The 72,089-nt window shown below is 46.0% G+C and overlaps 1 pseudogene; it reads right to left on the reverse strand.

Annotated features, from left to right (window-relative positions):
* Positions 1–29,295: 29,295 nt before the first annotated feature.
* On the reverse strand, positions 29,296–30,044 carry LOC146860974 (centromere protein H-like; annotated as a pseudogene).
* Between the last annotated feature and the right edge of the window lie 42,045 nt (positions 30,045–72,089).

Consider the following 72,089-nt stretch of genomic DNA (forward strand, 5'->3'; position numbering starts at 1 on the left):
ACATTATTACACAGCAGTAGCAAATACTCCTAGGTCCTGATGAAAGCCGGATTTCCACATAATCCATAGGCTGAAACATGTAGACCTTCTTTCCAACTGGACGTGAGCAGCTTTTTTTTCAAAGCAGCTCTTGCACTGGTTTTATTTAATCACTTAGACAGAACCATTAAAGCTTCATATCTTTTTCAGTAGATGATTTTAATATTCACAATCTTCACTGCACTGCTTTTTCTCACCACCTCCAACGATTACACCACATCTTTGTTTAACACAGCAGATACTATATCCTAAACCGTGAGTTCGAGTCTAGTTGCCCGCTAAGCTGTTGCCTTGTTCAATCTCGATGGCACAGCTAGGGTCACTGGATCCCAGATGATGTGGGTGGCTACCCAGGTGGCTGATGGGATTCATTTCCACTAGTAGTGGTACTCACGTGCTTCTTGATTTCTCTTCTTATTTTTCTCCAATTTGTTTCCAAAGAACTTTACTCCATAAAATTGTTTGAGTAAAGTATCCGAGGAATAGTTGACTACAGATGTAGCAGCACAAAATACATACCTACCTTTGAAAAGGGAAAGAGTTCAATATGCCACAGCCACCATGCAACCATAAATCTCTTCTATTGCAAAACAATCACAAGTGCCATAACACTATCCTAAAAACCAACATCAGAAAATTATACATATGATCGATTTAAAAACCCATCAACAGGACTAAATCCATTATAACTATTAGCTGTAAACTCTTTGAATTACTCAGAAAATGCTCAATCCAAAACTGTAGGTAATTTAGGTAGATATAAAGGCTATAACTAAGACTTTGAATGGACATGTAACTTAAAAGAAATTTGGTTGAATGTAATATCTCCAAACTCCATTCTACACTGCCTTTGTGTCCTTTTACAAATTAAAAAGGATATTGAAAGAGAGGAAATTCAGAGCCTGGTATAGAGTTGGGTGGATAGGGTACTCCATTGCAAATCTTGTCCACCAAACTCTCTGTCCACCAACCTAATTTAGATAGGGGAAATCCTTAATTATTTCATCAACCAAGCCCTTATTGTCTCTGAGAACAGAATACTTCCTCTGGCGGCCCAATGAAGTTGGGCCCATTGGCTGAAGAAAATTACACTGCCCACCCTATTTAGGGTGGATGGTGTAATTTTCCTGTCTGTCACCACTAGGAGAAACATGGCAGTAAGAGACTGCAAACAAACGGGAATGACCCCCACACCCTAGGAGAAAACTCCCAAGGTTTGGAATTAGTTTTTTGTTTTTCAGAAACAATTTTTGGACATTTGTTTCTGAAACCGAAACATTCGAAGGTTTGGTGAATGGCCATCAAATCACCTTGTTTGTTCACCAAACATTTTGTACATTGAAAGTAACTGCTGTGACATTCCTTTCAATATACTGAGATGACCACTGGGCTGGCCGACTTCTCTAAATTTGACTGCAAAACAAATACATTATGCATTTCTTTCCTTTTTCAAGGTAACACACAAAGGTCACAGCAATCTGCCTTTATACATGGTCGACTCTTCCTGAGGATCCCACATCCCAATCCTGAGGATCAAAAATCCCAAGCCTTCAGTAGGAGCAGCCCACCTGTTAATGAAGAAGATATCATAACTAGCCAGGACCATTGGGTTTGGCTGGCCAGCACCATATACTTCTACCTCTCCCTTTTCTCTTTCTCTCTTTCTCCGCCTCCCTATTGTTCTCCTTCTTTCTCTCTCCCTCTCGCTGTGGCCACCAGGCCTATAACATGAAGCAGAGTTCTGTCCTCATTACCAACATCAATGCCACACAATCCGTCTGTGGCCACACCCCACCAACAGCTGTGGCCTCCCTTGTCCTGGCTCCTTAAGAACCACAGCCACAATACCACAATATCTGCTATGCAGCCAGGAAGCATTACACACATGTCCACTAACTCAAGGTCACAGGGTGGTTTGAAAAGGGCAGGAGCGGGACCTGCTGTGGGGAGAGAGGTTGTGGGTGTGGTCACCAACATCACCACCGTAAGTAGAGACCTTATTGGTGCAGCTATGCAGCAGAAGTATCAACTAGGCCAGATTATTGAACTCCTAAGGGCCCAGAACAATATCCTGTAGTTTCACCTCAGTGTAAAAACTCTACGGGCCCGATTCACAAAAGTAATCTGAGACAAAATCCTAACTTTACGACTTTCGGTATTCACAGAAGGCATTTACGAGGACTAAAGTTAGGATTTTGTCTCAATCAATCTTAAATTTTGGTCTTAAGTTAAAAACTTAAGATAAACTTAAGTTTACCTGAGACAAAATCCTAACTTTACGCCTAGGATTTTGTCTCAGTTAAACTTAAGTTTGTCTTAAGTTTAATTTAAGACCAAAACTTAAATTTAACTGAGACAAAATCCCAAATTTAATACTCCTAAATGCCTTCTGTGAATACCAAAAGTCGTAAAGTTAGAAATTTGTCTCAGATTACTTTTATGAATCAGCCCCTACATTCTGGGGTGTTCCAGAATGGCTTCAAAACAGTGTCTGATTTAACTGTCACTTTCCATGGTCAAGCACCATCTGCTGCTTGGTCTGTCCGTGAAACATCTCCAGCTATCAGCACCACAGAAAGAGGGACACTTGTGCTCATAGAGGCACACCCGCCCTCCCATGTTCTCACTCAGGTCACCTCAGGGGTCTTTAGGAGGGGTCACTCATCTAGTCCTATTATGGACAACACCAATGAATTTACCCCCAAGAGACGCAAAAAGTGATGTCCTAATGTGAGCTTACGGACAATCCTATTAATCCACCTCATGATCACACTTTTCCCATCTGCTCATGGAGTGCTGTCTGGGGAAAGAACTCTAAGCAACTGTTGCCTATTTGTAATTTTCTCATCCAGCATCAAAGTTCCCTTATGTTCTGAGAATCTCACAGAGTCTTAACTGGTGGAAAATGTATGTATTTGTTTTGAAATAAAATCATTACTAAATACAAATAATATCTGTAAATACCTCCTTTTTGGAATAACTTACAAAGAGTTGATTTTGTCACAACCCATAAATACTACACCAAAGTTAAAACCATTACCAAACATGTAGTCTAGACAGATAATACACATTTCATTACCACAAACAATAATAGTCATACTAACATATTTTTCTATTCTTCATTTTAAAAAAATTGAAAATGTGTCAGACATCTAAAACTCCAGCAAGGGAAAAGGACACATCAACAATGTGTACAGACGCTTTTCTAAATATAGACCTTACAGGGAAGACAGAACATTGGGAAGTACAGATCTGAATTGAAAAAATGTATAAGGCGTTCGGAAAATACAGTTTTGATTGTGTCAATGGAAACTGTGTGAGGAATCGAACTATTGTGAAGATCATACATTAGTGTTACATATCAGTGACAACTGACACTCTAAATACAGCAGGAGCGCAAATGGTAGTCTTCACCAAAACGTTTGGTTATCCTAATGTTCTTCTACACATTACACTCAGATACAGGCATAGGGTACACCATTGGCGTAACGAACCTTGAGGGGGCCTCCCTGCAAGGCACCTGGGGGGCCCCCTCCGGGCTCAATCAGGAGCCCTGGAGCTTGGGCCCCCCCCACACCGCAGGGGCTGCGGGGGAACTGCGTTACGCCCCTGGGGTACACCAGAATTCCAGGGGGTAGGGTAAAGCTGATAACATCAACTTTGATTTCTAGGCACACACCATGTGCCATGCCCCTTACATGAAACTCATGTACATTGGCATCACTCCATGATTGAGAGGAAGTATACAATGAACCAAATCACCACCATTCCAACAAGGGGCAGAAACCTGCCCTTTAGAACTCTCTAAAGCCAAAATCTGTGCGACAGGTGAAGGTCTTTACCAGTACCTTCCTAGTGAGCCAGCAGATGAAAGAACAACATGGAAGGATTAGGAAGATAAAATCATGAGTATTAAGCTAGGATTGTCTTCCAGTGTCATGGTTATACAAACATTTTTAGAGCTGAACTACAAAACTTGCCGTCGTGCATGGTCATGATTCTAGACTTATTTTTGTGACTAAATTCAAGCAATTTATTCATCTCAATAGTACATTTGAAAGAAACAAGAAGACAAATTCTGAGAGTCAAATAATTGGTAGTAGGCACCATTCAATATCAAGGAGGATATGTCCAAATTCCTAACCACCAAATGACACATGTATTGCAGTCACTTACCATCCGGCAAAGATGTTTTCAATGAGTTTACACCTGAGGTCAGTCCTTCATCCTCATCACTGTCATCTTGCTGATGCATGTCACCAACATGATTCCCTCGATGTCCTGAAAAACATAATCACAAAAACAAATGTTAGTAAGCTGATTTATGGCTGTCCAAATTATAACAGTTTTATAGTTCGGAACAGTTTCATAGTTCAATGACTGAGATTTACCAACAAACCAGGCGTTCCTTGGTGCAAGGCCTGACATCTGTTATAGTTTGCAGCTGTTGCATAGCACCGGCAAGTCATGGGTTGAACCTGGACATTTTGCATAGACACTGGTGATGTAGAGGTCCACAATGCAAACTACCTTCTCATTGACGAAGTGAAATGCTTCCCTTTGAAATACGCTTGCTCCCCATCATGAGATGGCACCTATACAATATAGGTTCTACCTATGGTACCTACCACATGTGGTATGCCTCCCAATCCATAGAAATCTGCCATGATATTGTTTAATGTAGCATTAGCCATAGGATGCATATGAGCATAACATGCAGGACCTGGTTGAGGATAACTGAAAACATTGGGGGAAGCATTCCATTTGAGTCAGCCGCTGTATTTTGAAAGGAACCAGTTGTACAGAAATGTAACACTACCATAATCTTCACAATAGGTGGGAAGGCAGGCTAAACTCTGATGTCCAGTAAATGGTATTATTATAATTGCTGTTCCAATGCCCATACGATGTTGTGGTTAGGCCTGCTCTTCTTAATGGTGAGTCTATCCTGCATTGTCTGTATATTTGTACATGGCCTTTACACACAATTATTACATTGATGTATCTTTCTTCATCTTGTTGGGGTGGACGATGGACATCTCTGCAAAATGTAAGTGTAATATATAAATGATATAGCTACACAAGTTAGATTGACATATTTGTTTAATCAGAAACTCAATCAAATTAATGCAGACACATTTAACTTGGCTGCAATGTAATTACTACTGGTGACATTACACACACGAAAATATATAATATGCGACAGCCACAATTGTTTTTTTATATATATCTAATAATTAGCCAATGTACATCCTCAAACACTTTTTAAATGTCATTTTAGAAGAAAAAAACTAAAGAGATGGCCTGATTTAGAGATTAGTGGATGCAGAAGATCCTCCAAAAAGTAGTGGATGTCCTGTCCACCTTATTTAGATATCTATTGATATCTATACACACTAAATAGGGGGGCCAAGACTACTTCCACTTTTTTGGCTGCTGCCCCATTACCTCCAAACTCTAAATAATCTGACGCAAAGGGTTGGATTTAGAGTTTGAGGGACGGGATATTCCACAACAAAAGGATATCTCGTCAGCTATATTACAAGTGCATTATGTCCTGTGGCAGATGTACTATGGCAGACAGAATATCTGCCAGTTTTATAATGGAGTATCACATCCCCAAAAATATAAAGAAGGACCAGAATCAAATAAGAATTCATAATGCCACAGAGAAATGTTACTGTTGTTTATATACACCAAGCGAGAGAATACGGTAGTTGATGCCATCACACAACATGGAGTGATGTCCTGAATAAAAAGTTCAAAATCATTGACCAATAAGTGGAGTGTGCCAATACATATTTGTTTCTAGCATTTTGTTTTTCTTTTTATCCTCCTCTTAGGCCTTATAACAAGAAGAACATCTTGTGGTCCATTGTGAGGAGTGTGTACCATCAGGAGGTCTACAGGTGCCAAAGCATCCACTACAGAAAATGATAGGGGGACCTTCGGCGTTGGACATGCCTGATCGCCTTAAACCAGTTGGGAAGGTCCTCCCAGCAGAAAAAGCAGGTTCAGCGGTCGCCGGCCCCTTTATAAGGCACATTCTTGCAGTGGCCAAACCTCATTTGAAAGGGGGGCTGAAGGCCATGGAGCAGAACAAGGGGGGTACGTGTTATCACCGTTAAAGACACTGATGTTTCTTATACCCCTTCTTTATAGTTTGATGGATGGAATACTGTGTCACAAATGTGACAAATATACTGTCCTTCAAATAAGAAGTGCCACAAGATATAATGTGTGTGTGTAGACAATGGTTTCTGAGTCAATACTAACACTCTAGTACTCATTTTCTGCATGTTGGTTTACATATTAACGTTTTCAAATTAATATTTGTACTCATTTATGTATGCCTAGGCTAGCTAAGAATATAAAAAGAAAGCATTGAATTTATATTTTTGTAGAAGGGGTACTCCATCGCAACATGATGAATATCCCATCTGCTGTATCAAATTTGCCATTAGAAATAATGCACTTGTAATATTGAGGATTGGCTATCTGCCATGTTAGTGACAGAGTATGCTCTCTAACAAACATGAAACCAGCTCCTTCATCAAGTTGGTCAGTATATTTACACTCCTGTGGTGCAGTAAAAAGTGTTAAGCAGGATCACATACCTACAGACCATGATGCGTTGGTTTTACCTCGCAAAAGACCCAACTATATTGCATGGACAAGTATCCCTTGGCCGCTATTTGGAGGAATGCTAGTTGTGGACATGCATGTTGTGGGCAAGTGCATGACCAGACTATTTTCACTAAGAAGGCTTAAGTCTTCATACACACATGGGTATTGTGTGATGATAAGTCCATATGGTCCATAAAATGTGATAGCAGATACTTACAATTATGAACACAGGTTACGGGCTAGGACTGTACACCACGCAGAGGACATTCCTGTTACAAACCTAAAAATTATTAATGTAGCATAATGTATAATGGGCTAAAATTTGAGTTTGACGGATAGGATACTCCTTCACTAACGTGTCAGATTTCCTGTACACAGTATTATAAGTTCATTATAGTCTCTGGTACTTGTGATGTGGCAGGCAGGATTTATACCACATTTGTGACTGAGTATACGTTCCATAAAACTCTAAAGATAGGCCACCCTATTTTTGTGTCCTAAAAGAATCTGCTTAAATTGTGATTGATAGCTTGACCATAAATCTGTGATTTAACATATTTTGTGTTGTTACTTTACGTGACTTTTCTTCAAAATGTTTACATTGACTGAAAGGAATCAGGCCATCTTTGCTGTAAGTATATTTTGATGTACTGTATAACTGACATGGCCCTATGTCTCCATTCAGCTTCATCCAGTGCAAGTAAGGGAGACACTGGCCATACTCAGGGAGAACAGCAGGAGGGCCACTGCAAATCAGAAGGAGGTGCTACCAACTCTGAAGGGCCCAACAGCACTGAGGGTGAGGGATCTGGCCAAGATACCACTTCTCCATCATAATCTGAGGCCTACAACCATGGCCAGCCCATTGTGGTGGCAGCAGAAACATCATAGGATACATCTGCTCCTATGGCCACCACCACAACTAGCACTGATGTCAGAGGAGGCACTGGAGGTTCTTAAGAACATCTCTGTAGGGCGGGGGCATTGTTGGATGCCATCCAGGGTGTCAGTCAGTAACTAATGAAAGTAATTGGTATCTTGGATGATGTCTGTATGCCCAACAGAAAGGTCCTGTCTGTGGTAGTGGTTCCTCAGGCACCGGTGCTTGTGGGACACCTACCCCTGTTTCTCAACCTGCCCAATTCCTCCTCCTGCCCCAATTGCCCCATCTGCTCCAATTTCACCAGCAGGTTCTGTTTCTCCACCCCCCACCCCACCTCCCAATATTCCACCAGCCTCAACATTGCATCATGCCCCAAGACCTCACTTTGCCCCAAAACCTCACAATACCCCAAGAGGTCACCATACCCCGATACCTTCTTCCCCACAACACCCAGACTCTGGCCCTTCAACTAAACCCCTAAAACCCAATCCCAGGTTTAAAGAAAGTAGGAGCCCAGATTACCACTGAGGGCAAGCACAAAAGATGAAGCCTAGAAAAAGAAAATAACCTGTGATAGGACACTATTCCTGCAACCCCACTTTCATGGTTTCTTTTTTGAACATTTGAATGTATTGTTACACAGAGGATTAATATTTTGGTTGCCATTTATTTGTTATTTATGTAAAAAAATAAATGACAACCTTTTATGTCTTTGATTTATTGTTTTTTGATTAAAATATTTAAATGTTACATAATTTTGCCTTTTGTAGATGTGCTGAGAGCCTGTCACTGATCATCTTGTCTGGAGCTATGTTGGTCACCTATGGTCTAGCAGCGTTCTCAAGAATGATTTTGAAGAATCTACCCCATCCAGCAGCATTGAAACACAAATAATTGACCTTGTTTGTGCTAAATTAAAAGATCCAGGTTTGCGTCTGGTCTCAGCTTATAGTGCCTGATGTTGGTTTGTATAACTTAATTTGTTCCTACGTGGTTGTCTGTTGCATAATGTCTAAACTGGTATAATTTCTCTGGCACCAAGACCTCCTTCAAGTTTATCGCAGATCTGCCCATGGTAAAGGCCCTACCCTTCACCTCAGTGTTGTCAAACAAGACCGGATCCAAACCTTGGACCAGGTTAAATTCTCAGATACTTTCCTGATCCAATTCTTAATACCCACCCACACTGCTGTTACACTGGCTCAAGCCAAGGAACATTCTATGTGGGGTCATGTCAATTGGCTCCTCAACTGTGATTCATCCTGATGCAATGAATATGCATCATTCTTCTCTGACAAAACTAACAAACAGACAAGACTTAATATTTCTAATATTGTATCCTCAATCAGTTCAGAACTGTTCCATATCCCTTTGGCAGTTTCCACATCCCACTCTCACATAAAGCAAGTGCCTCTTAGATGTCTTAATTTGAAGAAACCCTTATCTCCACTGTCTCAAATAAGAAACGAGCAGCATACTACGATGACCCAATCCCGCCTCCTATTGCCAAAGATATTGTTTCCTCCATATTCTCTTATCTCTTATTGGCTATCAATAATTCCTCCCTTCAAAATGGTGTTGTACCAAACAACCTTAAAGCTGCACATGCTAGTCTCCGTCTCTAACAAACGAATCTTGATCCCCTGATGTTCAAACTACTATCCTATATCTGGTCTCACTTTCCTTGCAAATTTCACAAGAAATCTGGCTCCTCCAAAGTAATTATCAACTTTCAGTAGCAAAGTCCTAAGAATGTACCAGTCTGGTTTCAGGACAGGCCGCTGTACCGGTGAGCAGTCTAAATTTCGAGTTTTAAATGTCGACCTACAAGTATATCGAGTTGTAAATATCGTAGGTAAAGAATATCGAACTCAAGAATATCGATGGACAGAATATCGACCCCAAGGTAAGTATTATCGAAGTTAATAATATCGAAGTCATTAATATAGATGTAAGTAATATCGTAATCAAAAATTTCGATGTCAAGAATATCAATATTTTATTAGTGTAATGTATTTTAATATGTATTTTATTTGTATGTGAAAGATTATTGTAATGTATTTTAATACATTTAAAAATAAATGTTTAGAGATTAATAATTATTTAAAATATAATTTAGCGTTTTAGTATCAGAGCGGGTTGTGGGTTTATAGGGGAATAGGGTGGGAAGTAATTTAATTATAATTAATTAACTAATATGTATTGTTTAATTGGTATTTATGATTAATTAATTGTTAATTAATTACTAATTGTTAATTAAATATATTAATTGATTAATTAATTGTTAATTAATTATTAATTGTAAATTAATTTGTGAATAATTGTAATTTGGTAGTTAATATGTATAAATTTGTAAATAATAAGTATATTAATTATAAAGAATGTATTATTAATTGTAAATAATAGATAAACTGATATTTAAATGTATTGTGTATTTTGTATGTGTAGTGTGTTGTGTGTTAAAGGGGGAATAGTGTGGGATGTAATTTAAAGTTATTTATATAAATATTTATTTTAAATAATTGGTATTTAATAATACATATTTTGTAAATTATTATTATTATTTTTTTTTTTGTCCTCATCTGCCATACAAGTTTCAATATGCGATCTTGCTGATGTACAGACCTTGCGCTGCCTCAGTTACTAGAACTGGTTGGAGCAGTAATGGAACGTAGGGCTCACCCCTCAGCAACAATTTTTTCAACCAGCAGTGATCACTAATTTATAACCATACAGGCAATTGCCAAATTCACGTCACGGCACTAAACTTAGTACCATGAAAGAAGAAACCCCCAGAATGAGGATAATGGCATAATCATTGGACCTGGGGAAAAAAAAAAAAAACCCAGGTATTCAATGAGACCAATTCAATGAGACCAATTCAGGAGATGCCAGAAAGATCTTGTATCTGGATTACCGGATCTAGCCAAGTCCAACTGAGAAACCATCAGAGCAGAAGCATACCAGTCATTAATAGAAGGAGATGAAGAGTCTTTCCATTTCATACATATTTCCCTCCTTGCTAGCAGAATGGTATAAAAAATAAGCTTTTTTGCCAAGGAGGGAACCCCTTGGTAGCAACCAAAAATTACTGATGTTAAATCCAAGGAAATGTTGACTCCAAGAGATAGTGAAAGAGTCTTACTGACAGCTTCCCAGAATTGGGCCAAATGAGGGCACTCAAAAAACATATGAATGTCAGAAGCAGCCACCAAACCGCACTTCGCACAGGCCACACTACTCCCCTCAGCAAATTTAGATAGACGAAGGGGTGAGTAGTATGCTCGATGGATCGTGAAAAGATGATTCCTGCGCAACCATGCAGGTTTAACAATATCCCACATCATCATGCAAGATGACTTCCAAAGATGTTGCAAATCGGAATTGATGACATGTAGGGACCAAAGGTCGTCTGGGAGTGAAAACATTCCGTCCATTTCCTCTAAGATTAAATTATACAATAATGAAATTTCCTTCTTGGCAGACGGCTTATCTAGCAAAAGTGTTATAAGATAACTATATACACCCAAGGGAAATTTAGAACTATATGGTGGTTGAACGGAATATTCCCGAGCCCAGCTTGACATTTGAAAATACTTAAGCCTAGAGAAGTGTGGGCCAATCTTTGTGCAGAGATACTCCCAGGGTAACAAAACCCCGTCAACAAATAGGTTACCCCACTCCTCCAAGCCAGCCTCTCTCATAGGTATAGCTAATGCATCTCCCAACCATGATGGCCCATCAGGTAGGTCCCACAGCGGTGTCCTGCTTCCATAGTACCTCACTTTAATTACTTTAGACATCTGAGCCCATATTCTTGCCATACCCTTTAGGATTTTCAGTTTAATTTTTTTGAAGAACTTGGGGTTCCCAAACTTAAAAAGGAACCCTGACTGACTTACACCTTCTACATCCAATAACTTTGAATAAAGAGACCACACTCCCTGCCCCACTGGCCTCTTTAATAGGATCCTGGCATGTGATAGCTGGAAAGCCCAGGCATAAGCCTGAAGATCAGGTGCAGCAAGCCCTCCTTTTTCCCTCCGCCTCCTGATTTTTTTCCAGGAGATTCTTGGGAGATGTTTATTCCAAATAAAGGTACTGATATCAGACTGCAATTTCCTAATAGAGGTGGGATCAAAATATAAAGGTATCGTATTAAATAAAAAAGTAACCTTAGGCAAAATAGACATTTTAACCTGGCTAATCCTACCCAATAGAGAAAGTGGGAGATGGGCCCAGGTCTGGAACAACTTACGACACTCCTTTGCAACCCTTGCAAAGTTAATAGTAGTAGTCTGATCAAGATCAGCTACAATATCCAGACCTAAATATCTCATACGATTTGCTGGCCGGGTTTCAGAAACAAAGATGCTTTGATCAATATTCCAGGTCATCATCTCAGTTTTTAAGGTATTAATTTCGTATCCGGAGACCATTCCAAATTCTGAAGCCAACTCGAATATTACTGGGAGAGCCTCATGAGGATCAGAGGTGAATATAAGAATATCGTCGGCGTAAAGGGCCCCTTTCTCTCCCAGCCCTCGCACTCAAACGCCTTGATGTTAACACTATCCCTCAAGTTCTGAGCAATAGGTTCAGCATATAAGTCGAACAAGAGCGGGGAGAGAGGGCAGCCCTGTCTGGTACCCCTCGAGATTTCAAATGGGTCAGAGAGTATACCATTAACCAAAACTCGAGCACTCGGGTTACAATAGAGAAGACTAATCGCCCGACGAAATCTAGCCCCCACGCCAAATTTTGCCAAGGCCTCCGACAGGTACAACCAATTAACTCTGTCGAAGGCCTTGGTGGCATCCAGCGTGAGAACCGCCAAGGGTAAAGACCTCAAACATGCCATGTCAATTGACCCAAACAAGTCATACGTCAATTCAAAGAGCTGTCGTCCCTTAATAAATCTCTTCTGGTCAGTATGTAGGATGGAGGGAGCAACCAAGGACAGTCTCTTTGCAAGAATGGAGGCAAAGATCTTATAGTCTCCATTCAATACAGAAATTGGTCTATAAGAACCACAAGCAGTTGTAGACTTCCCTGGTTTCAAGATAACGGTTATGGATGCGTTATCCCATGATGTTGGTGGTCGAACTCCGTCCATCAAGATCTGATTAAACAATACAGCCAGAAAGGGAACAAGTTCCTGCTCCAATGATTTGTATATTTCAGCAGGCAGCCCATCAGGCCCAGACGCCTTGCCCTTCCTGGCATCCCGGATGGCTTCCCTTACCTCCTCTTCCGAAATTTTACTATCTAATGATCCTGACTGGTCAACAGAAAGTTTTGGTAGATCTACTTTCCCAAGCCAGTCATTGATCTTAATAATATCCACATTCTTATCTTCATAATAGACGTCTTGATAGTAATCTTTGAATGCTGCTCTAATGTCTGCATCAGAAGAGAGAGGAACGTTATTGACATGGATCTGGCTAATGTTGTTACGAACCTGATCAGTTTTTACTTTCCATGCCAATAACTTACCAGCACACTCTCCATACTGAAAGTGTGCGATTTTACTGGCCTCCCATCTTTCCTGAAGCCGCTGGTTAAGGATCGAGGTTAATTCACCCCTTAGGCTCATTAATTTAGCCCGTATAGGTGTTAAGATATCATCTGTGGAATCCGAGTTGTCATCGATTTCAGCCTGCGTTTTAATCAGATTTGCCTCAACTAAGGCAATAGCCTCTCTGTATTCCCTCCGTCTGTATGAGGTCTTAGTTGTGATGAGACCCCTCAGAAAGGCTTAAGTGGGTCCCAAACCACACCAGACTCTGCTGAACCCACATTCACCTCTAAAAAAGATCCCACTTCAGTTTTTAAAAAAGTAACATCTTCAGGGTGAGAGAGCAAAGAACGGTCAAAAGATCAAGACCTTACTACATCAGAGGTAGGAACCATAAGTTCCAAAAACACAGCAGAATGATCGGATAGATGTAGCGGGAGATAGTAAATATCCTTAACTACGTCGGATAAACTATGGCTAATTAATATAAAATCTATCCTAGATTGATGATTGTATTTATAATTTCAAAAGGACAGCCCCTGTTGCTGCCCAGCCCTTAATCTCCAGTTGTCGACATATCCATATTGTTTCATTTCATTCAACAGAAAAGATCTTGATTTAGAAGGGACACGGGATCTACTATTATTAGATTTATCCAGGACTGGATCTAGAACGATGTTAAAATCTCCAGCTAATATAACTGGTTCCGGGAAGGACAAAAGATGAGAAAAAACCACTTCCAAAGATGTAGGGTCATCCACATTAGGGCCATAGTATCCAACCACAGTGAACGAAGCACCCAAAATTATCATAGAGGCAATAACCCATCTTCCCGCAGGGTCAGCTTTAAAATCTAATACCCTGGCTCTAAGCTGCTTTTTAAAAATCAAAGACACGCCACGGGAGGTCATAGACTGAGATGTAGATAATATAAAATCAATCCATTTATTCCCTTTTACCAGGGTATCGATTTCAGACTGTATCAAATGTGTCTCCTGAAGAATGATGACCTGGGCATCGGAATCCCGGAGATATTGCATCAATGTCTTAGCCCGAGGTTTGGTTCGGAGCCCATTAATGTTCCAAGACATAATTTTTAAACTAGCCATCTCCACTAAACCAAAACACTGTCAGCCCTATCTTTATAACAGAACCAATCAAAAATTGACCCACCTCCACAAGGAAAAGAAACTCGCAGCAAAAAATAAATAAAAAAACAACAAAATCAGCAAGCAAAAAAAATACAACAGAATGACTGATGAGGAATTTTTTAAGTTTGCACGTGAACCCCACCCGCCCCCACCCTCACTCCCCCATAGAGAACCCACGATGTACCTAGTCCAGTAATGGCACCCCAACCTCAGGCTCCCGTTATTCTCCCGCCAAAAACCAACAACTAAACAGTATAGAGGTAAAAAGTAGTACCGCACTACCCAATGCTGAAAAGAGAAATTAACCCTCCCCATTATTCTCTACCCCCCTTTTTTTTTTTCCCTTCCTTCTTTTTTATAGAACACTAGAATAATAGATTTTAATGTATTACAATAGCTGTATGTGGCCATAAAACCTAAAACTCCAAACAAAAACAAAAAAAGAAAATTTAAGTGCTATTATCTGATGACTTGTTGCCTATATTCGAAAGAAATTCATCAGCAGCTTGGACTGTTCTGATGTTAACCATCTTATTATTGTACATAACCCTCAGAGAGGCTGGGAACACCAATTGAGCGGAAGCGCCCAACTTCTTGAAAGCCTCCAGCCGCCTTCCAAACTCCCATTGCCTCTCCAGTGTAACCCTAGATAGATCAGACCTGACGAGGAAGGTAAAGCCCTTACCAAGTAGGGACTTCTGTTTGAGAGCTGCATTCAAAATCTGCTCTTTGATAGTATAGGTAAGAAAATTAACAAGAATTTTGCGTGGTTTTTGCCTTTGTGGAATCAGAAAGGTGTGTAGGAGAACATGGCGGCAGACGGCTGATCTGCCGTGGCGCTCCGCAAGGCAGGCTCCCGTTTTCCCTGTCCGATTTACTGATGACAGATGCTAACTTAGTTTCCTAGGTCCTTACCTCTGTTTTCTTCCCCTGACCCCTCGATTTTCTGACGGCAGGTTGGATTTGTGTGACTTGCCTGGGTCCTCGGTCCTTGGTTCTCTCGCTGCTGGCTGCAGACCTGCGGGCTGTTTGTCGTTCGAACGGCGGGTCCTCTTTCCCTGTCTACTAGTTTGGGTCCGTTTTTTTTTTCCTCCATGTTTCACGGGCTCAGCGGTGACGGCAGCGGTGTTCTTGCTGGAGACGCTTTCGGAGTTTCTCGAGGTGTGGCTGGTGTCCCGGTTCGCCTTAATTGTTCTGCCTCCATCAGTTCACCGACTCGGTGGTTTTGGTTCTCTGCCGCCCTGGAGCTGCGGCGGGGTAGGAAGGCGCGCAGTTTGGTGCGTGCTGTCGGAGTTGGAGACGCCCTTACCCACCATCTGGGAGAACCTATTCAGGCCATAGCTATAGTCGAGAACACAGAGACTGCCACTACAAAACTAGACAGTTACAATCACAACGGAAGCGGACATAACAGCACGAAGGCACACGAGTCACTCCCGGAATTACTTCATTGCGGGGTTCTACAGGATCTAGAAGGTTTGCACCAATACCAACATTATAAAGTGCCCAAAGGTAAGGGGAGAGGTGGTAAATCCATTCGTGGACGAGGTAAGGTACAAACTAAAGTGCCTACAAGGGCTTTTGTCATTGGTCATAATCCATCTGCTGTAGATACTCCATCCCAAACAGATAAATCAGATAAAAGAACTTCCTCCTATTTATCTAAGGAAGTGAAATCTAAGGGAGCTAGAGGGAAAACACAACGTAACATCGTCGGTGCTGAGTCTGCATGTAAAATTACTCCATCTCTTCGGACATACTTTAAAGTCGTCCCCCAGGTTTTGCGCCTTGTGGATTCTAAGGCAATGGCCACATTAGAGGATTCTGTTCAACTGATTCCCCCTTCTCTAAGTTCGTCTCTTACAATCCCTCCTTCTTTGGCTGTCATACCTGTCCTTACACCCCTTGCCGATCCTGGGATGTCTGCATCAGCCGTTTCAGTTGCTTCTGTAGATTCAGTTCCATCCCCATGTTCGATTTTACCCAAGATTGGAGTTTCTTCTGGGGTTGAGGCAGGAGGGGGGTTAATACATACTAGTTCTGATGAGAGGATCGATCTAGCAGAAGCAAGCGAGGGTGGCGCTGGTTATTCTGATGCCTGTGTCCATGACTGCACCACGCAGGATGTAGGGGTGGCTAGTATTATGGATTCATCAGGCGACCAAACTATGGCAGTGCCTGTCCCTGTTCCTATACCTTCCGTTCCATCCTGCGAAGAGGTATCTTCGGGAAATATCTCGTCAGCTACCTTACTAGCGATGCTTACTTCCCTATCTCAAGACATAAAAAAAGGGTTCGAGCAATCTTCAGGTATGCAGAAGGAGATTCGTGACTACTGCCAGTTATTGGATAATAAGATCGATGGGCTGTCAACAAGGACAGAAGTCCTGGAGGGAAAATTAACTATAATGTCAGAACATCTAGATAAGGTAGAGGAGGACATTACCAAACTTAAAAGAGACGACCAGGTCCTGTTAGATAGGATGGAGGTATTGGAAAACAATGCAAGAAGATGTAATATTTGCATTCTTAATGTTCTAGAGGGATCTGAAGGTGGGGATGTTAAGCAATTTGTTGTTCGCCTGTTGAAGGAGGGATTGTGTTTGGAACATTCCTTGGACCAACTATCATCTGATATTCAGAGGGTCCATAGGGAACCCTTTAGACAGAATCCACAAAGGTAAATTAATTATTAATATGCTATTTTTTTATAACTAATTATTTAATTGGTTATTATGTTTATAGAATCCCTATGCTATCCAGTGTTTTCCCAACTGTTTTACTATCTGGAGTTGGAATAGTAATTTTTAACCCTACGCTATCCAGCGCTTTCCCTAGTGTTTCACTTACTGGAGTGGGAATAGTAATTTGTACCCCTACGCTATCCAGCGTTTTCACTACTGTTGCACTCTCTGGAGTGGGAATAGTAATTTTTACTCCTACGCTATCCAACGCTTTCCCTTGTGTTGGACTCACTGGAGTGGGAATAGTAATTTTTACCCTTACGCTATCCAACGCTTTCCCTACTATTGCACTCTCTGGAGTTGGAATAGTAATTTTTACCCCTACGCTATCCAACGCTTTCCCTACTGTTGCACTCTTTGGAGTTGGAATAGTAATTTTTACCCCTACGCTATCCAGCGCTTTCCCTACTGTTTCACTTACTGGAGTGGGAATAGTAATTTGTACCCCTATGCTATCCAATGCTTTCCCTACTGTTGCACTCTCTGGAGTTGGAATAGTAATTTTTACCCCTACGCTATCCAGCGCTTTTCCTACTGTTCCACTCTCTGGAGTTGGAATAGTAATTTTTAACCCTACACTATCCAGCGCTTTCCCTAGTGTTTCAGTTACTGGAGTGGGAATAGTAATTTGTACCCCTACGCTATCCAGCGTTTTCACTACTGTTGCACTCTCTGGAGTGGGAATAGTAATTTTTACTCCTACGCTATCCAACGCTTTCCCTTCTGTTGGACTCACTGGAGTGGGAATAGTAATTTTTACCCTTACGCTATCCAACGCTTTCCCTACTATTGCACTCTCTGGAGTTGGAATAGTAATTTTTACCCCTACGCTATCCAACGCTTTCCCTACTGTTGCACTCTTTGGAGTTGGAATAGTAATTTTTACCCCTACGCTATCCAGCGCTTTCCCTACTGTTTCACTTACTGGAGTGGGAATAGTAATTTGTACCCCTATGCTATCCAATGCTTTCCCTACTGTTGCACTCTCTGGAGTTGGAATAGTAATTTTTACCCCTACGCTATCCAGCGCTTTTCCTACTGTTCCACTCTCTGGAGTTGGAATAGTAATTTTTACCCCTACGCTATCCAGCGCTTTCCCTACTGTTTCACTTACTGGAGTGGGAATAGTAATTTTTACCCCTACGCTATCCTGCGCTTTTCCTACTGTTTCACTTACTGGAGTGGGAATGGGAATTTGTACCCCTACGCTATCCAGCGTTTTCACTACTGTTGCACTCTCTGGAGTGGGAATAGTAAATTTTACCCCTACGCTATCCAGCGCTTTCCCTACTGTTTCACTTACTGGAGTGGGAATAGTAATTTGTACCCCTACGCTATCCAACGCTTTCCCTACTGTTGCACTCTCTGGAGTTGGAATAGTAATTTTTACCCCTACGCTATCCAGCGCTTTCCCTACTGTTGCACTCTTTGGAGTTGGAATAGTAATTTTTACCCCTACGCTATCCAACGTTTTCCCTACTGTTGCACTCTCTGGAGTGGGAATAGTAATTTTTACCTTTACGCTATCCAACGCTTTCCCTACTATTGCACTCTCTGGAGTTGGAATAGTAATTTTAACCCTACGCTATCCAACGCTTTCCCTACTGTTGCACTCTTTGGAGTTGGAATAGTAATTTTTACCCCTAGGGTATCCAACATTTTCCTTATTGTTGTTTTTGTTGGAGTTGGACTAGTAGTTTTATTGTGTCTGATATTTCATATGTTTTGTATTTTTTTTGCTATTGTAATATATCATTAATAATAAAAAATTAATCACATTAAAAATATTGATTATTATTTGCTATATGTAATTATTAAATATTTATTAATGTTATTATTTTATGTGTATAGATGTATTGGTAATTTTTAAAAACATTTAATAATTTATACGTTACAGAAATTATTAGTTAAATTAATTATTCAGTAAGTATATATATTATATATTATATGTACATGTTTAATTAAATTTTTATTAAATTATATATATTAATTATACATTTTATTTATTATACAATATATTTAATTATGTTTATTTAATTTCTAAGTATAATTTGGTTTATTTTACATATATTTTTAAAGTAAAAGAAAAACGATATTTTTAATAACGATATTGTTGACATCGATATTTAATTTCCGATATTTTTGTACTTACCATGTTGTAGATAGGATGTCGATATTCTTGTCATCGATATTTTTGTTGCGATATATTTGTAGGTCGATATTCTGTCTGTCGAAATTATGTCATACAACCAATGCTGAGACCACTCCCAAAGTGACTGCCTTTGCAAAACCCCTACTTCTCCTTCTTGAGGAATATGCATACCTCACGAGGCCCATCCAAGTCTCGACTGAATCTTCCAGACTCTGTCTTCTTAAATGCAAACATTTTAAACATGTTCTCTCCTGTAAGGAACTAAAACTAGCACTTGAGGCCATAGTTATCTCCCAACTTGATTATTATTCTGTACTCCTCATAGGCCTACCAAAAAAAACAGAATCTACCTAGTTAGACCTGTTCTTAATGTCACTGTTTGGTTCTTTACCAGTATTAATACTCTCCCATAGACTTGTCTATCTCAAATAGCTCCTGTTTGGTGCATGCCTCTCAATGAGAACTGCATACCTCTAGGACAAAGCTTTTAACCTCTAAATTCAAAGCTATCTCTCTTAGAAGTTATCATATCTGGAGGCTTACAGTCCTGTGTTGCAAAGGCAAAGGATCTCACCCAAATCCCATTTTAATATGACTGCAATTCACAGATTCTTCTCTAACGTTGTTGCCAGAATCTAGAATGCCATCCTCCATGTAAACAAATTGTTATGTCACTTATAATCAGCTCACTGGGGATTGCTTGGGCGTGGATATCTAATCACACATCTGCATACATTGTTAGTGGAGATCTTTGGGCTCTGCTCCGCGGCTCCAGCCTAGGCCTAGCCTTCTGAATTTCTCCGCTTCACCCATGCCCTGAAGCTATATTACCTGTCAACCTATCTGTAAAGCTGCATTGTCTATGTCGTATAAATGGTGTCATATCATGCACTCTTCCTTTTTACTTGTACTTCCTGTTGCCAGTCATCTCTACAGTTCTCAAATATAAGGCACTATGGGGGCATATTATCAAGACAGGCGATAAAATTATCACCGCTTTAGCGGCAGAAAACTGCAGCTAAAAGGGCGATAATGGGCTTGATAATATGCTCTATGGAATTCCAATTGAAGCTCAGGTTAAATGTCCTTCACATCTAACAAGGGCTTCAATTGGAATTCCATAGAGCATATTATCAAGCCCATTATCGCCGTTTTAGCGGCAGTTTTCTGCCGCTAAAGCAGCGATAATTTTATTGCCTGTCTTGATAATATGTCCCTATTTACTCCTTATCTACTCCATTTTTAGCCTGGGCCCTTTTTAGCTCAACTGCTGAGCTTTATAATGTCAGCGACAATTTAAGCTTCTTTTATTGTTTGAGGCTTCGTTAGTGTGCCAAGTTCACTTTTTACTAACCTTTTAGGATGACAACAATTATGTTTTGTCAACTGCCTTGTCTGCACTCAGTGCCTTGTAACCTTGTCGTGTGCTTAGCTGTGGCCTAATATGATTTCTTGTTGCAGTTTTGTCAATTTATAGCATGCATTTTGTTCTAGTTTTGATTGTGCACGCTGACACCCTGTTAAGGTGTCGTAATGTGCCCACTGGTGGTTATTTTGTAAAAGAAAGGGTATTGGTGCACAACCCCCTGTTCAGACGCCTGCTTCCGGCCCAATTAAACGTCTGATCTCCGACTGCCATGACTGTTAGTCTTAAATCCACCCCATGCCTATTCAATTGCCTACTAGACACCCCCTGCCCTTTTATCTCACTTTTAATACTTCGCTTTTTCCCTTTATGATGTTTTTTCCGTCTTTCTCTTCATCCTCTTTACAATTCGTGTTTTTCTGTCTTTTGCTCTCGAGATTAGAAATGTGCGAAAAGGAAAAATAAGTGCCTGGTGGCAACAACCGGCTCAAATTAAGCACCGACTATAAGCTTTTGTTTCAGCTGTACTTTATAGGCTGTAACCGCCCTGCATATTACAGGCCTTCCAGTCCCTCATTAGCTCTGCCTGATGCCTCAAACGTGCCCTTAGCCGTTACCATTGTAAAGCGGAGGTGCCCTGTGCAGCGCTCTGGGCAGCTTTTCAGATAGTTGCTGCTTTTGAAGACAATATATAAATACGAGTATCGAAAATGGCTGGAAGCTTGTAACACTCGTTAAGAGATCCTGCCAAGAGCGGCAGGTGAATTCCGGACTGGTAATCAAAGCGTGACAGCGACTATGATCAGCGCCCCAGATTGAGTTTATAATTAAAAGCCATAGTAAAAGAGATACCATGAGGGGAAATGGACGAAATGCACGGGATGGACATAAACATGTATTTATTGTAAGTGGGCCACAGTGACTACTTTCAGACACATCGAATCCCTTCCAGACACTAGATGGGCCACGTATATAGAGCAGAGAAGTGTGCCTATATGATTTGATATTTTAATTCTAGACATTATCAGTTCTGTCCTTTGAGGCAAAACCATCAGCAACGAAATATAGAAATACCCGTACATGTAGTGAGCCTGCATAGGCGTGTACCTGCCTGTGTCCATATTTATCAAAATTAAACCAACTAACTTTAGTGGACGTGCCAGTAGCCAGTGTGGACAGAGTCAACCCTCATTTGTAGCATGCCCATGTGGTGAATTGAAACAAGAGGGACGAAACCTTTCTACCGTAAAGCGTGAGAGTGACTGTTGCCTCATAATGTCCATTTCATAAATCGCTGCTGCTAATCCTTTGAAATGTGGCCTTGTTAAAGGAAAAAAAACCTCTTACATAGACCTTTCTTTCACAAAATCCCAGGAAAAGGGATGGTCCTTTGAGGTGGTTTGTTTACAGTGATAGAACCAGAGTTTGTTGAACTTTGCACTTCTAACGACTGCATTTTGTTGGCCCTGCACAAGCCTTTCATGTGTCACAATCTATCTGTTTCCAGACTTTTTAAAGCCCAGAAAAGCAGGTTTGCTCCTGGATATTTTACCAAGACAAAGTCACTCAATTGGGGTCCAAGGTTGCTGCTTCCAAATCGCTCTCGCATTTTTAGAGTAGACCCCATCACTGCAACCTTATATTGCACCAAAACCGTGTCCGGTCATACTGCAAATACTGTTTCTGATATTGGCAAGTCTGAGGGTTTATGGCTATACTGCCATATGTTTAATATGTTCAGTGGTACTCAACTCAGAAATGCAAGATTAAATATTGTGAGTAGCTCATACAATTATTCACTTTGTTTCAATGAGTGGCACCTGCGCGTGTTTGGCTACATATGCCTATGAACCTAAACTGACCCATCTGACTCTGCAAAACGCCCAAGGACGAGGCAGAAACATTGGCCGAGAGTGGTTACCGCCCACAACTTTACAGGTTTTGAGCACTTTTTGCGCTTTATTATGAGTTTGGAATAATACATTTTCAAATTTGGACTGTTACTGTTTCTGAGTGGAGTAACTAAGAAGAGTAATGCCACCTGCCAACCATATTTTCAATCCAGCAGATAGTTTTTGAAATAACAATGCAGTTAAGAAGCAGATGAATGTTAGCTTTATTCCAGTATGCTGCGAAAGTGTGTAGATATTTATTAACAAAATGCTATAAAAGAAAATAATTTGAGGTTCAAATGTATTACAGTCAAACTGTTCCCATAAAGAACAATGAAAAAGATATTCACTGACAATCATTGGCCAATGGTAAAAATCACGAAGTCGATCCCGTGATATCAGCAAGACCTTTGAACGAAGTGAGGCCAACCAGTTTTGTCATGAGATCAGATTGAGTATGGGGTTTTGGCTGGTAAGCAATTTTACCTTTGCATTTATAATATAAAGATAAGGAGAAGTCAGTCCAATGGGGTGAAATCAGGAGGTTGAATCGGACAAAGAAGTTTTGAAGTCGGAAACATTTAGGATTCTATGTCTCTGTGAAGCTCGTATCTTGCAACCAAATGTCTGTAGCCCGTGAAAAACTGCCTTTCAGCAAGAAATGATCAGATGTCATCTGGACTAACTTTCAGTTGTTATTTCTGTTGCAAAGTTTTTAAAAGCTTTCCTGGACGCAGCAGCTTACATTTGGTGAGGGAGCAATGAGTTCGGTCTGCAGTTCTCAGAGCTCACCTTAAACAGCTTTTGTAGAGATAAAGTACTTTTGAGTGGGACACCTCTCTTCCCCAATTTCACAAAGTCACCAAAAGAAAAGGTTTTCTTAATGGCGATAAAGATGGTGCCCAGTGATAATGCATGGATATCAGCAACACTATTGTACAGTTACTTGTCAGTGTTTAAGACTTGCTCCGGCAAGCCTTCACAACCCAAGTCCACGTAAGCACAGCCCTGATCAGGTAACCACAAGTTTCTCAACTGGTTCCAAAGTCCTTGCTGTTTTCCAGTAAGGCTGGCATCAATTTTTTCCACTGAGCTACAGGATTCTCCAGGACCTTTCCGCTGCGGGGTCTTTGCAGGTGAGTAGGCAGGCTCTACGGAAGGTTGCAGACACGACAGCAAACCAAAGATACTACTTGATCTGGGAGTCAGTTAGAAGGCTATTTTAATTTGCTCTGGCAACACGTCCTTTCAGGCAAAAATTCAGGCAGAGGTCAGAACAAAGTGCCTTGTATTTCCTTTCCATTGGACTGAGGTATGATTCTCCTGCAGGCTCATGTTCAAGGGCGTGTGGGTCCATTGTAGCTTCACAAAAAACACAAGCAAGCATTTCATTAGAGGGTACCCCTTAACCAATCTGTAGCCTGCCTTTAATATGTCTGATTCCAGATTTTACCTTAGAGTGATGTAAGCAAAAGTCTTTGAAAGTTGTCTACTGGCCACAGAACTCACAAATCATATCCTATTCAAACCAAAAGGGCAAGTGGGCTTGTTGCCTAGCAAAACCACCATCTGGACAGGAAACACACCCTGGACTTAAAAATATGCTGCACTTCTTTGAAATACAGTATAATACAGCAGGTAGAAATTCGCTAGTGGATCTTAGAGCAAGAGAATATGGCAAGCCCTCCTATGGACAATAGGCGGAATGTCGGTGGCCGCTTCATGCCTTGTTGATGTTTGCCGACTGAATCCATTAATCCTTTAAATGCCTTCCTGATGATACAATTTAATTGAAGTCAGGAACATCAGAGAGTTCCCAGAGAAATCTTCTGTATCCTCTAATGAGTAAGGATTCAGTCTCGACAAAAGAATCTCCTTCAAGCTCCTGATCCACGCACACAAGGCACTCCACAAAACCGGCCCAGCCTATATGGCCAGGTACTCCCTACACCCCTTCCTCCCCACAAAAGACCCGTGACAGGGGAGAAGTGTTTGGAGGCAGGGGGCATGACACCCCCCGGCCATATTTATTATACAAAATGAATAAACATTAAAATTTCACTTTTTACAAAACACAGCAGAAAATATACTTTACACAGATGGCTAACCTTAACATAACTCTAATACAAAGGTTTCCTGTCCATATCTAAACATATCTTTAACAATCTTTACAAACTTTATTTTCTGCGTACCTAAAGGGGCCTACGGCAAGGTCACTAACTGGTGTCAGATCCTTATCAAAATCTAACCACGCCCTCCAGCCGGAGTGCGCATGCGCAGAGGGCCCGTTCACCGTGAGGGTACTTCCCCCCCCGGTTACCCCCGTACGCTCTATACCTGATCTCCATAAATGGGCCCTTGCAGCCGTTGTGCACGTGCGAGATGGCCAATCAGCCTAGAGAAAGCGTGACTCCCTCCTCCCCCGCACCCAACTGCACCTGGAGTTCTAGGAGAGACCACTTGTCCCTCCCACTTGGGCGACACCATTCGGGAATGGCGCCGCCCTCTAAGGACCTTAAATTTACTGCTCACCAATCATGACCTTACCGCCCGACCAAAATACATCATAAATACGACGATTGGTGACCTGTGGAAAAACAAATTAGCATTCGGACACCGCTTTTGACAATTATCCTCAAAATTTACATAATAACTGATAGCTTACTATTCCCTGAATCGAAACCACTACAACCTATTTGCTTCTAGGGGATGGTGGGTGGGAAAAACAAATGTTAACGCCTCCTAGCAAGGCGTGGGGGGGCAAGCTGGGGAGCCAGGAACCAAGAGGCGGCTTCCTGGGCTCCCCAGCCCTTTATAGCCCTGGACGGACGTTTGCCCATCGGTGCGACCCGGAAGTGATTTGAATCACTTCCGGGTCGCGCCCAATCCCGGGACCTATGAGGGTAGAGGGGGGAGGCCGCCGCGTCACAAGGGTGCGCGAAAGGCACGCCCCTCCCCTACTGTCACGGAGGGGGCCGGCTCGACCGCCATACCTATGGCGTGGCCGATGCCGGCCCCGCCATTCTATCTCAACAGTCGACTATCATTCTACGTACCCAACAGGAAACTCCGCTCCGCTGACCACGCCATGGCCACGGTCCCACGCATCCGGAGAACTACTTCCGGAGGCAGATCCTTCTCCCATCAAGCCGCCAGGACCTGGAACACCCTCCCCCTCTACCTGCGACAAACCGAAAACCTGCTGACCTTCAGGAGACAACTCAAGACCAGGCTCTTCGACCAATAGCAGCAGCATCCCCCCACCGGGCGCCTTGAAACCCTCACGGGTATTTAGTGCACTTTACAAATCATTGATTGATTGATTGATAGTTGTGCAATCAACAATTAATACATTTATTGGATTAGCAATAACAATATGTTTATTTCTGGTTGAGATATTCACATTCAAATTGTGGTGTTTCTGCTTTCCATAACGTCCAAAAACAAAAAAAGTGATGAATGAATGCTTAAATTAATCTCTGCAACTGGTAATTTCTCAGGACTGAGCTTCAGTCCGTAGTTTTGTTTTTTGCTCACTGCGGTACTACAGATACAGACAGGGACCAACCTTAAGAAAATAAGTTTTGCCCCTGCTCCAATAAAAACATTCTAGTCAGACCTGCAATGCCACTTCCCCTTTGCAAAAGAAGACAAGCAAAGAGAGACATGTTTTAGCCTTTTTGGACACCTCAGTGAGGCACAACTTTAGTCCCCTGGCATATCTACAATGTAAATGTAAATGTCAAGGTACTTATAGAGCGCACTGTCACCAGACGGACACCTTGCAGTGTCGCCTTTGCGGTTTCCTGGCGCTGATACTCATACCGCTGTGGAACCCCTCCTGGCTTTCCCTGTGAAGTGTCCACTCCTGGGCACCCCCAGGGTGAAGCCAGGCATCCTTAGCGCTGTTGGGGCCGGTGTGGAGGCTAAGCAAGCTATTGCCCAGAGTTGCAGCGTGGGGCCCGTGATTAGAATAGGCACCGAGGCGAGAATAGACAGGTCCGAGGAAATTGAGCCCGAGCCCCGCCGAGGCAGGAATCGAACCCTGGTCCCTGGCCAGAACTCTGCTTCAGGGTCTGCCGCTCTAACCATTGAGCCACACTCCTCCACAATGAGACACATCTGGGCATCCCTGTCACACTCGGGCCATTTCAATGAGAAGAAAAGGCACCAGAGAGTATGAATGTTAAAAAAAGGCAAATTGTAGATTTTATGAGCAACTTTGTTGAACCCACATCTGTGTGGTGGGAGCAGATATCATTGTGTGGCTAGAGATGTTCTTTCCAGACAGATATTCTGGCGTGCTGAAAAATTTGCATAGGAAGTGGACACCTGAGAGTTAACTTGGACATTCCTTCCAGGCCTCTACTGTGGCAGCTTTGAGGCTTTTGTCTCAGCCAGGTCTGGTGGCGTGGTGGACTAATGCATCCACTGTAGGGGCCTGTGTTTGACCTCATGGTCACAGGTCCAAATCCTGGTGGGTCCACTCAGCCTTTCATCCTTCCGAGGTGGATAAATTGAGTACCGTTGGGTAACATTAAATGTTTGTTATTCAGCACCAAGATGCCCTTCTGGGTGAGTGTGTGCTTTACAAATACATGTTATGTTATTGTGCAGATTTGTTGTGGATTTGTGTACGATGTTTCTCAGTGGCTTTTACCATTAGCTGTTCATAGTTCTGAAACTACTTAACAAAGGGTTTCAGCCTAAGGATCCATAAGGCTTAATATCAAGGTGCAAGGAGAAGTATCCCTGGAAGCTAAAATCGGAATTTGCCCCAATTAACACTTCTTATGAGGAAAAAGAGTCAATGGTAAGGTTTTCTGTGGTGATGGCCGAGGGACATGATTTCAAAATGAAGGAATAACAAGGGAGCTACATCATAATGGGCAAAAGAGAGAAGTGAGATTTGGTTGGTTTTCCAGGGATGTAGGAGACCTCGTTCCACTTGCATGCATCAAGGTGATAAATCTAAATCAAGAATAGGTAGTCTGTGTAAGCAACAAGAACAGCTCCCCAGCTTGAGCATAGACAGCTTTACTGAGTTAAAGTTACTTACTAAAGAATACTTGGACATTGCAATGATGCTGGAGGCAAAAAAGCACCTAGGTATTGTATAGTATAATAGCATATGTATAGCGCCAACGTGCATTTTCAGATGAGCAGCACACTACCCCTTGGGGGAGTGTGTGGTTGGCAAATCTTGGCAGTGTTGGATTTAGTGTGATCATATGTGGGAAGCATTTTGGTGTTTTGCTTGGGTGACCAGAGAGGTGCTCTTACCTTGTCTTGGAACTTGTAGTTAGGCTCCAGGTGAGAAGACTTACTTTGCTTCTAGTGTTTCAGCTAGGATGGGAGCATGAAGAGCAGTCCGCTCCCACTTTTCCAAAGTTCCACAAGGTCAGCAGAGGCAAAAGCCTCTCACTGCGTGGCCAGGAGCTAAAGAAGGCCTGCACTGAGAGCGAGAAGGGATAACAAGGACAGGGAGGAGGACATGCAACTGATTCTTGACTGGTGTTGCTTCAAAGGAGATACACATAAAACAACAGTGCATGGGATGTTCTGCAACGGTGCCCTCTAAGGGTACTCCCATACCCAAGGGAATATTGGGAAGACGTGATCCTCCAAAGCCTCTTCCTCAAGGATTCTGGCCAGCATCCTCAGGAGGAGCCCAGTACATGGTGGCACCAGTCCCAAATCTTGGCTTTCATTTGATTTAATTTAAACCCACTGCTGAATAGTCAAGTCAATCACTTATCTGCCATCAGTTTTCTTTTTCCTCTGTGCTTTTTCTATGGAAAATCCTTCCCTTACCTCCTGTACAGGATTGCACAATGGTGGTTTGCGACAATTTTGAGTTGCTTAGATTAATATAATTCACTCTTCTTAGTGTCTATGTCACTAACGCCAAGACGTCTACTTTGGTATAAGCGTGCTTTACAAAATCATTAGCATAGCATATTCCTTAGATCACATGGGGCGGCTGAAACTCCTCCAATAAATGCTAATGCCGCTGCGAGACATGCACTGCCATGGTTGCGTCTTTCATCCGCAGCATTGGCATGAAACACACTTCTATGGCTGCCTGTTTCCAAAGGAGTGATCTTTTCGTTTCTGTTTGATTCATCGTGCCCTCCATGCTCGGGACCTCTCTACCTTCAAAGGAGATTTTACCAATATCACTGGACCCTTAAGCTGAGGTCCTCCCGTGCTCTCCTTGTTGTGACTCGGTAGTCTGTTGCTAGGCTGGGTGGCTCTGCTTTTTTCGGTAAAAGCAACGGAGCAGTGGCATTGCCTGCCTTCATTGTGGATGCTTTTCATAAAGTATTGAAAACGTAAAAACACTTTTAGTGTTAAACATTAGTAGTGCATTTATTGTGCAATGTGTGTAGTGCCAAAGGAGGAGTAGACAAATCTCCAAGTTATCATCCTTTATAAAAAATAAAAGAAATCATCAATTAAGTAAACAAAAGGGGGGGAGACATTTCACATAAAAAATATACATTATAGCAGGTACTTGATAACAAGTCTGAAAACATCAACTTGGTATCAAATGTTTGCTCTCTTTGAACAAGGCAGTTTTCGTTAATTGGACACCTTAATCAAGTAATTTGCCTTACATGATCTGTATTTTCTCACCTCATTTCACCATTCAAACAATTACAATACACCATAAACAATTAGATAGGTTTTTGATATAGAGCCAGTCTGGATTTCTCCGCTAAGAAATTGTCAAGGCAGACAGTTCTGTTATCAGTGTTTTTCACAATTAAAAAAAAACAATTCACAAAAGAATGCAAACAAAACATTTTTATAATTACTCTTATGAGCTCAAGAGCTTTTCATTTCCTTTATAAGTGCAGGTTGGAGAAGAAGACGCAACAGAACAGACTCAAAAGCAGCAAAGTCGGGGTTCCCATTCCTTAAGACCAGGGAAATTCCTTCCTGTTCACTATGTAAGTTCTTAACTTTGGATCTTCTGCCCAATATACGTTTGAACTGAGGATGATGCGCTGAAATATGACAACTATCCTGTTTACATTTTCTTCAATATTTTCTTTTTCAGGACCGGAGCCTTCATTTCCACTTCACACAGTCTTTGCTTGCTCTTCTCCAGTGCCTTCACCTCTTCCAGAAGCTCTTGTTGCTTAAATTCTATGTCAGTTCTGCGTCTGCGAACGTCCAGTATCTGCTCTTCCAATAGCTGATTATTCGATTGGACAGGGTGGACCTTCTTGCACATTGGTATCGAATTTGTCACTACCTCAAGGATAGACTCACTGTCTTGAGTGTTGTTCTCAATTTCATTTTGTATTGCATCGAAAAACTGCATCCTGTAAATACTCAGTTCTCTATTTTTGACTGCCCACACTGCATTTTCGAGCTCGGTGTGCATTGAATCCAAATTTACATTCATCGACCGATCTATATTTTGCTTTACTCGGCTTCTGGTCCCATGACTCCTTGCCATGCCAATCAACTGCTGTTTCATCTGTCTCTCCAGCCCAGCATTTCTGTAACTGTTTGGGAAACACACGTTTCCTCTTTGTTAGTATGGCAAGGATGGGTAAGTGTGCTAGGCATCAATTCCAAACTTGCATGTTCCAGCTTCTGGAATGGTGCCAGACATCTGTCCCGTCTCTTTCGGCTGCTTTCCCTTTCTGGAACTCATGTTTGCAATAACCAGACTTTCTTCTCCTGTCCTGTGGGCGAAGCGCTTAAGTGAGGCAGGCCTAGGCTATCTGGCGGCAAAGCGTTGAAAACGTGTCATTATACTCAGAGACGCGTGTTTGTTTTGTGCTAGCAGTGTACGTCAGCACCAGGACACCTTTTGAGCATCAGTCACGCTCTATAAATATCATTTACGTTACATCACACGTGACGCAGGCAGCTGTAGCCCATTTAGCCTCCTGAACAGCCAAATACTTGTCCTGCGACTGGAGTCCCTGCTGACCTGATGCCCCTCCCTTACCGGCCTTCAAAGCCCCGCGGAGCAGCGGGGTGCACGGTGCGCACGAAGCATGCAACATGCACCAGAGACAATCTCATGTACCCGTTGGTCTTTGATCCAGTGTCTGCACCACCACTTTGTTGCATTTTATAGTTAAACTCTACACTTACTTGTAATACCTGCTCTCTTGCCACCTTGTTCACTTGTAACCAGTACGCGAATTGTACTAATTGTCATCCTGAAATGGTTGGGTAAACTTTGTCAAGTGAACTCTGTCCGTTGTTACCCTACAGCATCAACTGAGTGAGCATTTCTCTTGCCACCATGCATCCACTGAGTGAACTGTGACTGCTGAGAGAAATCTTCCTATTGGGACCCTACATTCAATGATTATATTTTGCTTCGTCTTCCAGCATCTATTAGCAGGAACTGATTTCATTGCAGCCCAGCATTCATTAAGTGAATTGTGTGGGTTGACACCCTCTATCTGGGAGGGAAGGGTTTTCTCAAGTTAATGTGTGCTCATTCTGGCTCTACTCACTGAAAACGTACCAACAGGTGACCTAACTAACCAAGCTTTACACTACGAGACAAATTGGTATCGACCTCCCACTACACCTGCCTTTCTTAAAATCCATCATGTGTCCCTCTCCCACATTGTTATCTTGTACATCCTTCTATGCAGTATCACCGGTCTCTAAGGCCTCTCATGATATTCCTGCTCACATTTCAGCATCTTGTGGTAAATAATTTTCCTTTACCTGGACTTAATTTGATACAGAAACATAATTAAATAGCTCAGTAAAATGAGAGGCAGAATCCGTGGTATTAGAGGTTCGGAATGGGCTTTATTCCAATGATCGATTATAATCGGTTGCTCCAAGTTCCATCACCACGGAGGTTCAGGAAGTGAAGTACATACTTTATTGACAAGAAGTAACCTTTATAGTACATACATTACAATGAAGCGAATGCAATAGGCGTAACAATTGATAAGGAAAATGACGATCTATCTGTGTAACCAAAAATGGGTGGAACAAGGATTAAAAAGGAACATAATTGGTTATGATGTCACGTATAGGTGGATCTATAAGATAATACTTGGCATAGATGCGCGCGCAGCAGTATGACGTGTGATTGACGTGCAACTAGGGGGTGAAGGGGACTTGACATTTAGCTCTACATGTGGAGACAAAAAGTCTGGGGGGTCAAGTCAACCTAATCCCAAATCATATCTAACATCCTATGTTTAAAGAACTATGTTATCCACAAAAGAAGGACTTTCGGACAGAATCTATTCTATACTGACTGTGAGTGCGTGTACAAGCGTCTAAGTGTCTACACTAAATGCGAGGGGGTAGGAATATTCCATGGTAACAGGGCTATGAATTACTTGCATGAGGACAGAGAAGTCGAGCCTTTTGCTCGGTAGCTGGAAGAATGTTTACTTAAACTACTAGACAGGAATGCATCGGCTGAGGGGGGAGCAGATAACTCGAAGGCGAAATACAGTTCTTGGCAGAGAATAGGCTGATGTCAGGCTTCGTGAGCCGCGCAGAGAATGAGACAAAGTTCATGGTCACAGATGCAGGCTCGAACTGGAGTTTTCAGAGGCAGAAAGCAAGAGGAGTTTGATGACAGAATCAGGGCCTACTTGCCTGGACTGTAAAATGGCATAAGTGAACCATATAAAGCCGGTGGCCTTTCATATTTAGGGATGGAATATCCGGCCTATTCATGGCGGATCTGGCAGAGGGCATGTTGACGGTGGACGCACATGTATTTGCGTCTTCATAACTGGAACTGGAGGGAACATACATGTACTTGTGACATGCACATAGAACCGTTGGGGTCCAAGATAGGGGACATAACTGATCGGGAAAATCCATATTTCCACATTCCCTCCTTGTCCCCTACTTGCCCGTTAAGAGATATCAATCTTCATCAATCCATTGATCTGTTAATATAACATCATTTGTTCTTCTTTCTTCTTCCGGGACGAACGAAATCTTGGTGTTGGAATACACGATGTGGTACACAGACCACAAATCGCTGGTCCACATTGCAGACATAGACAGCAACTGAATAGTATGAGAAGGCCAATACCTAGGAAGTATAAAACTCTCCATCCCCAGGCCGATATCACACTCCAAAACCAACTGGACCAAGTCCAAGTGCCTGGGTTCTGGTGTATCTGGTTTACAATCTTATGAAGGCGAGTGATGGCTTTATATACAGATGGCGAATTTTCTGGTATGAATACGCAGCAGCTTGATCCGATGACCCTACAAGCTCCGCCCCTATCAGCCAGGATGACGTCAAGAACAAGACGATTTTGAAGCACAACAATCCGCATAGCAGACTGCTCTTCCGTTAAATTGCCTAAGGCGGAAATAGTCTCATTCACTACTGCTTCAAGGGTTCTAGTTAATCTACGTATCAGTTTACTATTAGTAACAGTACCTATATAAGGAAAGATGCCTTTATTGAAATCTGTGTATTTTTCCCATGCTGTTTCAGTGTAATCGACAATTGGGAGATCTCTCCGCTCTCTGTTGTGTACTAAATGAATATTTCTGTAATAATCAGGAGGAGCTAGGAAAACAGGTGGCAAAAGGAATGCAATGTAGCAGGTACCATCCCAGTCTAGAGGTAGACGCATATATGCAGTCTGACCACATATAAAGTAGGAGTGGCGATAAGCTCTAAATGAAGATTTGCCTCGATCACTGAATTCTACTATAGTAGTGCATTTACTATGGCCCATATGTATGGAACCAACCTTTCTTACACATAATTCACCCTTCGCTGGGAATACTGACATGGTGGGCAAGACTAGTTCAACTTCGGATACGACATTTAGAATCATGAGATTAGGTGTAATATTACCTAATCCATATACTTCATTTTCTAGATCAGTTCCTGTTCTCTTGGGGCGACCCTCCTTGTCAGGGTAGCAGACCTTGAGTAAAACTAGGTTCAGATTTCCCCATACCCAATGATCTTGGTAAACTGCTGTGTCTGAGTCTATGGAATTGATTAAACTAAACCATGCTCCACAGGATCCATTATGTGTAAACGGATGTGGAAAGAAAGGCAGGACTCCTTCATAATTCTGATAGGGAGGGAGTCGGCCACACACCCAACAATTAGTGGCATTACTAGTCTGATGGGAATGATGTAACATACTAATGAAAGTGTTATTGCGCAGCGCAAGTCTATAAGACAATTCATGCGGAGGTAAGTCACTAAAAGAATGTTCAGCAGTAACATTATAAACATGTCTAGAAATAGGGTAATATATGTGCAACAATATGCTTGCAGTAATTATTAAAAGACTCAAGAAAAACAAGATTATTAATGTCACTATGCAATGGCTACGCAGTGATTTACAATACGCCTGTCGTTTCATCATTTTTCGCGACTGTCCATGATTCAGGTCTAGAGGATACATGTCAGAGACAGATTCAACCGCTTCACCTAGGAGAGGACTTAAACAATCAAATCGTCTGACGTTCTAGGCCTCAATTTAACTTTGTAGAGTTCGGTTTCAGTCTTTTCAACCAAAGGAAGTTTTGAATCAGTCTGTGAGGGAGTGCAGGGCACAATGTCTATATCCGAGGATTGTCCATGAAATTTCTTGATATGACTTGAATGAATCCAGCCCTTGCGGCCCTCGATCTTCACGGCTGTTCTTGTGGTCAGCAGAACCAACTTGGGTGTCTTCCACCTGGGTTCCAGCTGAGTCTTTCGGTCGAAATTTTTCACAAACACGAAATCACCCGGAACTACGTCATGGGGTTTCACCTCAGTGTTGTCGGGAAATGCTGCAGCAACCTGTGAACGACAAGATTGTAGTGCAGACATCAAGGAAGCCAAGTAATCTGTCAGCATATTACAGTCAATATCAGTTATTTTGCGTGGTATGGGCGTCCCCCACATATTTGGTGATCTGCCGAAGATCACCTCATACGGGGATAGCCCTGTTCGAGAGTGTGCTACCATTCTCATGTAAAAGAGTGCAACTGGTAATGCTACTATCCAGTCGACACCCTTCTCTCTGCATATTTTGGACAGTCTGATTTTCAGTATCTGATTATGTCTTTCTACGAGACCTGCTGCCTCGGGGTGTCGAACACAGTGGAATTTCCACTGATATCCTAGCAGAAGTGAAACATGTTTCATTAATTCGGATGAGAACGGCTGGCCGTTATCTGAGTAGACAACACGTGGTAAACCGTATCGTGGGAAGAATTCTCGAACCAACTGTTTGGCAGTAGTCGGGGCAGTGTAATCTGAAACCGGGTATGCCTCCGTCCAACGGGACAGAGCGCAGACAACTACGAGAACATATTTGAATCCTCGACATCGTTTCATCTGGATATAATCCATCTGGAGGACTTCAAAAGGGTGGTCAGGAGGATGAAATCCACCCTGTTCTACGGGAACGCTTTTTCCTGGGTTGAACTGGCAACAGATCATACAGGTACGGACCTTTTGTTTGGCTGCTGCTCGTAAATGTTTATTGAACCAAATGTGTTGAATGCTGTCTAGCATAGCTTTTTCTCCTAGATGCGCTGGACTATGTATAGTGTTAATTATAACTTGGACCATTGAATCAGGAAGGAACCATACAGACTTTTCCTTCATCATCCATCCTTGGTCCGTTTGGATCCCTCCTAATTCAGTCCATTTCTTTATTTCGTCTGGTGTAGCATGTGTCTGTATGTCAATTACGTCAAGGGTAGGATCTTTAACTGTCATACAATGTGTCGGTGTCGGGACTATTGTCTTTGTCATGTCGGGGGTTTGAGTTTGAGCAGTCTGTTTAGCTGTTCTGTCGGCTAGATCATTGCCTTGGGAAATGATATCAGTAACCTTCGTATGAGCCTTACATTTCATAATTGATATTGCAGTGGGTAGATGTATTGCATCTAATAAGGCATGAATGAGGGGTCCGTGCTGAATGTGGGCACCGTGGGAAGTTAAATAACCTCTCTCTCGCCACAGTACGCCGAAGTCATGTACAACTCCGAATGCATAACGTGAATCAGTGTATATGTTGACTTTTTTATTTGTGGCTTGAATACAGGCTTGTGTCAGAGCGATGAGCTCTGCGGCTTGAGCTGACAAAGTATTTATACGATTAGTTTCAATGACTTCAGTATCTGTGGTGACTGCGTAAGCAGCCACTAACTCTCCTGTACTTGTTCTCATACATGAACCATCTACATACAACGTCAGGTCTGGATCTGACAATGGGACATCTGTCAAGTCTTGTCTGGGTTTTGTCGTTATAGTAATAACTTCAATACAGTCATGAGCTAGTGGGTCTGTTCCGGTTACTGGCAAAAGTGTGGCAGGATTCAATGTGTTACAGCGTCTGATTTCTATATGTGGCTGAAACAATGTAAGTTCATACCCTGTAAGTCGCGCTATAGTCAAGTGTTGTGTTTGCGTTCTATTTACAAGGACCTCTACTGTGTGTGGTACTTGAACTGTCAATGGATGTCCTAACACTATGGCATCGCTTTGTCTGATTGCTAAAGCTGTCGCTGCTACTGATTTCAGGCATGCAGGCAAAGCCTGAGCTACTGGATCTAATGTACTAGAAAAATAAGCACATGGTTTGTGTGCTCCTGCTTGTTCCTGTGTGAGTACTGACAAGGCAGTACCTTCGCGTTCTGTAACAAAAAGTGTAAACTGTTTTCTGTAACATGGTGTTGCTAAAACAGGTGCTTGACATAAAGCTTTCTTTAGGCTTTCAAAAGCTTGTGTATGTTCTTGAGTCCAAGGGAGAACAGTCGATGTGGCTGCCTCCTGTGTTGTCAACTGAATGAGTGGTTTTGCTAGAAATGCATACTGAGGGATCCACTGCCTACAATATGAAGTGAGGCCTATGAAAGCCCGTACCTCCTTTTGTGTCTTGGGTATTGGCATGTTAGCTATTAACTGAATGCGGTCGGGTGTAAGCTGTCTTCCCTCCATGGACAGCGAGTGTCCAAGATAAACAACTCGCTGGACACAGAATTGCAGCTTAGAAGGGGACACCTTGTGCCCCTTTTCGGCTAGAAATTGTAAAACTGTCAGTGATGCTTTTTCACATTCCGGTTCGCTTCTCGCGGTGATCAGCAGATCATCGACGTATTGAAGCAGAGCAGTGTTAACTGGCATGTGGATACTATCTAGTTCTCGTTTCAGTGCTTGGCTATAGATGCTGGGGCTTTCTGTGAATCCTTGAGGTGCGCGTGAGAATTTAAAGCTACGTCCATTTAAACTAAATCCGAACAAATATTGGCTTTCCGGATCTATTGGGACGCTGAAAAAGGCATTCTTGAGATCAATTACAGTAAAGAATGTTGCTTCGGAATCAATAGCTGTCAGTAATGACGAGATATCTGGGACCACAGGAAATTGTGGCACAATGCATTTGTTTAACTCGCGCAGATCAATAACCAATCGATATACTGGCGGGGCCTTAGGATCTGTTCGTTTAAGAATCGGAATTATCGGTGAATTACATACATTGGAGTCTGTTTCTACAACTACTCCTTGGGCAATAAGCTCGTCAATGATTTGTAGTAAAGCCACTACAGCATCTGGTGGTAACTTGTATTGTCGCATTCGTGGTAGCACCACTCCTGCCTTTAATGTGACTCTATATGGTGTAATATTCATGCAACCAACATCAGTAGGGCCTTGTGCCCATAGACGTGTAGGTAAAGTCTGCAGTCGGGGATCCATGTCTCTAGACACATAGTGACCTTTAAAATCACGTAAAAACAATCTTACTCCTTCCGGAGAACAACATATTATGGCTCCTAGAGCTTTCAATGTTTTTATTCCCAGCAAGTTTTCTGGACATGATTTAGTAAGCAATAAATCTGTAGTTCGGGTCAGAGGTCCTATCGTAAGTGGCAGAGGTTGTGACACTTCATTAACAATAGGTTTTCCTGAAAAACCAAGGGAAATATTCTGTGAGCCTGAGAGGGGTGCCCCTGGAACTTCACTACGTTTTATAGTTGTTCGACTTGCCCCTGTATCGAGTAAAAATTTCCTATCTTGGCCTAACAATTCACTATGTACATAAGGTCCTTCTTGATCTACAGGAACCTCGATAAGGGGTAAATCAACTTCCCTCTCTAGGCTAGTTCATGCGTAACGCTGATACTCAGGATATTCATACTGTGCGGTCTGATACATTTGTCGTGTTGTTGTCTGTGTGGCAGCAACAGGCAACGGTGGTGCAGCTGGCACAAACTGTATTGGCTGTTGTGCGGCTGGCATGGCCTGGGCATGCTGCAGAGCTCCTTGTTCATTCTGCTCTTGTCTAAATGGCCGTGGTCTTTCTTGTGTTTTACCTATGGCGATATTATGTTTTAAAACTGGACAATCGTGTACATAATGACCTGGCTTTTTACAATAATTGCATGTCCCTTTTACAGGTCCTGCTGAATCGGAATGTGTCATACCCTTTTTATGTCCTTCAGCTGGAACTGTCTGGGAAACTAACATTTTCATTTTCGTGTCTTTCATGCGTCTGTGTTCATGTTCTTGTTCCTCTCTAATTCTATTATGATGGTACTGTAACATTTGTAACATTTGTGATGGAGTGTTACCTTGCCAGGTACTCTCGAATTTTAATACTCTATTCTTTACTGGTGGCAGGGCATTTTCTACTAATTTTGTTACAAACAGATGTGGGTATGATTCGCTACTTGCTTTTATGCCACTATTTATACCAAAACATTTTTCAAATCGGGCATAGTAATCACTAGTGTCTTCATCTTGCTTCTGTTTACAGGCTGAAATTGTACCCCAATCTTCCTTTTTCGTAGTTAATAAACGTGGCAGTACCTGTACTAATAAACCTGGCAGTGCTTTAGTTTTATCCCCAAGTCCTGCTCCTGCAGTTCGGGCCTTTTCTTCCGCTTCTAACACTGACCATTCTATCTTTTGGTCTCCTACCTCCCACTCTTTTTCCTTGAGTTTCTCATAAATACCAGCAGGCATCAATACCTTTAATATTGTCATAATGTCGGGATAGGTATACTCTCCCATGAGTAACATGTCTTTAATTTCTCGGTGAAAACCCGCTGGATCTTTGTCATGACTGGGTACCACTTTCTTCATTTGTAACAATTCTATTTTCGATATGGGCGTATATACAAATACGCGCTTGAACTCGTTGTCCTCGCCTTTTATTGGGTGCACTTCTCGTAAGGGATTCTGTCTATCCATGTGATACGTGGTTCTTTCCTTGACGGGCAATGAGACATGCTCTGCGCATACAAAAAGAATATACTGCTTTCTTGATTCTAGAATTTCTTTAATTAATTTAGTACCTGCACCTCTCCATTTATTCATAAGCAATTCAGTCAGTATGTCAGGTAAGGGACCAGGGTCCGAATGCTGACTTCGATATAGTATAATGAGTTGTTGAATCATATAAATCCCAGCTAACCTCTGTTCATCTGGGGTAAGATTCAAAAATGTGCGTACTACTGTATCATCACTATATTTTCCGGGACTGTCCACCCAATGGACAGCTGCCCTGGCTAAATCTTGTTCATCCATAGAATCGAGAAAATGATAACCCCTTCGTTCTCGGAGTAGTTTGTCGGCGGTTTGGAAAGAATGCTCGTTAGACCTTATATTAATTATAGGTATTTGGAAATTCCTGTTATTATCTGGACATATCGGACGTATTGAGTCAGTAAGATGTCTATTATTTTTACAAGATCTTCCTCTACCTACATAGGCTATGGTGTCTGACTGTCCTGTGGGCAGTCCTGACCCTTCTTCCTCGCTTTGTTCGAACTCGTCTACCTCTAATCTCTCTTCGTGTAGGCGCTCTATTTCTTTACGGATCTTTCGGCACATGGCTATTATACAATTTTGTTTATCATGTCTCCCTTCTGATATATTCTGGCTCCATCTTGTAAGAATTTGCATTGCTTCCGGGTCTACCCCCGGTCGGTCTTGATTTCTGATCACACAGTTTATGAGGAAACGTAACAGTTCCCCCTGTATCTCTACTTTCTGGTATTCCATAGCTCTGTTAATACATTCTGGATCTCGCCCTGTTTGGACAAAATGATATATTTTATCTAGATGCGCAGTCATTCCTGGTAACTTTCCTAAATACACTGCGGCTCGTCTGATACGCAATGATGCCAGGGTCATTTCGTCCTCTTTACCGGGCACAGGGTCATATCTGCAATCTATAAGAATTTCCTTCAGCGTACGGGCACTTATGAGTTTGGGTGTACGTGAATGTGCTGACTCTTGAAAAGTAAGTTTATTTATTCTGGGTGGCGTAGAAAAGATATTGGTAGCACCTCCCGTGGCCCCATCTGGGGTGTCGGGTGTGAAAGGATTCGTCGAACGTGACACAGCAACTACAGGTGTGGACACAGCTATAGAAGTAGCTGTAGGAGCGGATGCAGAAACAGATGTGCTTGCCAGAACTTGTGACTCGATTTGTTGCTGTAGGGATACGGGTGCTGGCTCTTGGCGTTGGACCTCCCTGGTATGCGGTCTATGCGGGGCGGAATTAGCATATTCGGGAGCTGCGTCATCTAAATATGAGGAAAGAAAAACATCTTCTGCGGTTCTAGGATGCCCCTTAGGATGTACCTTTATTGGGAACAATGGGGGTGGCAAGTCTTTCGGTATTTCTGGAGTGGCCTTAGGTAATCCTTCGGCCAGAAGGGGATACATACCATTCATAAGGGCGTTTCTTTGTCTGTCTACTTGTTCTGATTTCACTCGGATACCTTCCTCAATTAATAGATTTTCTCGAACTTTATTTGAACTTTCTTTATTCTTTTCTTCCTGTCTACGTGCTTTTTCTGTGCGTCTATGAGATTCTTTACGCCATAACTCAACGGCGTCTTTCTGTGACTGTCTGACTTTCCTTTTCCATAACTCTTCCTCGACTTTCATGATGCACTCTGCATCCCAGGTTCCCGCTGCGGGCCACCTCTGACTTTCTGGTAATCCCTTGGTGTAGTCTACCCATAAATCAAGAAATAATATAGCGTCTAAGCCATGTTTGTGATACATGAAGTGCCCTGGAGTGTCCCTAGGAGGAATAGGGACGGCTTCTTCGAGAACCCCTTTTCTAGTAGTGATCTGTCTTAATTTCGAAAAGAGCGGCATATTGACAACTGATCCGATACTTAATCTTGAACACACTTAATACAAAAGCACAGTAATGAACAACCATTCATACCACAATATGCAGGACGTTTAACACATTAAACATTAAACATTAAAACATTTTTAACCTTTAAAATAACCAACAATGATGATCGTCTGCATAACTAATCACCAAGCTTAATTCTTGACAATAACTAGATACTTCGGAATACTTGATATACTGCTAAACAGTACAGATACACTGCTAAAACAGTGCAGACCGGATTTGTGTACCCAAACCCGTCTTGACCGGCACAACCTATGTGCACGTCAGAAAATGCCTCCCCAGCAATGGTACTCACCGGGTAGCTTCGGAAACGGAAGGCCTCGGTAACTTGAACTTGAACCGGACTGGACTCGACTCGACTCGTCGGACACTGGGCTTGACTTCGAACTGGTGGGTCTCTGTATACCTCGGATCTTGCTCTCTCAGTTAGGCTCTGGTCGGGATACTTCGCACTTCTCACCGCCTCGTCTGGGTGTTGATCGCAGTCTCAGTCGCCCCCGCTTGACCGGAGGGAGATACAGGAAATCCTGCTGGTACGCGTTATTGTCCGTCCAGCTGTGGCAGGAGACCGGGCCTGCAACGCACCGCCGGCGCGTGAGATGAGAAAGTGTCCCTATTCGGGCGCCATTCATGTGGTAAATAATTTTCCTTTACCTGGACTTAATTTGATACAGAAACATAATTAAATAGCTCAGTAAAATGAGAGGCAGAATCCGTGGTATTAGAGGTTCGGAATGGGCTTTATTCCAATGATCGATTATAATCGGTTGCTCCAAGTTCCATCACCACGGAGGTTCAGGAAGTGAAGTACATACTTTATTGACAAGAAGTAACCTTTATAGTACATACATTACAATGAAGCGAATGCAATAGGCGTAACAATTGATAAGGAAAATGACGATCTATCTGTGTAACCAAAAATGGGTGGAACAAGGATTAAAAAGGAACATAATTGGTTATGATGTCACGTATAGGTGGATCTATAAGATAATACTTGGCATAGATGCGCGCGCAGCAGTATGACGTGTGATTGACGTGCAACTAGGGGGTGAAGGGGACTTGACATTTAGCTCTACATGTGGAGACAAAAAGTCTGGGGGGTCAAGTCAACCTAATCCCAAATCATATCTAACATCCTATGTTTAAAGAACTATGTTATCCACAAAAGAAGGACTTTCGGACAGAATCTATTCTATACTGACTGTGAGTGCGTGTACAAGCGTCTAAGTGTCTACACTAAATGCGAGGGGGTAGGAATATTCCATGGTAACAGGGCTATGAATTACTTGCATGAGGACAGAGAAGTCGAGCCTTTTGCTCGGTAGCTGGAAGAATGTTTACTTAAACTACTAGACAGGAATGCATCGGCTGAGGGGGGAGCAGATAACTCGAAGGCGAAATACAGTTCTTGGCAGAGAATAGGCTGATGTCAGGCTTCGTGAGCCGCGCAGAGAATGAGACAAAGTTCATGGTCACAGATGCAGGCTCGAACTGGAGTTTTCAGAGGCAGAAAGCAAGAGGAGTTTGATGACAGAATCAGGGCCTACTTGCCTGGACTGTAAAATGGCATAAGTGAACCATATAAAGCCGGTGGCCTTTCATATTTAGGGATGGAATATCCGGCCTATTCATGGCGGATCTGGCAGAGGGCATGTTGACAGTGGACGCACATGTATTTGCGTCTTCATAACTGGAACTGGAGGGAACATACATGTACTTGTGACATGCACATAGAACCGTTGGGGTCCAAGATAGGGGACATAACTGATCGGGAAAATCCATATTTCCACAATCTCACAAACTCACATCACATGCCTCCCCTCCACACTGCATTACTGCCCTTACCAGTGGTACAGCAAATAACTCCCATACATATCCACTACTCCCAACCACGGAACATTCAACAGACAATAGTTCACAAAAACATCCAACCTTTCCCCTTCTCTATTTATGGAAGGCATTGGTGAGGAAGGTCTTTAAGAAAACCGTATTTATTACTGACAACTTCACCTAACATGCCCCACCCCCACTTTGCAACCATTGCTGAAACCTGTCAACATGCCAAAGGTGGTATACACCAACCTTTCACTCCAAAGCATGCCACTGTTATCTGCAATCCTACCCTAAGCGGCAAGAGAGTCACCATCCTAACAAATTATTCACAACACCATCTCTGTTAACAGGAACTCTCTCAGTCCCTGCACAGCAGACTGTTATTATTAAGTAGCGTAAATGTAATATTAGCACTTCTATTGTACACTGTTGCGATTTGTATGGCATTACAATACCTTTCACTAATCCTACGTATTCTGTTGTGTAGTAGCATTTATAAAACGCTTCCTCTCCCAGTGTGAGCATGAATTTCCAAACGTTCCCATCACTGGCTGGGGTCTGATTCAGTTTTATGGATGTGGGTGGCCAATGGGGTGAGTATGTTAATTTTAATAGGTTGTGAATTTTGGGTGGGTGAGAGAGGGTTAGTACTAAATTGCTTATATATTTCCAAGGTTGGCCTGGCTGCCTATTGCCTTGTAATTGTGCATGTATGGTAAGACGGTAGCAAGTTCTGCTTGATGTCTTACTAGACTGCTACTTATACATTGGGTATGTCTTAGCTGTATAGCCAGAGTTCAACTTAATGTGTGTTTTTGTAAAGTGGTGTGGGTATGTTACAGCGATTATTGCTGTTGCGAACAGTGTGTTGCATGTGTTTGTGAGGTTCTGTCTGATGTGTCCTCTTGTGCATATGTTATTTATTAATATACTGGAGCACTTTTGGCAGTTGAGAGTGTAGACCACCCCACCCTTTTTACTATATTTGATATATTTCAATCAATCAGGGGTTTGTAAAGCGTGGCTACTTACCCGTGAGGGTCTGAAGGCGCTGGTAGGGTGTGGGGGGCTGCTGTTCCCTCTGGGTGTAGGATCATTTGAAGAGCCAGGTCTTGAGGTCCTTCTTGAATTGGGTCAGCAAAGCGGTTTGCCTGAGTTGGAGGGGCAGGGTGTTTCAGGTCTTGTCGGTGATGTAGGGTAATAAACTTCCACCACTTCTGGTCTTGTGGATCTGGGGACGGAGGCTAGGGGGAGTTGGGCGGAAAGGAGTTGTCTGGCGGGTATGTGGAATGAGAGACTGGTTCAGGTATGCTCGTAGATTATCATGGAGAGCTTTATAGGCATGTGTGAGGAGCTTGAAGGTGATTCTCTTGTTGACTGGGAGCCAGAGGAGTTGTCGGAGGTGTTGCATGATGTGGCTGCAGCTGGGGATGTTGCAGACCACTCTGGCTGTGATGTTTTGGATGTTCTGTAGTTTCTTGAGCTGTTTCTGGGTAACACCAGCGTAGAGTGGCTTGCCGTAGTCGAGTCTGCTGGTGATGAGTGAGTGGGTAACTGTATTTCTGGATTCTGTGGGGAGCCATCTGAATCTCTTTCGAAGCAGGCAGAATGCGTGGAAGCAAGTTGGGGAAATCACATTGATTTGACTGTTCATTGTGAGCGATGAGTCAAGTATAATGTGGAGGTTGCGGGTGAGGTCTGTCGGTGAGGGAGGGGGTCTCAGAGTGGCTGGTCACCAAGAGTCATCCCAGGCTGAAGGGGAGGGTCCCAGGATGAGTACTTCGGTCTTGTCCTAGTTGAGCTTGAGGCAGCTGTCTTTCATCCAAGTGGCATCGGCCTTCATTCTGCTGTGGAAGTTGGTTCTGGTGGTTTTGGGTTCACTGGTGAGGGAGAGGATCAGTTGGATGTCATCGGCATAGTAGACGATGTTGAGTCCATGGCTTCTGACGATGGCTGCGAGGGGGGCCATATAGACGTTGAAGAGGATGGGGCTCAGGGACAAACCCTGGGGCACCCTGCAACTGTTCTCTGTGTGTTCTGAGAGGAACGGGGGTAGTGGGACTCACTGACTCTGGCCGGTTAGGAAGGAGAGGATCCAGTCCAGTGCCTTGTTGCGGTTTCCGGTGTCGTGGAGTCTTGTGATTAGGTTGCGGTGGGAGACGGTGTCGCAGGCGGCTAATAGGTTGAATAGGATGAGGGCTGCGGTCTCACCCCGGTCTAGGAGGGAGCAGATGTCGTCGGTGGCAGCGATGAGTGCGGTCTCCATGCTGTGGTTGCTTCAGAAGCCAGATTGGGAGGTGTCCAGGACGTGGTTACCTTCTATGAGCGCAGATATTTGGGCGTTGATGGCCTTCTCAATGACGTTGGCTGGGAAGGGGAGGAGGGAGATGGGTTTGAAGTTCATGAGGTTGGTCGGGTCTGAGGAAGGCTTCTTCAGTACGGGGTTGATCTTGGCGTGATACCAGTCATCGGGGAAGGTGGCGGTTTCGATGGAGCAGTTGATGTTGCGGCAAAGCTGGGGGGCGATGATGGCAGCTGCTCTGTGGAAGATGTGGTGCGGGCAAGGATCCAATGTGGCTCCTTAGTGGATGCTCTTCATGGTCTTGAGTGTATCCTCTGTTGTGTGCGGGGTCCAGCAGACCATGGTCTGTTGGGGTGCGGCGGTATTGTGTACAGTGGTGGCAGGCATAGTTGCAGGGTCTAGGGTGTTGGAGCTGTCGTAGATCTGTCTGATCTTGTGGTGGAAGAAGGTTCAGAGTTGGGTGCATAGGTCTTGGGAGGGAGGGGCGTCTGTGGTCTTGTGGTTGGTCCTGGTGAACTCCTTGACGATGACGAAGAGTTCTTTGCTGTTGTGTGCGTTGACGCTGATTCTATCTTGGAGGGACGTTTTCTTTGTGTTTTGAGGAGAAGGCGGTGTGCGTTGAGGGTCGCGTGGGTTTCCGCGGTTTTGTTGTTCCTCCATCTCTTCTCGAGTACTCTGCAGGTGTGTCTGGACTTGTGGAGGATTGAAGTGAACCATCTGGCTTTCTGGGAGTGTTGCTTGCCTCATCTTTCCTTTAGGTGGGCCAGAGTGTCGGTGCAGTTGGAGATCCATCGGAGGTTGCATACTTAGGTGTCAGTGTCCGTTGGTGTTGGCAGAGTGGTTATGCTGAGGGAGTTGAGCAGAAGTTCTTCAGTGGCGTTGATCCAGCTGCAACGGGAGACGGTGAGGGTGGTGGTGTATGGTGGGTATAAATGGCTCAACACTGATTTGGCTCTAGGCAATCGTGTTAGAAATCTTCTTTTCACCAACTGCAAATTACTTAATATCCCTAAAATCCCCAGTGCTGCAATGAGTTTCTTTCCTTTTCTGGTGCTTGCCCGTATGCAAAAACTCACTAGCTGAAGAACTACAAACGATACAAAGCTGCTGTTGAAGGCCTTACACCCTTCATTCATCGTTTCAAAGCAGCTCATCTGCAGAACACCCTACTTATTATTCCCCACCTCTTAAACTTTCTCCAACCTGCTCCCACGTAACATAGCTTGATGTCAACATGAATATGTTTGTTAGTCACTGGTTTATTTCCACTTACCTCTTACTTACAACTATATCAAATTCCACGAATAGTCTCCATCCTTTCAGATGTTATCCTTCTGAACTACTTGTTACAAAATAGAGTGTTTCTAGGAGAAATGTTTGTTCACAATGTATAGAAATACATATAAATGATGGAGGAAAAAATAAGGGGAGAGTGAGGAATGGGGCAGTAAAAGAGAAGAGTGTGTGCCTCCTGCAAGTTCTCATACACTCTCCCAGACCCTACACCTACCACTCCTGCACCGTCAGCACCACACCCGCTCACACAAACTAGCTACCCGCTTATGCTCACACAGACCAAACACCACCCACAGAACATGCCACACTCGCATGCATGCTCCCCAAAACCCACTCACTGACTCACCAAGCACACCACATAGATGTAGGACTTACTGCATGCCTTCGCTCCGGACCTGCTGTTCCTCACAGAAACATGGCTAAACCCAACCTCTACGACAGACATCGCTACAGCAATCCCCTCTGACTACAAGATCACCAGGCAGGACCGTCAGCACAAGCCTGGAAATGGAGTCGACATCATATTAAAAGATTCCATCTATTGCACCACCTACATGGACACTCCCACCAACTGCATGGAACACCTCATGTTCAAGATATGCATTACAGGCAACTTCTCTCTGGACCGAATCCTTGTATTCAGACCACCAGGACCATGCACCAATTTTGCCAGTGACATCACAGACTTCATTGCAACTCTCATCATTAATGCCAGCACCTTCATCCTCCTTGGAGACCACAGCTTTAACCTAGTAGACCACACCGACCCAAACTCTATGGCCCTTCTAGTAAACCTCGGAAACCTTGGCCTCACCCAGCACTTTACCGAAGCCATTCACACTTCCGGACACCTATTGGACCTCATTTACTCCTCAATCAGCAACATCACAGTCGACAAGCCAGCAACTATGGCCTGGACAGACCACACCTTCCTTAAGTTAAGCATACCCAACCCTCATCACCACAGACCTACCACCATCGGAACCATTCACTGCATCTGGAAATCATCACAAAAGAGGAGTGAGCTTCCGTCCTCTCCTCACACCGGCCAGAGCATACCAGGCACTTGCCAGTAGTCATCAAGAAACAACACTTGGATCACCTAATGCGCCGACACTCAGGCTCTCCTCAAGCATAATTCAATAGCAAGAGCCTGACCACAGCCCAGTTGGTACACAGAGGAACTCATGCTGACAAAATGCCACTGCAGTCAACTGTAGCGCTACTGGAGAACAAATCACCACAGATAAAAACATCTTTATATTAGCCCTAAGACGCTACCCCAAATAGATATGGAATGCCAAGTTCACAGCTCTTGCAGAGCGCATCAATGCCAACATTAACAGCAGCAAGAAATCTTTGCCATCCTCAAACATTTCACCATGACTCCTGCCACCTCCAGCAAGATCACACCCTCACAAAACCTTTGCAACAAGCTTTGGGAGTGCTCTTGTAAAAAAATTAAATCCATATTTAGCAACCTCAACACTTAGCCAGACCCTGTCACCGTTGCATGTCATTCTCCTATCATGAACTGAAGACCGAACCCTAACCTCATAGTCAGCTGTCAACGCCATCAAGAATGTTGCTACATTGAGGACCATCACCTCAGGGGCCCTATCTGACCCTTGCCCCAGCACTCCTTCACAAAATGACTCTTACCAATCAGTGAAGCATTAACACACATCCTCAATGCTGCCATTAACACAGCACCATTCCTGACACCTGGAAACTGCCATGCTCCTGCTCCAGAAATCAATTTAGAAGTATGAAGCACACGCTATTTAAATCAATAACAGTATGGTATAAGTTCAGTCAGAGGATACAAAACACAAAAGGTAAATGTGTTGTCTTCAGGTGTAGTATTTGATTTGATTTGATCCTCTTCTTTTAGCCTCAGCCAATACGTGTTTTGTCGTTTGGGGGAAATACCCCTAGGACTTCCTCAGGACTAAAAGTAATACAAATACCAGCTTTGTAATTGGGTATTATAAAACATGTTTCAGCTTGGAGTTACAATGTATGCTTTTACTACAATTAGAGTGCTCGAAGTAATCTCCTACTTCAGGGGGGATATTCTCAAGAACGTGTGATAACCATCGCAAATTTAGCATAACGCAATGCAAAAATGTGAAATACCAACGTGAAAAATGTTGCGGTGCCAAAATCACCTAAAATAAGCCACAGGCCTGCAATTCCCACGAGTCATGCGTGAAAATGCACTATAAAAGCAACAAAAAAAACCACACCAAAACCAAATCAAACCGCGTAGCACCATGGATGCACCCGGATCGAGTGCAGAGGACATCCTGAACATCACAAGCCCCATGGAGGACCAGCCTGGGACCCCGGGGTCGGGGAAAGGCAAGGAGAAGATGAAGAGGAAGACAGGGTTCAGTCCGCTAGAAGACCGGATCATCGAGGTGATAGAAGACTACCAACAACTGTTCGTCACCTCCACTGCGTCACTGGCAACACAAACAGAAATATGGCAGTCCATCGTCACCAACATGAATGCAGTCGGAGTATTAAGGAGGTCAATGGAGGAGGTCAAGAGGCGCTGGCACGAAGTGCACAGCCAAACCAAGGAGAAACTCGCTGCAGACAGGAAGGCAGCATAGGGGACTGGAGGTGGGAGTCCTGTGCCACAGGAGGAGCAGGATGAGCTGGAGGAAATGGTGGCCACAGTTATCAGTGTGGAGACGGTGGCAGGAGTTGGGGGTCTGGACACAGCTCGATATGACCTGACACAACTGCAACAGGGTGAGTAATGACCAGGGACTGGAGGGATGGAGCTAGATGGGCACAATGGCACACATGCACAATGATGACCAGCACACTGCACACCCACAATGAGTGAGGCACATGTCCCTGATACCCTTAGCACACTGCAGCACACATAGAAACACCAAGTAGGCCCACATCCACAATGTGCACAAATGGGCCCCCCTCCATAACACCAATGCCACAACCTACCCATGCACATGTGCTGAATCCCGAAAAGCAGCGGCTTTGTGAGCCACATGGATAATGCAAGTGACACTGCAGGACAGATAGCATGGCTGCAGTCACAATACATGACATGGTAAACGAGACAACTTTGAGGTGACTGAGTGTGGACCACATCCGTAAAGGAGCAGGTCACACTCTGACACATCCAAGTGCACTTACAACCCATGACGTCAAAAACACATCTGCAGAGAAACAATGCACAAGAGTACAAACACCGTCCAAGAGCACAAATGACCCAAGACGCAAACATCCCAGCATCCGAAAATCACACAAGTCAAAGGCACACCGGCTCAAAGGGATAAGGTGCCGCAAAATCAGAGCTGCAGGGGAGACTCGCCGACAATGCAGCACACACCCATAGCAAGCACAGTACACCAACATTGACGGCAATGTCGTACAAAGTGCAACCCTTGCACCACAGGACAGAAGACACAACTGGTGCCACCCGTGCGTAGTAACTGGCCAATCACATCTGGCATTGCATGACTCTGTGAGATGATAATGTACGAGTACAACCTCACATCTGTCATGTAGTCGAAATGTCCACAGTCTCCCATCAAATAGCCAGCTTCACCAAAACAGCCAAAATGTACACTGTCATGAAGTCTGAATGTAAACATCTCCAATGCGTGAACATACATGGAACACACTGTTAACCTGCATCTCCACGTTACATTGCAGAGGGAAAATCAACACCTCCTGCCGAGCAGACCACACATCTCTACAGTGATGATGAAGAGGACACCTTGCACATTTGCCCAGACACCCTACAATGGTTCGTGGACAGCATCTGCACACCACCCCCAGGAGCAGGGCAACCCAGCTGCATCGCGGTGACACCTCACCCTGCACAGACCACACAGCAGGACGCACACACCACTACGGCTGGCTCAAATGCCCCCCACGACCAACACATGTGTGTTAGGGTGCCAGGAGAAGATGGCTGATCAGCTGCGGGTGGTGTTCGACCTCATGGCAGCCAAACTCGATTCCATACGTGGGTGTCTGAGTACCATCAGGGACCACTTACAGTCCCTAACGGACACCTACTGTCATGCTCACCAACAATCCTTGGCTGACCTCATTGGGGCCATTACTCGGATACAAGAACTGTCTAGTCAGACAGGCACCAGTGATGACAGCACAGAGTTGGCACAGATGCGGAGGACAATGGAGACCATGGAGCCGATGCAGGCTGGAAGTAGGGCTGCCACGGCTGAACACCAGCGAGATGTAGCTGGGATCTTCCATGCCTTGGAGATCCTCATCTTGCCATTGATGCCACAGAGCCTGTCCGAGATAACTACTGCTGGAACTTCGACCCACACATCTCCGCCCGCTGATGTGTCATTGGCACACAATGATGCAGCCCTATCACCTTCGCACCCTGATGTGTCAGTGCCCCACGGTGATGCAGGCCTAACACCACCGCACACACCTGACACACCGGACACAGAAGACGTCTCAGAGGAGTAAGATTTGGAGGGTAATGACTGTGTGAGGAAGGAGGCAGTAGCATCCGTACCTGCCACATGGCCTGTCCCTGCCTGGCTCAGCCCTATGCATCATGGCCTGGAACAACACCCCCACAGTCCCCCAGAACACTCAGCGACATTCACTTGGACCCCGACATGGCCTGCCATCTCTGCTCTGGTACCAATGACACAGCAATCCGGCTGCAGACAGAACTCTTCCTCTTCAGATTAACTTTGCATTCCCCCAAGGACTCTGGTTGGCCCACCACTGGGCAACCATGTTATGTGTGCCTGAACTGGCCATGTACCCCTCCAGCAACGACACTCCCCAGAATGTGAATAAATCATTCCAAATCACACAGATGTTCCATGTCTCTGTTCACGTATACAAGTATGGATGAATGTAGGGATATTGATTGCACAAAAAGACACACCCTGGTAAATGTCATGTATGCGCATGTTTGACCCTTACCCACATGGCCAATCAGATTACTGTGAAGGTGTGAACTAGCTGTGGCCTCAAAGCACATGAACAACAATCTTGCAACCCCCCCATGTAGCCTCACATCCATGTGTCATATAGGGCTGTGTGTGGAAATGTCCAAATCGGTTGCACGCCTGCAGTAGTGTCCCCATTGCATGTGGCTACTGTACATCTCTTCGCATGACCTACTCACACACATCAGTGTGGACACAGTCTGTTTTAGTGGATCACATTGATCCACTTGACAAGAAATTGGACACCATACTCACATTGCTGAAGACACGTAAGAGCACAGGTCTACCAGCAACTATCCCAAAGACAATGTCTGGCTCACAGAGGTGGAGCAGCCAATATGGATTCACCACCAATGTACATGCGGCAGTCTGTCCCTCCCTGTGTACGGACAATGATCATTGAGGCACATGATTTGTCATACTAATCAACACTCATCACATTTGTACACTGGTGAAGTTGCTTAGACTTTATTAGCATGTGCGTGTCAGTACAGGCAAGGAATGGACCACAACAGGCAGACAAAAGCTTAAGACACTTACAAGCAGAATGGGAATGTGTCGAGGTGCAAGACATGGGGAGGTAAAAATGAACACATATCCTTACGGATGGCAAAGGTCTCAGCCCACCTTGCCTTGCTGGTCTAGTCATGTGATGTTTGGCGTCTGCTCATTGTCCTGTGTCCGGGGACACGACTCACAGCCCATGGGATCTGCATGGGGCTGTACCCCGGGACTGCGCCGACTGTGTGCAATGCTGAGAGTGAGCAGGTGAAAGGGACCAACAAGGTCACATGTCTTGCTACATTGCCATGTGTGTAGTCTCCCTCCAGCAGTATGTCAGATTTAGGAATGTTGCCTGACGATGCTGTGCAGCTCCACCCATGGGGCTGCATCACCTTGCACAGGTGTGTGACAACATGCATAGGTGCACGCACATGCATTCTGAGTACGGGCGAATGCATACATGTCCACTGTTGTCCTGGAATGTGTGACCCTTCCTCCACGATGCAACACCGTGTTGGGACCTGTGCTCTGGGTGTCAATCAGGTGTGGCTGCAGGAAGGTAGTTACTCGTCCATTAATGCGAGCGCAGCTTCATAGGCAATCAGTTCCAGAAGTACGTTGTTCTCGAGTTCAAGGAACACGAGGGAGAGCCAATCCATCAACTGGTCCGGACAGATGTGCTCTGTCCACGACGTTTCACCAATCCGCAACACAGGCCAATAGGGGAGCGCCTCGATGTGGTCACTGCACACCATGACTTGTGCAATCTCCCATCCACTACTGCCAGCACATACGCCACAGATCAGGGCGTTCCATGCACGGGTATCCTGGTTGCACTCCTGTTCGTGGGCCTACAGGGGGCGCACACACAGGTCACAATCCAGTTCAGGTACCGTTGTGTTGGATAGGCAGACCTTAATGGGCCACTTGAATGTGCATGATCGACAGTGGAACCATGGCTGGACGCATGTGACGTAGGCAAGCCGGAAACTCAGACGGTAACTGATTCACAAAACTGCCATTGGCAGAGCTCCCAACAGATGCAGCATTCGTGCATGGTACAGTTCTACGTGACAGGGGTTGTGCATGTGCCCGGGATTGCCTGCCATTGCGTTTGTTGGTCTCGTAACAACGGCACTCATCAGACCGGCGGCAGTTCTGTGGACGATATGCCACAGCTCGGAGTTATGAGTTGTATGTGTGTTCACCGTTTGGATGTATGGGTGGTTTTTAGGTCTCGCTGAGTCAGCGCGCATGCGCTGCTCGGAGAGACTTTAGTAAGGGCTTTAAAAAATGCTACCGCCAGCTACAGATTGCAGTGCATGTGCGCGGGCGCGCGGTTGAGCAGAGGCGCCATATGGCGTGATTGCTGCTGCGTGCGCACATGCACTGCAAGCTGTGGCTGGCGGTGGCATTTTTCCCTTTGCATGTTTTTTTTTTTGTCAGGGTGTGTTTTTTTTGCACATATTGTAATTAGCAGAGGCTTGTATGAGCCCCACCACTCGTGTGCCCTTTCTCTTCCAGTTGTGGCTGCAGCGTTATATTCCTTTTATAATTCTCCTTGAAGGTCAGCCAGTACTTTAACTGGGCCGGTACTGAATACCTGCACTTCTGAGCGGGAAGGGGTAGAATGAAAAGACAATCTTAATACAAGTCATTAAGTATTTTACCTATTACTAAATACTTACTGGCAAGATGCGATGTGTTTGGTGAAGTTGGGGTGGTGGTGTTGTTTGACAGGAATGCCTCCTAACTACTCATTTAGAGAGTGGCTTTCTGTTTTCTGTGAGGCGCAATTAAAGCAATAAATCCCAGTGCTGATTTAATGATTTGCGCTTGATCGAACACTTGCCCAGAATGATTCTGCTTGTAGTGAACATAGTAAAGCAAGACATGAAAGTATCTTCCTATTGCAGGGTATCAAATAACGAGACCACTGCAGGATAACGTTGGAGACACGTTTATTGTCTCATTATTCACAGGAGCCCACGACCAGGTCCCTGCACCTCCAGAGCAACGGCCCTACTCACTCCAACCTTCCTCTGAAGAGCTGGAGCCTAGAACGTCGGCCAGAAAGGCACATAGAACTACTACTGTGCATCTCCTGACGCTGCACGAGATGCCCAGCCACAATATACATAAGATACTTGTTAGACCTGGCACCATTGGCGTGGGTCACCCTTCCATTTTTGTCTGTGCCTCAATGTGTTTTTGTGTTGGTGTTAGCTGCTCAGGGCACTGTGCCACTGCCATCCAGTGCCACAGTGCAAGTGCTCCCTATGGTAAAATGTATTATGTGAATTGACTTCCACGTTTGGTTTATTTGGTTTACTATCAGTCCCTAGTAGAGTGCACCAGGGGTGCCAAGGGCTTGTATATCCAAATGCTGCTAGTGGGCTTGCAGCGCTGCTTGTGCCACCCACCGAAGCAGCGGGGTAAAATGTGTCTAGGGTCTGCCACTGCAGAACCTGTGCGCGGTCTGGTACCGTCGCGCTGACTGAGCAAGTGTCCCCACTTGCCAGTCCCTAAACCTTCCCTTAACTACATGTTAGTCACCCCTCTGGTAGGCCCAAGCGCAGGGTGCATTGTAGGCATAAGGTAGGACATGCCCTGATGTGTGTGGCATGTCTTAATAGTGAATTACAGCCATTTTCGTTTTTCACTATTGAAGGCTACCTGCTCTCCATAGGCCAGAATGGGCTGCTGGGATCACTACACGCTGTGACCCCAGTGGACTCAGAGAGCATGGTAGAAAGTCATGTTTAGTATGCCTGAACTCAGAATAATAAAATACTTCTTTTAGCAAAGTTTATTTTAATATCCTGTGTTTGTAAATACTGCTTTTAGAAAGTTAGTATTTACTGATCTGACCATCCAGTCCCCCTCTGCGTGGGTGTGTGTTCTGCCTAGCAACAGTACAGGAGCAGGGCTGGGGGATTCCAGGAGACAGGTTGGCTGCCAGGTGGTGGGTAGAGAGATTACACCAGGATGGGTGGGAGGAGTACACCTTGACTCTTGAATAGACCTGTGCTCTGCCACCACAAAGCCGGCTCCGCCCCCCTGTGGAGCGGCTGATGTCTCTGCCCTGCTGCTGAAAGGAAAGAGCAGAGTCACCAAAACAAAGTACTCCAGAACTGGACTGAGCCAGGCCCAGGCCCCCTGGCGCTAAAGAACAAAAGAATCACTGTATAAAAGTAGGAGCCTGGCTCCTAAGAAATCAGATCCAGATTGAACCACGAAGGAACTCTGCCCGACTAGAAGGACCTGGAAAAAGCTGAAGGAGGAGTAACTTTCCCTGACCTGAGGGACTGGCCTGCAGTAGGTGCCTTGCTGAGGAAGGAGAGGAAAAAGACTGAAAGAGACTTTTGCACTTTGTTCTTCAACTATCTCCAAGGGCTTGGAAGAAGAGCTTGCCCCCTGAATTGAACCCCAGGACCAGTGGGTTCACCGTGTCTCCGCTCGTCTGAGAACTCGAGCCGTGTGCTTTCTCCCGCCGGAGTGCTCTGCGCACCTTGCCACCCCTCCTAGGGCCGTGACACCCAGAAGCCTGGCCGCCTCCCCTCGCCGAGAGCCCCGCTCTACCTGAGTCGCTCTGGATCCATCGAGGCTGGCCGCCCCGCTTCCCTGTCACCTGCCTGCCACTGGAGCGTGCCTGGTGCCCTCTCGCCCTCCCGCCGGATTTCTACCTGGGAAGTGAAATCAAGCCTCGGACGGCCACCCATACGTCGTAACGTATCCGGCCGCCCCGCTTCACCTCCCAGCCTGAGTCTGACCGTGCCGCCCTCCGCAGTGACCTCCCGCACAGTCCGTGTCGGAGGCCCTGGGCCGCACCTGTCTACCGAGAGCCGCCCGCTGAATTCTTGATCCGGAGACCCGCGAGGTGCAGAACCTGCATCTCCTCCGAAGACTCGTCCAAGCACATCGCACGTTCCCAGGTACAGTGAACTCTCTATCGGACTCGGGGTCCGCAACGTTCTGATTTCCCCGTATCACTGTACCCCGGGTGCACTGCGCATCATCGTGACTGGACCGACTCAACCGAGCCCTGTGAAGCGCTCGTGATCGAATAAGTTACCAAAGAAAAGAACAGTGCCTAATTATCATCTTGTGGCTTCCATTTCGCAACCGTTATTGATGGTCTTGTACATGCCTGCGTAGCAAAGAATCTTTTATATAAAGCATCCGTATTTTTGATACAACTTACGCCTGGTGTCCATTTGTGGGGGATCGTTGTGGTTTACTGTGTGTGATCATAAATGCTTAACTGACTAGCGCCCTGAAGTTTAGCCCTGACTGCTCGCGCCACACTACCTATAGGGTGAGCAGGGGTTGTTCTGAAGGGGTAATTCTCTCGCCCTGAATAGAAGAAGGGACCACTGCTTGTCACAAGTACCTACCTGTGCCAACCAGAGGTTCCCCATTCTAACATTGGTGGCAGCGGTGGGATTTCGAATTTGCATTTATGATTTACATACAGTGAATTATTGATCACCACATAGAGCAGACCTATAACGCAGCCACAGATTGATTGACAGTTGTTGCTAAAGAAGAATCTCCACCTTAAGGAACCATGCCTAGCTCAGTCAATGGAGGCGGAGCGTCCTCTGTATTCTCTGGAGTGGATGACATCGATTGGGAGCCCGAGGCACTGAGGAAGTGCACAAATGATGTCCTGAAGGGATATCTCTCCAAGTACAGAATCAAGCAAAGTGGACTAAGCAACAAGGATCAGTACGTGACCGCGCTGAGAGCCTGGCACGAATCAAAGTTCCCAGAGAATGCACGGGAGGTGATACCCCCCGAAGGTGTTTTTGAGCCTAGCAGAGGCCTGTCGCCCGAGGAGATGGCCGACAGGAGTGCTGCACGAGCACATGAGGTGGAGATGGCAAAACTGCAAATGGAGATGGAAAGGCAGAAACTGGCCATGGAGCATGAGGTAAAAATGAGGGAGTTGGATCTCAAGGCCAGGAGTTTAGACAACTCACCCTCTGGTGGCAGCAATTCAACAGAGTCAAGGGTGCATATTCCTAAAGATGTAGTCAAAGAATATTATAAGCAGGATGATATTGGGCAGTGGTTCAGGGCCTATGAGGTAGCCATGTCCTCCCACCGGGTCCCTGAGAAGGATTGGGGAGCGGGGTTGTGGGGAAGGTTCCTGAGTGAGGGGCGGGACACACTGCTAGACCTCCCCTCTGATGTCCACACATCCTATCCACACATGAAGGAGGCTCTTATGACAAGGTATGGGTTAACTCCTGAATTGTACAGACAGAGATTTAGGGATTGCACCAAGAAACCTGGTACCACTTATGTAGAATATGTGACCTTTTTTTGCAGAGCGCTGGATGGTTGGGTGAAGGGTAGCAAAGTGAATGATTACCAAGGGCTGTTTGATTTAATTGCATGGGAGCACTTGTCGGATAATTGTTTTCCTGAGCTACGCCAACACCTGATCGATAGCAAGCTGTCCAACCCGAGGAAGCTTGCTGAGGAGGCGGACTGCTGGATCAGCACCAGGGTCCACAAGGGTCCCGTGGGAGGTCCCGCCAAAGGTGTTCAGGGTCCCCAGCAGAAGAGTGGGGGGGACAAGGGTAAACAGAGGGAGTTCTACAGAGGGCCCCAAAGTAATTCCCAAGGGAACCAAGGGAAAGGTTCTCAGCCACCCCCACCCCCGAAGCAGACGGGGGCCCCGACAGGTAACCCTGTTCAAAGAGGGCCCCTCAGATGTTACAAGTGTAACAACCTGGGGCACATTTCCGTGGATCCCAAGTGCCCCCTGTATGGTAAACCAGCACCCTCTGGTGCTCCACCCCCCAAGCAGGTGAATAGTGTAGCCTTGGGGAGGGAGATAGATGTCCAAGGGGCGGGGGATCCCGTACAGATGGCCCTAGTCTCATTAGGAGACAGTGAGATGGTCGCTGAGGCCCAGCTGCCCCCCAATACTCAAAAGTATGGGCAGTGGGTGACCATAAATGGCAGGAGGGTGGGGGCTCTTAGAGATACAGGAGCCAGTGTGACTGCTGTCAAGCAACACCTGGTGTCTCAAGAGCAGGTTGTCCCGCACGCATTCTGCCGTGTTGTCAACGCCGACAACACAGAGAGTCAGTGTCCAATGGCTCAGGTTCCCTTTGAGTGGGGGGGGGTCTCTGGTACTCTGCAAGTGGCTGTGAGAGAGGCCATGCCTGTTGATTGTCTCCTAGGTAACGATTTGGAGAGCTCCCCTTGGGAAAAGGTGGAGAAGACAACTCACCTGCGGATGGTGGGCTTGCCTGATTGGGCGTGCGTGACCACCCGGTCGATGGCAGCCGGTAGGGGTGTTGAAGGAACCCTGGAGCCCGAGGGAGAGGCCCAGGAACCGGCCTTAGAGAGAGGGCAAGGGAGGCACGGGAATCCGGCTCCTGAAGTTCCCACGGCCCAGGAGGAAGCAGACCTTGAGGGGGATGCCCTGGAGCCTACCGGGGAACAGATAGCCGAACTGGGAGACCTGCCTGAGCTGACCCATTGGCAGCAAGAAGGAGGCCCCACCAGGGAGGAATTCTGCAGGGAGCAGAAAGAGTGCCCCTCTCTAGAGGGTATGCGGCAGCAGGCTGCAGCCCAGGCCAATGGTGATCAGTCCGGAACTCACTTGATCTACTGGGAGAACGACCTCCTATACTCAGAGCCTAAGGTTGCTGAACCTGGGTCAGCCCGTGCACTGGTGGTACCCCAGAAGTTCAAAGCCTTCCTACTGGGGCTGGCTCACGACGTACCGTTAGCAGGACATTTGGGGCAGGACAAGACCTTTGAAAGGCTTGTCACCCACTTTTATTGGCCCCAAATGCGCAGGAGTTCTGACACTCACTGCAGGACATGCCAGACTTGCCAGGCAAGTGGCAAGAGTGGAAGGAAGCTGAGAGCTCCACTCCAACCTTTCCCTGTGGTCAGTACCCCATTCCAGCGGGTGGGGATTGACATTGTGGGGCCGCTGGACCCCAAGACAGCCCTGGTCAACAGGTTTATCCTGGTCTTGGTGGACCATGCCACCCGGTACCCTGAAGCCATCCCTCTGAGGACAGTGACGGCCCCCGTGGTGGGACGGGCACTGATGGGAATTTTCTCACGAGTAGGATTCCCTCTAGAGGTGGTGTCTGACAGGGGGACCAACTTCATATCGAAATATATGAAGTCCCTTTGGCAAGAGTGTGGTGTAACCTACAAGTTCACCACACCTTACCATCCCCAAGGAAACGGGTTGGTTGAGCGCTTCAACCGAACCCTGAAGGGCATGATTATGGGTCTCGAGGAACCCATGAGGCGTAAGTGGGACGTCCTCTTACCATGCCTTCTCTTTGCGTACCGCGAGGTGCCACAAAAGTCTCTAGGGTTCAGTCCCTTTGAGCTTTTGTATGGCCACCCAGTACGAGGACCTCTTAGTCTGGTCAAGGAAGGCTGGGAGCAATCTCCCAGGAAACCTCCCCAGAATGTATACAGTTACATGCTGGCTTTCCGGAACCAGACTAGGCGTTTCAGGCAACTTGCTGAGGCAAACCTGGAAGCCAGCCAGGAGGAAATGAAGCGGTGGTACGACCAGAACGCCACTCTGGTTGAGCTTCAACCTGGCCAAAAAGTGTGGGTCCTGGCCCCTGTGGAGCCTTGTGCACTCCAGGACAAGTGGACAGGACCCTTTGAGATTGTGGAGCGCAAGAGTTCTGTCACCTACTTGGTGAACTTGCGGTCTCCTAGGAACCCCTTAAGGGTCCTACATGTCAATCGACTGAAGCCCCACTTGGAGAGGTCCGAAGTGGGCATGCTCTTGGCCACCGATGATGGGACGGAGGAGGAGTCCGAGCCTCTTCCTGACCTCTTGGTAGCCTCAGAGCAAGACGAGTCAGTGGATGGAGTTAACCTCTCACCCACCCTGACCCCTGAGCAACAGGGTGACTGCCGCCAGCTGCTGGGGCAGTTCCCTGACCTGTTCTCCCTGGTTCCTGGTATCACAAATTGGTGCGTCCATGATGTAGATACAGGAGACAGCTTACCTGTGAAGCACAAGGCCTACCGGGTAACTGACAGGGTCAGAGCCTGCATCAAAGAGGAGGTCTCGAAGATGCTTGCTCTAGGGGTGGTTGAGTCCTCCAGCAGTCCTTGGGCCAGCCCCGTGGTCTTGGTCTCAAAGGCTGCAGCGCCGGGTGCCACGCCCGAACTCCGGTTCTGTGTGGACTACCGAGGACTCAACTCAGTCACGAAGACTGACGCGCACCCCATCCCCAGAGCTGATGAGCTCATCGATCGGTTAGGGGCTGCACGGTACCTCAGCACGTTTGATTTAACGTCTGGGTACTGGCAGATCGCCTTAACTGCTGGGGCCAAAGAGAGGTCCGCATTCTCTACACCAGATGGGCATTACCAGTTCCGGGTGATGCCCTTTGGGATGAAGAATGCCCCTGCCACCTTCCAGAGGTTGGTCAACCAGGTGTTGGCTGGGCTGACCGAGTTCAGCGCCGCCTACCTGGATGACATCGCAGTGTTCAGCGGCACATGGGAAGAACACCTGCAACATCTCTGGGAAGTGTTGATGGCGCTGCGCAAGGCAGGCCTCACGATCAAGGCAAGCAAGTGTCAGATCGGGCAGGGTTCAGTGGTGTACTTGGGACACCAAGTGGGGAGCGGCCAGGTGGCACCCCTCCAACCCAAAGTTGAAACCATCCTGGCTTGGGAGCCCCCAAAGACCCAGACGGAGGTGAGGGCCTTTTTAGGACTCACCGGGTACTGCAGGAGGTTTGTCAAGGGGTATGGCAGCATCGTTGCCCCCTTGACAGAGCTGACTTCGAAGAAGCAGCCCAGAAAAGTGATATGGACTGACACCTGTCAGAAAGCCTTCGACACCCTGAAAACTGCCATGTGCACGGCGCCCGTGCTCTTGGCTCCTGACTTCTCCAAAGAGTTCCTGGTGCAGAGTCAGACGGATGCATCAGAGCATGGTGTAGGGGCTGTTCTCTCACAGATCACTGAGGAGGGCTTTGACCAACCCGTAGCCTTTATTAGCAGGAGGCTACTTCCCCGGGAACAAAGGTGGAGTGCGATAGAACGAGAAGCATTTGCTGTGGTCTGGGCGCTGAAGAAGCTAAGACCCTACTTGTTTGGGTCTCACTTCCGGGTTCAGACCGACCACAGGCCCCTCAGATGGTTGATGCAAATGAGGGGTGAGAACCCAAAACTGTTGAGGTGGTCCATCTCCCTACAGGGTATGGACTTTACGGTGGAGCATCGCCCTGGCACAGATCACGCCAATGCTGACGGTCTGTCCAGGTTTTTCCGCCTTAGTGATGCAGAACTCCCTGGGGTAGGGTAGTTCTCCCCACTTTTCAGCTGGAGGGGACACGTGTTAGACCTGGCACCATTGGCGTGGGTCACCCTTCCATTTTTGTCTGTGCCTCAATGTGTTTTTGTGTTGGTGTTAGCTGCTCAGGGCACTGTGCCACTGCCATCCAGTGCCACAGTGCAAGTGCTCCCTATGGTAAAATGTATTATGTGAATTGACTTCCACGTTTGGTTTATTTGGTTTACTATCAGTCCCTAGTAGAGTGCACCAGGGGTGCCAAGGGCTTGTATATCCAAATGCTGCTAGTGGGCTTGCAGCACTGCTTGTGCCACCCACCGAAGCAGCGGGGTAAAATGTGTCTAGGGTCTGCCACTGCAGAACCTGCGCGCGGTCTGGTACCGTCGCGCTGACTGAGCAAGTGTCCCCACTTGCCAGTCCCTAAACCTTCCCTTAACTACATGTTAGTCACCCCTCTGGTAGGCCCAAGCGCAGGGTGCATTGTAGGCATAAGGTAGGACATGCCCTGATGTGTGTGGCATGTCTTAATAGTGAATTACAGCCATTTTCGTTTTTCACTATTGAAGGCTACCTGCTCTCCATAGGCCAGAATGGGCTGCTGGGATCACTACACGCTGTGACCCCAGTGGACTCAGAGAGCATGGTAGAAAGTCATGTTTAGTATGCCTGAACTCAGAATAATAAAATACTTCTTTTAGCAAAGTTTATTTTAATATCCTGTGTTTGTAAATACTGCTTTTAGAAAGTTAGTATTTACTGATCTGACCATCCAGTCCGCCTCTGCGTGGGTGTGTGTTCTGCCTAGCAACAGTACAGGAGCAGGGCTGGGGGATTCCAGGAGACAGGTTGGCTGCCAGGTGGTGGGTAGAGAGATTACACCAGGATGGGTGGGAGGAGTACACCTTGACTCTTGAATAGACCTTTGCTCTGCCACCACAAAGCCGGCTCCGCCCCCCTGTGGAGCGGCTGATGTCTCTGCCCTGCTGCTGAAAGGAAAGAGCAGAGTCACCAAAACAAAGTACTCCAGAACTGGACTGAGCCAGGCCCAGGCCCCCTGGCGCTAAAGAACAAAAGAATCACTGTATAAAAGTAGGAGCCTGGCTCCTAAGAAATCAGATCCAGATTGAACCACGAAGGAACTCTGCCCGACTAGAAGGACCTGGAAAAAGCTGAAGGAGGAGTAACTTTCCCTGACCTGAGGGACTGGCCTGCAGTAGGTGCCTTGCTGAGGAAGGAGAGGAAAAAGACTGAAAGAGACTTTTGCACTTTGTTCTTCAACTATCTCCAAGGGCTTGGAAGAAGAGCTTGCCCCCTGAATTGAACCCCAGGACCAGTGGGTTCACCGTGTCTCCGCTCGTCTGAGAACTCGAGCCGTGTGCTTTCTCCCGCCGGAGTGCTCTGCGCACCTTGCCACCCCTCCTAGGGCCGTGACACCCAGAAGCCTGGCAGCCTCCCCTCGCCGAGAGCCCCGCTCTACCTGAGTCGCTCTGGACCCATCGAGGCTGGCCGCCCCGCTTCCCTGTCACCTGCCTGCCACTGGAGCGTGCCTGGTGCCCTCTCGCCCTCCCGCCGGATTTCTACCTGGGAAGTGAAATCAAGCCTCGGACGGCCGCCCGTACGTCGTAACGTATCCGGCCGCCCCGCTTCACCTCCCAGCCTGAGTCTGACCGTGCCGCCCTCCGCAGTGACCTCCCGCACAGTCCGTGTCGGAGGCCCTGGGCCGCACCTGTCTACCGAGAGCCGCCCGCTGAATTCTTGATCCGGAGACCCGCGAGGTGCACAACCTGCATCTCCTCCGAAGACTCGTCCAAGCACATCGCACGTTCCCAGGTACAGTGAACTCTCTATCGGACTCGGGGTCCGCAACGTTCTGATTTCCCCGTATCACTGTACCCCGGGTGCACTGCGCATCATCGTGACTGGACCGACTCAACCGAGCCCTGTGAAGCGCTCGTGATCGAATAAGTTACCAAAGAAAAGAACAGTGCCTAATTATCATCTTGTGGCTTCCATTTCGCAACCGTTATTGATGGTCTTGTACATGCCTGCGTAGCAAAGAATATAAAGCATCCGTATTTTTGATACAACTTACGCCTGGTGTCCATTTGTGGGGGATCGTTGTGGTTTACTGTGTGTGATCATAAATGCTTAATTGACTAGCGCCCTGAAGTTTAGCCCTGACTGCTCGCGCCACACTACCTATAGGGTGAGCAGGGGTTGTTCTGAAGGGGTAATTATCTCGCCCTGAATAGAAGAAGGGACCACTGCTTGTCACAAGTACCTACCTGTGCCAACCAGAGGTTCCCCATTCTAACAATACTACACTTCATCCAAGCATATGTTGACTGCGCACCTTTAACAGTATTTACAGATTTCTTGTGCTGCTACATTGTGAATGCAAATAATTAGGATACGTTTCGCTGTTTTGCCAGAATGCAAGAGCTATGTGGTGTGAAATCACTTTGTTCTGATTTTTTTTCCCATCCTTCTTCTGAGCTACTATGTACAAAATAAATACAAATTTCATAAAAAGCAGCTGTGTTTAACTCTTTGCAGTGTTTCGGCGTGCTGGGTGCTTGTTGGACTTGGCGCCTGTCAGCTGCACAGTCAGGTGCTACTTCGGACTGTCTTTCAGCACACAATGCATTATCTTGTCCATTTGGATGCATGTGATGTAAAACAAAAACATGCAAAAACACACAAGCACTGCAAATAGCAGCTGCTCAAGTTCCCGTGCGCTCACTCATATGTTTTAATTTTTTGTGTGCCGAGAACTGTGCATAATAGGGTGCTTTCGTCGAGAACTGCAAAAAGAACAATTGGATGAACAGAATGCAGAACAATGTCATACATTCTCCCCAGTACAGAGATCCGGGCCTAAATCTATCGTTTTTTTTGCCCACCGTTCCAGTTTAAACCCAGCCATATGCAAATCAGTTTTGACCCTGTGCCCAATGGGAACAGTCCAGTACTTCCTGGACTGGAAACAAGCATCCTAGGACCGGTGCATAATAGCGCACTTTCAGGAATTTCACTTAACCAAAATTTCACCTTGCCCTGGTGGTGACACTTTGATTTACGACCGTTATGAACTAACTTCTGGAAATGGTGTTGAATACAAGTTGGACATGCTGCGTGTTTAGTGGGGGGCACTATCTAATCCTGTACTATAATATTGCGTGAACATAGAGTGAGTGGTTAATGCATCCAATCATGAAGCATCTTTTTTTCTTAAAAATGTCTGATGGTTAATGTTATAATGTGTAGCGGTTGAATCTCTTGGTAACACCGTACCCAAGATAGGTGCGTTTTTGCTTCCGTATCTTCAGGGAACCTCTGTATCTTGGTTACTAGATTGGGAAATGATAGGCACTACTATTGAGTTATGCTAGTGGAAGTCCGCCTTCTATAACCCAGACTCCTGCTGACCTCTATTCCCACCCCATCTTAAGCCTGCCACTCTGTTGCCTAGGCCCAGTGCATATGAATGTAGTTGTTTACCAGAAAAGTGACAACAGCATGAAGTTCCGGGTCGGCGCAGCAAGCTTGAAGCTTACTTTCAGAACAGACCTCGTAAACCCATATGGTCCGGTACGGCCTACCGCCCCCTCCTCCCTTTTACTGTGACAGAAACCAATGCAACATTTGTTTGGAATAGGGGGTCGTAGACCCCCGATCGTGTTTATTAACAAACAGACATATTTGAAAACAAATATACAATTACGCAGAAATGACAAGACAGGATTTGGTACATTTGACTCATTCCTAGCTTTAACAAAACTCTAATACATAATGTTCCTATCCTGGTCTATGCATATTGATGATCACATTTCTGCGTATTCCTTTGGGCCTACGGCAAGGTCAAACGTTGGCCCCTCCCCCTTTAAACCAATTGCCCAGCGCCCCCTAACCAGAGTGCACATGCGCAGGGGGCCCAGCTGACCCGGAAGTACTTCCCACCAGGCAACCCCCATACGTTGAAGACTTACTCCATAAAGGGGCCATGCAGACAGCGCAGCTTACTTACGCCCGCGTGCGGGGTGGCCAACCAGCCAATGGAAAGCGTAACCCCCCTTTGTCCCCGCACCGTTCCAACCAACCAGTTATAACTGCCCCTGGAGTCTGGTGAGAGACACATGTCCCTCCCCTCTGGGCGCCCCACTTAATAAGGCGCCCCCAAAGATTTGTAAATTTAATCTGTCCAACAGATGACCTTACCGCCTGACTCGAAATACCGCCTAAACACGACAAAAAGGCATTTATATTTATACATTCAACCCTTCATCATAATTGACGCCCTGTGGAAAAAACACACTAACAATACTTTACTTCAAAACAAACATCTATCTCAGGGATGGTGGGTGGGGGAAAAAAGGTTAGACAACCCTCCCGAGGTAGGGGGCACACGCGACGGGTGTGTTTCTGAGGGGAGCGGAGCGCAAAGAGACTGCACTTCACGCTCCCCGCGGCTTTAAAGGGGTGACTGACCCGGAAGTGATCAGATCACTTCCGGGGCGTGGAGGAGCCTTCCATGACCCGGAAGTGAACACTTCCGGGGCACGGTCCTCCGACCAATGCGGAGCTACGGGATGCGAGAGAGCCAGGGGCACGGCCGACCAACATAATGGCGGCGGGGCCGATGCCAGCCCTGCCTTCCTCTATGGTCCGGTACGGCCTACCGCCCCCTCCTCCCCTTTACTGTGACAGAAACCAATGAAACATTTGTTTGGAATAGGGGGTCGTAGACCCCCGATCGTGTTTATTAACAAACAGACATATTTGAAAACAAATATACAATTACGCAGAAATGACAAGACAGGATTTGGTACATTTGTTATGTTATGTTATGTTATATTAATTTATTATGCGCACGGCTACTCCAGCCAAGGAGCGTCCCGGCGCAGAGACAAGGAGAAACATAACACAACAGGAAAAAAGACCTAAAATGGACAACTAAAACAAGAATGTTTTAATAGCTCTCCGGAAAGACAGCAGATCATCTAACTGACGGACTTCAACTGGGAGGGTGTTCCAAATTAGTGCAGCTTTCACGCTGAAGGAACGACCCCCCATCCGGCTGAGTCTAAATCTGGGGACCACAGCAAGGGCCTGGCCCTGAGATCGGAGACTGCGGGTGGGGACATAGAAAGAGATACAGTTGGACAAGATTTCAGGGCCTATACCTCTTAAGATTTTAAAGGCCAAACAAAGGACCTTAAAAAGAATACGCTTCCTTACAGGGAGCCAATGCAGGGAGCGGAGGACATTCGCCACCGGGCAAAATCTGGGTAGGCCAACAATGGCTCTAGCCGCAGCGTTTTGAACCCGCTGTAGGCGAGTTAACTCAGCCTGGTTGGCCCCAGCCAGGAGAGAGCTAGCGTAGTCTAGACGAGAGATGATAGTTGCCTGGACTACAAGCTGTCTGGTTGGGGCATCGAAACATTTAAGAACTGGTCTAAGTCCTCTTAACAGACCAAAACAACCGGCTGCAGTTTTTTTGGTATGCCCTACAAAGGTAAGGCCAGCGTCCAACCAGACCCCCAGATTTTTCACCTCCGACACCGAGGTCGGAGTGGGGCCCAGCTCAGAAGGCCACCACTGATCGCCCCATAGCTCTACTCCCTTCCCGACAACCATTACCTCCGTTTTTGTGGCATTAAGCTGGAGACAGTTTCCTGTCAACCAGCTAGCCACCGCCTTCAGTCCAGACTGAAACCTGGGGGCATCTTGTTGTACATCCCTGCTGAGAGTAACCGCCAGCTGAGTGTCATCGGCATATGAGACCAAAGTTAGGCCCCACTGCCTCGCGACATCAGCCAGCGGTCTCACGTAAAGGTTGAACAACGTGGGGCTCAGCGAGGACCCTTGCGGAACCCCCATGGCCAGAGGCTGGAAACTGGACGTGAAGGGAGGGATGGCCACACAGAAGGAGCGGTTGTCCAGGAAGGAGCGGAGCCATTGCAGCGCCAAACCACTGATACCAATCTCCTCGAGCCGATGCAGGAGGATGCTGTGAGATACCGTATCGAAGGCGGCACTGAGATCTAACAATATCAGCGCCGCCGTCTGACCAGCATCCAACCTTGCACGCAGATGTTCCACCATCACAAGAAGAGCGGTCTCCGTGCTGTGACCAGCACGGAAGCCATTCTGTGTGGGGTCGAGGGCGTTGGTCCGGGCTAGATGTTCTGACAGGGCCAGATTAACATGGGCCTCTGTCAACTTTGCCAGCCAGGGTAGCAGCGAGATGGGACGAAAACTTTCAGGCTTAGACGGGTCCAAGGAGGGTTTTTTAATAATCGGGGACACCACCGCCTGCTTCCATTTAGTTGGAAGTACCCCCGACTCCAAGGAGAGGTTGACAAGGGAACGCACAACAGGGCGTCCCATAAAGGTCTGGTCTCGAAAGAGAGCAGGCCTCACTGGATCGGATGGAGATCCAGATTTAACTTGCAAAGCAAGTTTATCAAACCCATCCGAGGTGAGAGGGGGAAATGAGAGCAGGGTGATCTGACGAGGTGTCTCATTGGAACTTCCCGACGAGACCCCAATGCTAGGGAATGTCCGATAAATAGCTTGGACTTTTCCCAAGAAATAGGAAGCAAGGGATTCGCAGTGGGAGACAGAACTCTCGGCTGTAGAGGTAGTCCGCTTAGCCATAAGATCTTTAACCGCCTTGAAGATGGCCTTTGACGGGTTGGTGCTGTTCCGGAATTCTTCGGCATAGAAGGCCGCTCGAGCACGACATATGGCCCGATGATAGAGCTTGACGGACGCGGCATATGCAGCTTTTAAATCGGCCCCATATGTCTTCCGCCAAGCCCTCTCCGCCCGTCTATTGGCTCCCTTCAAGGCGCGTAAGGCCCCATCATACCAGGGACTCGACTCACGAGGATTGATCTTAGTCGATACAATAGGTATCAGAGCGTCCAGAGCCCTAGTAAGCCAGGAGCCGAAGAGGTCATACCCCTCGTCTACATTGTTAGATGGGCCCAGGGGCTCCACTAACAGAAGACGATGAAAATCTTCCAGCCTGAGTTTATTCCAAGGTCTCCTAGGTACCCGTCTAGCTGAAAAAGTGGGAGTGGTCGCTGACACGGGACACTGGATAGACACCAGGAAATGGTCAGACCATTCTACTGGAGTAATCGCAGTGATTTTAGCCTCAGTCAGATTGGTGAAAAAAGGGTCAAGAATATGTCCCCCGATGTGAGTAGGCTGGAAAACCAGTTGAAGAGCCTCTAAGTCCAAAGAGATGGTACGAGCTGTCAGACTGGACAGTGTATCGAAATGCAGATTTAAATCACCCAGTATGGAAAAATTGGCGCAGTCAGTGATCAAGGTGCCGACAATATCCGAAAAAGTATTTCTGAACAGCACGTCACTGCCCGGCGGACGATATACCACCATCCCAGAGAGTGTGAACTCTGGGCTGACAGAGACTTTAAAAGAGGCACTTTCACAGCCAGCGAACTTAAGGCTGTTCCACACACAGGGAAAACGAGACCTAACTATCAGCGCTATTCCACCCCCTCTAGATGCTCTATTCAAGGTGTACATAGAATAGTCAGAGGGGCATGCCAGATTAAGAATGGCAGTGTCAGCTTCCTGAAGCCATGTTTCAGTTATGGCGAGGATATCCGGGGCTTCATCCTCAATAAGGTTGTACAAGTTCTGATGATGTTTCAAGACCGACCTCACATTTAGGTTCATAATCCGCAGAGAGGGAGGAGAGCCCCTACTATGGTGGACGACAGAAGGATATTTCCGGGGGAGAGGCATTGGGGGGTCAAGTATCAGGCCATTGCAGGGACAACGATACAGACCACAGAGAGGGTGGACAAGCGGAAATGTACAGCAGAAGCTCACCTGGCCGATGGAAACCAGGCTCTCCCTGGAGTATGTCCGCATGGCGACGAAACAGAAGTAATGACTATCACAGACCAGAGCCCGCCACGTCCCGCACGGCCTTAGCGCGGACGGGCGCAGACGGGCAGGACTCTGGCACGACTCCGGCCACGCGAAGACACGCCCGCTACGCGATCCCGCTGCGCTAGGGGAGGAGCATTAAATATGCGTTCCCCCGCTGGCGCATGCGCAATGAAGCGCTGTCGGTCTAATCCCTCACCTCACCCCAAACCAAGATGTCCGCCACCCCAGGACCAACCCGCCAAGCGGCGGTGAGGGGCACGATTATAGTGCAAGTAAGGGGAGCAGGAGAGCGAGGGCCTGAAAGACCTAAAAGAAAAACAATCAGGTGAGTTAAAATTCAGCTAAGCAGCAAGCGCCGTAACGCTCCTGTCCGCAGTGCGCTCCTTGTCAGGGGGAGGGAAAGGCGGGGACTCGCGTTAAATATGCGTTCCCCCGCTGGCGCATGCGCAATGAAGCACTGTCGGTCTAATCCCTCACCTCACCCCAAACCAAGATGTCCGCCACCCCAGGACCAACCCGCCAAGCGGCGGTGAGGGGCACGATTATAGTGCAAGTAAGGGGAGCAGGAGAGCGAGGGTCTGAAAGACCTAAAAGAAAAACAATCAGGTGAGTTAAAATTCAGCTAAGCAGCAAGCGCCGTAACGCTCCTGTCCGCAGTGCGCTCCTTGACTCATTCCTAGCTTTAACAAAACTCTAATACATAATGTTCCTATCCTAGTCTATGCATATTGATGATCACATTTCTGCGTATTCCTTTGGGCCTACGGCAAGGTCAAACGTTGGCCCCTCCCCCTTTAAACCAATTGCCCAGTGCCCCCTAACCAGAGTGCGCATGCGCAGGGGGCCCAGCTGACCCGGAAGTACTTCCCACCAGGCAACCCCCATACGTTGAAGACTTACTCCATAAAGGAGCCATGCAGACAGCACAGCTTACTTACGCCCGCGTGCGGAGTGGCCAACCAGCCAATGGAAAGCGTAACCCCCGTTTGTCCCCGCACTGTTCCAACCAACAGGTTGCAACTGCCCCTGGAGTCTGGTGAGAGCCACATGTCCCTCCCCTCTGGGCACCCCACTTAAAAAGGCGCCCCCAAAGATTTGTAAATTTAATCTGTCCAACCGATGACCTTACCGCACAGGCCTGCATAGTTGACCGACTATCAGGCCCCCCCCAAGCCCTAGGTCATACTCACCTTTGAAATTGGTCCAGCCAAGCTAAAATGTTGCCCAGGAATATCTCGTTCCCCAACCGAGAGAGGTGAACCTAATCCCCCAAGTAGCAGACGTCCCCTCGTATGCACCCATGAGCAATAACTTGTAATCTGGGGGTCCTAAACAACTTGTCTATTTTATTATTGATCCTCTGAACCGAGTGGTTGAGAGCCCTCACCGACTCCCCTCCCCGCCACTGAAGCCTTGGGATCATGTGAGACCACACAATAACAGCACCTGGGCAGCGCCTGGCTAGCCATGCTGCCTCTGACAGTACTGTCTCAATCAGGATCCTTCTATTTAGGTGCACCATGTCGTAACCACCAAGATGTAAAATGATAGCGTCGGGGGGGTGCCTAACGAAGCAAGCATGTGACCTATACGTTCTGTGAACCTGTTTAAACGCAGCCCCCGTGCCCAAAAAAGGAGACCCTGAAGCCTAGCCGCTTTGCGCGCGCTGCCCCATTTCCTGCAACAAAAAAGTTACTTAGACGCGAGACATGAGAATGGCCCAAAATACACGCATGACGTTCCAACTTGACGTTGAGACAATTTACTGTCGTCTTGGTTGTGTCTTCTTCTTGGTGAAGTGTCGCTGTCTCTCTTCCTGCGTGACAGGCCGAGGGAACTGACAAGAAAACGAAAATAGTGCCATCAGTACCATCGTCAGGGAGTATCATAACATTTGTACTCGCACATAGCGCCTGAAACAGTTGGAGGACCACCGCCCAATCTTCTGTACCTCCCCTTCCCCCAGGCCCCGTGCGACTGCCTCGGCGGCGGCACCTATCCTGAAGGAATGTGTTCCAAAATCACTGGGGTCCAGCCCCGCTCTGCCTACCCCCATATCCAAGACCCGTTTAAATAGAAATTTGGTCAGTGGGTCCCCTCCCGTGTGCATTAACAGCGGACCCCCCCTGTCAATTGGTCTGTATGGCATAAACGCCTCCATATGTGAAACCGGGCAGCAAGGGTTCCCTGGTGCCCGCCGCAAAACGACTACCTGCCCCCGTCCTTCCTGATCTGTTTTGGATCTTCGAATAGTAACCTGCAAGGCGTCGTTATGTAAGAGGGTATTACTGAGCTGCAGGCCTCCCCCGAGGTCCCTTTTATTCTTATATATCACCAGGAGGACAAAGTTCCTACGGGCAGGTGCAAAAATTCACCCTGGCCCTACACAAGAAAAAAGGAAAAAAGAGAGTGAAAAGAATCCTAGTTAGAAGACCCACTCAGGTAAATGGAAGACCACTCTATGTCCTCTGTTGCCCTCACACACCCAAAGGGTGTCATGCTTCATCATCGGGCGGTTGCTCCTCGTAGGGCCGGCGCTGCAATTCCCTACGGGCTCCCGAAGGGTCACTTTCACGGAGATCTTTTAAGAACCGCCGGATGGTGCGTGTGGGTGTGTGGAGAGTGGGTTCTATGTAGAGGGTAAAAAGTAAAAAAGGTTCGTGCAAAATTGGTGAAAAGCATGGAGGGTCATCATGCAGCTGATTATATAGATGTACCCTGAGCAGATTTGGACTGCTCAAAAAGTTGTAACCCTGAAGGCACTTTATGCCCAGGGATCATTGATCATAGGTCAACATGTTTCGCGCCTCTTTCGCCCAAAAGGGTCGGTGGCGCTTCGTCAGGACCAGATTCTTAAAACAGAGTGCACGTGAAAATAAGGTGAAACAGTTTAAAATACCCTCATTAACGGCCTGGGCAATGGCCTGTACACCCTCAGTATGGTGCCAGGTCGATGGTGAAAAAAAGGTTGCTCCAGTTCAATATCTAGGAAAAAGGAAGAGAAGAAACAGATCACAGGGATGTGTATCAGTAAAACTTAATACAACATAAGTGTGCCACAGTCGTGTGCACATCAACACCAAGCCAAAACAGGGACACACATCAAAAATATATATATGAGGAAACCACAACCATGTATGGCATCTAACAGAATCTCCCATCCAACAATAGTCGCATCATGGAGTGTCCAAAATGTGGTCAGATTAACCATATGTTGGGAACAATTAACTTAATCTCACCAACTACATCCACACCCTTACATACATGGGAAAGCCTCACCCACAATCACAGTAGAAAGGCTCTAACGGCAGGGTAATGGGTTGGAACAGGATCCTACCTGATTGGCCAGAAGTACGTGCTCCAGCAGCTTAGCGCCAAAACCACC

Source organism: Triturus cristatus, chromosome 3_1 (assembly GCF_964204655.1).
Source record: "Triturus cristatus chromosome 3_1, aTriCri1.1, whole genome shotgun sequence".
Lineage (NCBI taxonomy): Eukaryota > Metazoa > Chordata > Amphibia > Caudata > Salamandridae > Triturus > Triturus cristatus.